The following is a 72089-nucleotide window of genomic DNA, read 5'->3' on the forward strand; positions in this document are numbered from 1 at the left end:
GGTTGAAGAGACAGGAGAGGATTGGGAATAAAAGAGGAATCACGATGTATCATACACAGGTACAAATTCCCTATGATGAATATCATTATGCATATCTAAATTGTACTAATAAACTTAAAAACCTGAGGGAATAAGAACATTTGAGGTAACAGATCTAAATACTTTATTTAAAAACTGATTGTCTAGTAAACAGAAATATACAAAATGTCCAATTGTACTCCTCCCTGATATTACTTGAAGGAAAGAGTCTCTCACTAAATTATCTACTGATAAATCCCTTTAAAATCTCTGAGAAAAATGTATAAAGCACTTTAGACCTGAGTGTGATGATATATGGCTGTCATCCTTCCCCTTGAGAGGCTGAGGCACGAAGCCTGCAAGTTTGAGTCCAGACTGGGTAACTGGGTCTTAGCAAGATTCTGTCTCAAAATAAAATTAAAGAAATAAATAAATGACTAAGAAAGGGCAGTATATTCAATGGAATAATATGTATCCTTTAAAAACAAGGACCTACTGTCATCTGTGACAACATAAATAAAGCTAGAGTATGTCATATTCAGTAAAATAAACCAGGTACAAAGAGATAAATACTGCCTGATCTCACATATATGTGGCTTCTAAAACAACTGAACTTTTAGAAACAGAGAATGGAATGGTAGTTATCAAGGCCTGACGTTCAGGGGGAGACATGAAGAAACATTGGTCAAGGAAGCCAAAATCTCACTAAGATAGTAGAAATAAGTTCAAGCGATCAATGTGACTAAAGGTAATAATATATTTGCATGCTTAAAAATCACCAAGAGGGGGCTGGGGCTTTAGCTCAGCAGCATAAGTGCCTGCCTTGCAAGCAGGCAGTTGTGAGTTTGATCCCCGGTACCGATAAAAAGGAAAAAGATAAAAAAAAAAAAAAAATCACCAAGAGTAGATTTTAAACATTTTCATCATAAAGGTAAGATAATTCACATATTAATTAACTTGATTTAGTGCTTCTAAAGGTATACATATAATAAAACATCATGTTGCAGACCATAAACATATGCATTTTTTATTAAAAGCATTTTAAATTCATTTTTAAATTTATACAAAGATCATACATGAACAGGAAAATTTGGCCAATGACTTCAATATAATACTTGCAGAAACATTATATTTTTATTTAGTCTTCTAAGCATTTACCTAGCTGAGTTCCTGCTGTGGTAGCCAGATGTTTATACCATATTCATTTGGAAGGGAAGTGGTAACCTTGAACAGATGTCTTTCTAGAGGTATCCAGCAGGGATCGAAAGGCTACAAAGAGCTTATAGCTTCCTCCCCGCACTGTTCTATGCGTGGTCCTAGCTGGCTGTGCTCACCCCACCCAAGAGTCTGCAAAAATTCTTAAAGCAGAAGACATTAACTTCACTCTGTATGACATAGAAATAACTTTCTGAATACTGAACAAATGTGTTAACTTGTTCCTACATTCTCCTGGCACTCTAGCATCCACTGAGAGGATTCTCTAATTTCACTGATTAGCACAGTAGTACATGAGATTGCTCCTCTGCTCAAGATCCCAGAGTTACAAGGGTATTCAGCAATATCTTATGTCTCTTAAAGCATCCAATCTCAAAAGTATCTCCTGGGAGAAAGAGAGAGTCCTGCTTGTCCCACTCTTTAGGAAAGGTATTCAGCACTTGTTCGAAAAGGACCAGAAACTTACAAGATAGCATCAGCACAACACTAAATCAAGAGCGAGGACCTTCCAAGGCTGGCTTTCCAATTACGGTCCACAGTGCAATGCCTACAAGGCTGGCCATGATGTTCCCACCCACCTCTTCACTCTCCCAGCACTTACTTGTCCTTGACCTCTGAGGAACTTCCTCAGCCACACAGCCTCTGAGTTGGTTGCAAGTGTTGACATTGCTTTATTGCAAAACCATGTTTATTTTATACAGGTGTGAGTCTTTGCTATCTTTTGATTCCAGGCATGTGGATTGTGAGTAGAAAATCATGGCTGTGGCTTCCTCTAAAAACCACAGAGCCTTTGGCCTGGTGGCCTCTTATCTCCACCTGCAAACCTTGCTCAGTCTGTGGCTCTCAGGGCCTCAGGCAGGGAGTCAAGCAGACTCCACATATTAAATAGAGATGCACTCTTCACTTCTACCGAAAACTATTCAGGTCCTGCATTCCAGGTATTCAGGTTTTCAGGACAATTGCAATTTCAGGTGATATCTCCCAATCTTAAAATGTTGACACTAAATAAAGAGATAATTGCCAGCAAAACAAAATATGTCTATGAGCCAAATTTAGTTGTGAGTTGCTGATGTTCACTTTATTGTTTCTCAAGGTTCCTGCAAGGTATTGATATGGTTTGAGTGTGTCCTCGACAATTCATGTGTTGAAATTTAAACTCCATGCATGGTATTAAGAGGATAGTCTACCCGTGGTACTTAGAAGTAAGGCCTTTAGAAGACGATCAGGACTAGATAAGGTGGTCAGGATAGAGCCTCCGTGCTTGAAACTCAGTGGCTTTATAAGAAAAGGAGCAAAAATTAGGACATGCACACAAACACACACACACACACACACACACACACACACACACACACACACAGATGTGATGCCCTATGTTTCCTTGCGTTTTGGCCAGCAAAAAGGCTACTGCCAGCCAGGTATGGTGACACACGCTTATAATCCCAACAAAGGCCAAGGCAGGAGGATTGCTATGAGTTCAAAGCCAGCCTGTACTACATAGTGAGTTCAAAGCCAACATTAACTGAATTGCATAGCTTGTAGGTCCTTTGTTCCTGGACCAAACTGTGAGTCAAAATTGATCTCTTCTGTTTTATAAGTACCTGGCCTTAGACATTTTGTTATAGTAATAGAAAGCAGACAAATACAATTCCTTTTGAAGTTTCTACAATGTTTTCAAGTATCATCCTTACCACCCTGTCTGTGAAGACACGCTCAAATAAGGGAGAATACAGTTTCTTCTGTCCTCTATGGATTTCCATCAGGAATTGACATGCGATAGATTAAAGGAGAAAGCATTCGAGTTTTATTTGCATATACATGGGAACCTCAAGGAGAAAAAAGAAGACCTGAAGAAGTGACTAGATCTAAGTGTTTATATATTACATTGAGTGCAGAATAGCAACTGTGGGAAAGTAAGTAACATGTTTAAGGAGACTTAGTATGCATTTCTCTCACTCTCAGCTTCCTGCCTCTGGTAAAGAGAATGCTGCTTCTTCCTGCTGGAAAACAGATACTTTTCTCATGTGAATTTTATTTCCTGATGTTGGGCTGGGGGAGTTACAGCACTTTATTTGTACCTTCTGTTTTCCAGTCTTTTATGCAAAGTAGTTAATATGCTGGAGCAACATATGTTTGGGTTGCGTGCCCTGAACCCCTTCATGTTAAGGGCTGCTCTTCCTCCTCTGCATAATCACACTTAAGGTCCAGAGAGGTGTGAATGTAATGTAAGCCTGGAGCCAAGCTTAGGATGTATGTGTAGCTCTCAAAAGCAGAAAAGGCACTGGGGTGCTGCAGTCTTTCTGACTAAACACTGAGGTGGAAGACTTGATCAGACATCATGCCTGAAGCAGATGAGAAGGTGAAGTGTCAAACACCTGAACAGGAATCTGGCTTGGATGAGCCAGGTGCTCTGGGCAGGTGGGTGCCATGGTGAGGAGGGATGGCCCGTGGAACAAAGATATTGAGTAGAGAAATTAGACAACCAGGAAAAGATTTAACATGAGAGAAGACTTGGCAGAGACATACTATCTTACTCTGTCCTCTGTTGGTACAACAAAATATCTGAGACTGGGTAACAAAAAAAATAAGCTTCTTTAACTCATAGTTTTGGAAGCTGGCAGCCCTACCATTTGGCTCTCTGTGAAGGCTTTTGGCTACATCACAACATGGTCGATGGCATTGTGGTGGGAGCCTCGCAACAAAGAACGCAGTCTTGTGTTGAGATAAGAAGAAAGAGGAACCAAGGGTCGAGTTTAATCTTAATATAATACTCATTCCAAGAACTGACTCACTTCTCAAGACCATCACTTTCAAATGTAGTTTTAGGGTCCCAATTCACTAGGCCCCATCTCTTATAGGCACTCCTGTCTCTCAGCACTATAGTGGGAACCAAGCTTTAAGCATATGAATTTGTGGGAAACAAATTATAACCAAACCATAACAGAAACCCATAAAGACAGGCCCATCCCCTCATATTTTCTCCAAAATGTGTCTTTTCATGTCCAGGCCTCATCAACAAACTGGTCACAAGAATGGCTGTCAGGGCCTGCTGAGGAACAGTAGTCTCTTAGGGCACTGCAAATGGAGCAGAAAGTTGCTCGTCACTAGGTTTAGAACTGACTTCAGAGAAAGCAGCACCAAGACATTCCTTGCCTCGGCAGCCTCATCAGTTGCCTGTTCAGCACAGCTTGCAAGATTGGCCTCCCAAGAACCTCTGAGAGGAGCAAACACTTGTAGAGTTTGCTCATACCTCTTATTGTGGGTTTCTGTTTGTTGAATTCCACGTTCCCAGGAAGTGTGCTCTGCAGTTTCGATAGCACAATAGCCCTTGTTGGGTTGTGAGTGGGGTGGAGGTGAGGGGACAACTTTGTAAAGCACCTGATTGACACCATGAATAAAAACAAGCTGTTGGGCACCATTCCTTCCCAGAACCACATGGTTACCTGGAGCAGGTCTGAGTACCTGCCCTGGGGGGCCAAGGAGGAGAAGGCAGAGACAGAGGACAAACTGCAGACCCTGCCCAGAATAGCAGGCTTTCTACCCTAGACCCTGGGAGACAAAGAACTCCATGCCTAGGCAGGCCTGATGTTTGACTATGATCCTCAGAAGACCTGAGCCTGAGAAGCTGAAATCCTGATGTTGTCCCTTAGACCCTGAGGCTCAGGTAAGTTAGCAGAATTTCTTAAGAACACTTAAGGCCATGGTCAGCATTTTCTTTGCCAAGTTTAACCTGTTCACACAATGTGAGCTCTTAATGATTTGGTGAGTAGTGACAGGTGTTGTATGTATCCCTATAGCTGGAATTACTAAAAGTATCTTTTAAAAAAATCTATCCAGGAAGTATGGAATGTAAAGATTTGGCAACTATCATATCTTGCTGATTTAATCAAAGTGGATAAAATGTATTTTCTTGCCTAGGTAACCCGGTTTGGATTTTAATACTAAATGCTTTAACCATGCAAATTTTAACTTTCATTTTTCTCTAGAAATTATACAGATTCTTGGCAAATACTTTCCTTAGAGATAACTTGTGATTGTAAACATTTTACAGGAAATATGTGTACACTCATATATTTGTTTTGTTTTTTTAAAAAGAACACTTTATTTAGTAAAAGAATTGATTTTTTTCCAAGATTCAGCTATTAAAAAGAATTGATCTTTACAATTGTTGTAAGATACTTTTTGCCTGCAAAGAAATCCAGAATTTCCATGAATGAATTAATGTAGCTCTAAATTCATTCTTTGGAAGTTTGAAGAGGAATCTTACTATTTATTTGTAATTGTGCCAGGCTGTAAAGGTGAAAGGAATGGCAGAGACTGGAGGGTACAGAAGTCGTCAGTGTCTTAGACAAGTGAGACAGAGACACCTTTGGAAACAAACAGGAGTGGGTGCACCTCCTTCAAGCCAGAAGGGAGCAGCCTGTGACTTAATTGTGGTTGTGGCCACTGCCAGGTGTACTTCATCAACAGCTGAAGCTTGTCTCTCACCAGCTAACTCTGGTGATTCACCTACACATTCAGATCACACTGTCCGGAGTTGGTTTGTATTACTGCAGAAATAAGAAAGTTCATATCTTTTACTGCAGAACCTTGCAGACATCACTGCTGCTGGCCTTTCTCCCAGACACCAGGTTCTGGAGCCCCAAGGTCCTAATATATTTGGCCTCTTCTGTGATTTTTCAGGATTCTCTCAATGTTCTGTCTCTCCTCCCAGGATTGATAAAGAAAATATTTCACATAGTTCTTCAAAGTCACAGTATCCTACCAGAGTAGTCAGGCATGATGATAGATATAAAAAGCGTGACAGTTCATTTTGGTCCACAATGACAAATGTAAAACCTAGAAAGGAGTGGGTGTCTCTGTGTGCTTCTGGTAGTTCTAGTGCTCCTATGCAACAGGTGCTCTTGTCCTGGAGGGTGGTTGAAACGAGGGAGCTGAAGGAGGCTTGAAATGGAGCAAATGAAACAAACATTTCCTGGGAGAGTTCTAGGGGTTCAGGTACAACTGACGCAAGAAATCAAAGCAACTCTCTTTGTTGGCCATGGGGCCAAAGCATGTCATTCTTTACTTTTATAGATTGATTTTTTGCTTCTACCAGAGAAGTCTACTTTCTATATTGCCAAAAATGTTGGTAAAACTGAAACATAAAATTAACAAAGCCTAAAAAGCAATTTTTATGCACCATATGTATTTGATTCTTATTGCAACACAGTAAATTACCCTAAAACTTAAAGGTTTAAAACAAACTAAGCATACGAAAGCTGTCCTCAGAGGAAAATTTATTGCACTGAGTTCCCACATCAGGAAAACAGAAAGAAAACAAATAAATAACCTGATGCTACACATCAAACATCTAGAAAAAGAAGAGTAAGTCAAGCCCAAAGCCAAAAGAAGGGGGGAAATTTTAAAAATCAGAGTAGAAATTAATGCAATAAGAGACTAAGAAAACAATCCAAAGAGTTGGTTCTTTGAAAGAATAAATAACATTGATAAGCTCCTAGCCAATCTCATTAAAAAAGGGAAGAAAAAGCTCAAATTCATGCAATAAGGAATGAAAAAGATGAAATCACTACAGACTCTGTAGAAATACAGAAGATCAACACCTATTTCAAAAACCTCTACTCTCATAGGTTTGATAATACAGAAGAGATTGATAGATTCCTAGAAACATGTGAAGTACCAAAGCTAGGTCAAGAAGATGTAAAACTGCTGAATAACCTAATTTCTATTAATGAAATTGAAAATGTAATTAAGTCCTTACCTACAAAACGAGCCCAGGCCCAGACGGATTCACTGCGGAATTCTACAAGAAATACAAAGAAGACTTAATGCCAACACTCTTCCAACTCTTCAATGAAATCAAAAGGGAAGCAATCCTTCCTAAGTCATTCCTGGAAGGAAATATAACTCTAGTACCAAAACCTGAGAAAGACCCAACTAAAAAAGAGAACTACAGGCCAATCTCCCTAATGAACACAGATGCAAAAATCCTCAATAAAATATTGGTGAATTGGATGCAGAAAATCATCAGGAAGATTATACACCACTACCAAGTGGGATTCATCCCAGGCATGCAGGGATGGTTCAATATACGTAAGTCAATAAATGTAATCCATCATCTCAATAAAGCCAAAAGTAAGAATCACATGATCATTTCTATAGATGCAGAAAAAGCTTTTGATAAGGTCCAACACTCATTCATGATAAAAAACCTTACAGAAAATTGGAATAGATGGTCTTTACCTCAATATGATCAAGGCCATCTATGACAAACCAACAGCCAGTATCATACTAAATCACCAAAAACTGAAGACCTTTACCTTAAAATCAGGCACAATGCAAGAATGTCCCTTATCACCACTCCTATTTACTATAGTACTGGAAACACTAGCCAGAGCAATTAGACAAATGAGAGAAATAAAAGGGGTAAAGATAGGAAAAGAAGAAGTTAAAGTATCATTGTTTGTGGATGACATGATACTCTACATAGAAGATCCCCAAAACTCCATTGAAAGACTCCTAGATGTAATAAATAAATTCAGCAATGTAGCTGGATACAAAATCAATACTCAAAAATCAATAGCATTTCTATACACTAACAACAAAATCACAGAGAGAGAAATAAGAGAAGCCACACCCTTCATACTAGCAACCAAAAAAAAATGAAATATTTAGGAATTATTCTCCTGAAAGAAGTGAAAGAACTATATAGGGAAAATTACAATACACAGAAAAAAGAAATTGAAGAGGATCTCAGAAAATGGAAAGACATCCATTTGCTCATGGATAGGAAAAATAAATATTGTGAAAATGACCATTCTCCCAAAACTCTTATATAGATTCAATGCAATCGCAATAAAAATACCATCAACATACCTCATAGATCTAGAGAAATCACTCCTAAAATTCATCTGGAACCAGAAGAGACCTAGAATAGCAAAGACAGTTCTAAGCAGCAAAGGCAAGGCAGGAGGCATCACAATCCCTGACTTGAAGTTATACTACAAAGCAACTGTAGTAAAATCAACATGGCCATGGGATAAAAACAGAGCTGAAGATCAATGGAATAGATTAGAAGACACAATCACAACTACAAACACACTCAACCACCTTACCTTTGATAAAGGAGCCAAACAGGTTCATTGGAAGAATGACAGTCTCTTTAATAAATGGCATTGGAAAAACTGGCTCTCCATATGCCAAAATCTAAGACTAGACCCATGCTTATCACCATGTACTACATTAAAATCTAAATGGATCAAAGATCTGAATATTAAAACAGAAACACTAAATCTATTGGAAGACAAGTTGGGTAAAAACCTTGAAGACATAGGGGTAGGTAGAGAATTCATGAACAGGAATTAAACCACATGAGAAATACTTCCCAGAATCAACAACTGGGATCATGTCTTATTAAAAAGTTTCTGCATGTCAAGAGAAATCTCCAGCATAGTGAAAAGAAAGCCTACAAACTGGGAAACAATCTTAGTGAACTGTCCCTCAGACAAAGGACTTCTGTTTAAACAAAGAATTTTTTAAAAATCAGACCCCCAAAATTCAAGGATCCAATAAAAAAAATGGGCATCTGAGATGAATACACAATTCTCAGATGAAGAAATACAAATGGCAAATAAATACATGAAAAAATGTTCATCATCACTACTCATTAGAGAACTTCAAATTAAAAACACACTCAAATTCCATCTCACTACAGAAAGAATGGCCAGGATCAAGAAAACTATCAACAACAAATGCTGGAGAGGCTGTGGGGAAAAAGGAACACTCTTGCACTGTTGGTGGGAGTGTAGACTGGTGCAATTATGGTGGAGGTCAGTCTGGAGATTTCTCAGAAAGCTGGGATTGGAAGTCTCATTTGTTCCAGCTATTCCATTTCTAGGCATTTTCCCAGAAGAACCAAAAACATCATGCCACAGTGATATATGTGTACCCATGTTTATGGCAGCACAATTTGTAATAGCCAGATCTTGGAAACAACCTAAGTGTCCATTAACTGAGGGATGGATAAAAAACTTATGGTATGTTTATACAATGGAATACTACTCAGCTATAAAGAATGATCACATTGAAATATTTATAAATAAGTGGATGCAGCTTGAGACCATGTGCCTAAGTGAAATAAATCAAACTCACATGTATAAATACCGAATAGTTTCCCTAGTGTAAGAAATGGTAAGAATACATAAAAGTATGTGGTAATCATGATTCCCCATTATATTGCTTTGAAGCCTTATAATGTTTTCATTCATTAAGTGGAATGGTTTTATTCTGGGTTGTTTGATTTTATTTTCTGTGATGGTATTCTTCAGCTATTCTGAAGAAAACAAGACATCATAATAGCTAGTGCTGATTTAATATCATCTTGTTTTGAAGTCCCACCAAGCTTTTGTTCTTCTGTCTCCATTGGTTTTATCATGTTGTATCTTACTGGATTTTATTATATATGATAGTATAAACAAAATTTTTTGTTGACAAGGAGATAATATAGTAACCGTTGTTCGTTCTCCATTAGTTGGTTCTGAATACCCTGTAATACTTTCATTCTCTTGAATGGTTTTACACTGTCTTTTTATGTTTGATACTGTAGTATATCAAGGTATACTCAAATATTTCAAGGAAAAAGACACTATGGTAGCTACTGTTCTGTCGGATTGTCTTGTAGAGAAACACTATGTTGCTTAAATTGTTGTACTCTGACCTGTGTGGTTATGTCCTCTTTTATCTTAATCTTTTTTTAAATAAAATAAAATAAAATTTTAAAAAACTAAGCTTTTATCATCTCACACAGAATCTTCAGATCAGGAATTTGGCCAGGGTAATTCAGCTCCAGGTCTATGTGAATTGCAGTCAGGACCAAGGAACTAGAACCAGTCACTGAAGCTTGATTTAAGATGAAGAATCTATTTCCAGGATTTCCCACTTACATGACTGCCAAGTTGGTTCCTTCTCTTACTGACTTGTGAACACCTTCTCTCTGTTCTCAATGGTCTTTCTTCTGTGCCTGTGTGCATCTTTCGTGTCTCCCTGTCGGTCCATATTTTATCCTCTTATGAGGACTCCAGACAGACTAGGTTAGGGACCACTCTAATGGCTTCATTTTAACTTATCACCCTTTACCACCGCATGTACAGCCACATACCCAGATCCTGGGGGCTAGGTCTTCCAGTTATGGATTTGGAGGTAGGGACATAATTCAGCTATGACAGATGTGTTGAGCCTGATCTACCTGAAAAAGTTATCTGAAACTTGTCTTAAAAATACATTATGACTCTTAAATGCTACAAACTTTTACCTAGGTCCAATGAACCTAAGCAATAGTTATCATATTCACAGATGTTACTTAAGTTCAGTTTTTGATAGAACCAACAAGCTAGATTTTCTAAATATGAAACAAAGAAAAAATTCTCAGAGAAAAAAGTCCAATGCATGAAAGATGCAAATGTCAACACAAATGAAATTTATTTACAGCTATAAAAGAAAGAATGGAATTAACCTGGCATTCATTAAAGAAATGTACTGGTGCTAATTAACCTAAAATTAAGCTAAGAATCATACACTAAACACTGTTAGAAAACAGTATGTCTATGATTATTTTCTTATAGCATTCATTAACCCACAATTAGAATCACTATCATTTGCCATGGTTTAGTCTATGCTGCCAATATTTGGAAGAACAATTTAGAACTCAGTCATGCAAATAAGCAAAAGCCAGATATCTATGACTGACTTCTCCCTTTGTTTGAGTGTTTTAGCAGCCAAAAAACTATCCAGTGACTAGGTAAGAATCATGTAAAATATTTTCTTAAGTAGTTCTATAGAAAAAGAAGACAAATGCATAAGACAAATGCATGTGAGTTACAGCTCTAAATTATAAAAAGAAGTCAGGTTCCATCTTAGGTTTGTTTCCCCACAATGGGTTCTCAAGTCTGTGGTAGAAGCTTTCTAACAGCCTTGCCTTCTAACTCATATGGTTCAGCACTTGGTTCACCAGTTTCACTTTACAGGTTCACATGTATAAATTGTCTTCCCATGTTTAGAGGAATGTACCTGACATTTTACATCTCTTACAATGCCTCTTATAAGATATCATGTAGCTGGCATGTGAGAAATACTTATTAATACATTAGAGAAAATTTTACATGTTAGTAGACAGGGCTATTCTGAGTCAGTAGCTTTCAAGCCTTCAGATGCTTCAGCAATGCCCCATTACCCATTGATTTTCCATGGTTTCAGTTACCTGCAACCAATTGTGGTCCAAAGACAGTAAGTGAGAAATTCTAGAAAGAATGCATAAGTTTTAACTTATGTGGTGCTGAGCAGTGTGATGAAAGTTTCAGTCACCCTGCTCCATCCAGCGCATGACAATAACATCTCTTTGTCCAGTGTACCCACGCTGTACATTACTTGTTAGTCACTTAGTAGCCTTCTCAGGTTTCAAACTACCCAAATATCATGGTTTTGTGCTCAAGTGACCGTTATTTGACTTAGAAATAGTCCCAAAGGACAAGCATATTGACCCAAAGGAGCCACTGGGGCATAAATCAAAGAACAGATTAACTCTGGTACCTGTCATAGCACTGCAGGACATATGGAAAAAGATCCAGGGTACATAGGTCCAGTTTCATGCATCCACTCAGAGTCTTGTGACATACTTTTAACACATAAGTCAGGACTACTACATTTTTCAACAATCACTCAATTAAATTTTTGCTCCCCTCCAGAGAACAAAATGAAGAAGACAAACTGACAGCAACTGACAGAAAAAGAGCTCAACAGAAATGAGGCAGAGAAGATTGGATGATAGGAACAGCTATTTTGGAGAAAATGACATCTTAATAGGTAATACTGATTTAGTATCATCTTGTTTTGAAGTCTCATCTAGCTTTTGTTCTTCTGTCCTCAATGGTCTAAATGGGTTGTATCTTATTGGATTTTATTATGTACGATAGTATAAGCAAAAACCTTTTAAAGACAAGGAGATTATACAGAAACCATTGTTCATTTTCTGTTAGTCGATTCTAAATACTCTGTAATGCTGTCATTCTCTTAAATGGTTTTACATTGTTTTGATATACTTAATGCTACAGTATACGAAGTTGTACTCAAGGATTTCAAGGAAAGAGACAATATGGTAACTACTTTTGGGTCGGGATTATCTGGTGGTGAAACACTATTCTGCTTAAATGGTTATGTTTTGATCTGCGCTGTTTTGCTGTTATGCCCTCTTTTATCTCAATCTCCACTCCATTATTTACTTTTTTATTTTTATCCTTTTAATTAAAGAAAAAAATAGCAGGATATATTATAGTAACCCATTTTGACTTTCCATTATCTCGATTTGAAGCCCTGTATTACTCTAACCATCTTGTTTTTGACTGATGTTCCCCTATTCTGTTTTGCTGGATAGTATCAGGTTCGAAAGTTTAGGCATCAGCTGTGAAGATAATGAGATTCATTATAACTCCCATTCTCGCTGATTCTCGTTGACTTTTATCTACTTTTGAAGACCTACAATGTCACCAATGTTTTCGTTTTGTCGGTTTTGTTCTTTACTGTTTTGTTCAATTTTATTATAACTAATGATATAGGCAATTCTTTTAGAGATAGCGGGAGGCATTATGGTAACCATTGTTGATCACCTTGTATTATGTTTTTACATTATCTATTATGTCCACCCTTTTGACTTGACCGATTCTCTTCTGTTACGTCACATTTGGTTTTACTCTCTTCCAAAAAAGTAATAAGAACTGTGGGAGCAATGAAACCCAAAATGTGTAATAGTCATTGTACAAAAGAGAGGAAAAGAAAGTGCTCTAAACTATATAACTGCATGTATATTTAAGTGTATAAGATAGAAGATGATATCACAGAGTTTTATTGGATCATTGAACAGAACTGTTTGCAGTATCATTGTTGGAATGTCCACTTTACAAGCTTTAATTTTGTGACTTGAACAATTATTTCTAAGTTGACAATATGTAATCCATTAACTAGTGATTTCCTACTGTTCATTTTTTTCTGTAAATCTGTATAACTTGTACCCTTTCTCTGCTTTTTTTTCTTTTCTCCTTAAATAAAATTTAAAAAAAATTTTTTTTTGCTCCCCTCCCATCCCAAGGGAGTTGGCCCAAAATGATCTTTTTATCCTCTTAACCAACAGTGAGTGAAACAGAAAATCAAGGGAAGGTGAAGAGTCAGAAAGGCCCTGCCGAACATGTCTGTCATCTTTGTGGGCTCTTTTGGGTGGCATTCGTGGAGGTGCTCTGTGTTGTAGATTCAACATTGCCCCCCAGCTCCACCAACTATCACCTAACACATAAATGGAGTCACAGTTGCAACAAATCATGCACATTTGTCTGTGGAGAATTGAGAATAGTGTGGAGTGTCCAAGAACCCACCTCCCAGAAGGCTGCAGGCAGCTAACCAACATATAGGAAAAGGATACAAAATCATACCACACTGACTGAAGCATCAGAGAATAGATGAGAGCCAATTTTGGTAAACTTTATGAAAAACTTTTTTTTATTTTGAAGCAATAAAATAAAATAATAAATGAAATAAAACAAAACATTGACAACAATATTAAATTTCAAGAAAAAGACAGAAGGAAATTTCCCATAGTTGCTATATTGCATATTGTTATCCTCTAATCAGATGCTCAGACTACTGGCCACAGACCTACAAAGTCAATCAACCAGTACAAGCATTAAGTTATTTTTAGTACTTCAGTTGCTATCATCCCAGCCTGTGTTGCTCTGAATCAGCTTGTTGCTTACACAGAGGTTGGGGGTTGGGGGTAGGGGTGGGAGAGACTCTTCTTGTCTCCCAGCCTGCATGCCAGCTGGCTCATGGGAAAGGCAGGCTAACTTCCTGGTTCTTTTCCAGCCCACATCTGCCCCTGGCTCATGGGAAAAGCAAGCTGACTTCTTGGTTCTTTCTTGGTCCACAGCCATCACTAGCAAAAACTTATCCTTAAAGATGACTCTTTAGTATTCTTGGGTGAGAATCATCAAACAGTGACCTCTTATATTAGCCGCAAATCTCTGCACAGTCGGGGAAATCCTTAATGTCTGGAAGAAGACAAGACTGAAGTCAAGGAATAGTTAGAAGGCCATTTTGTGACTGCAACTCAAAACAAAAGAGATGCTTAACTCACAAAGGTGAGCTAAGCCACCACAGTACACAGACAAAAAAATGACAGACTTGAATACAATAAGGTAGTAAAACTGACAGGATCTCACAACTGGTTGGATACGGTGAGGGATGTGAAGAGAAGGAGGGAAAGAGTCAACAGTGACTCTCATTTTCCTGGCCCTGTGGACTTCCTACTCTTAGGATCTTGATCTAGAATATCAATATTCTCATGTGATTCAATCACGAGGGCTCTATATTAATCAGTAGATTCATCTAACAATGCCTTTGATAGCTAATGTGCTGTATGGAGGTTGGGGGCACAACCTAGAAGTATATGTCTCCTTCCTTGGTCACTCCTTTCTCTCTGCTTCCTGGCAGCCATGTTGTGAGCATCTTCCCTTCCTGCACCCTTCTACCATGCTGTTTCTGTCTTGGAGCCAGCTGACCATGGGATGAACCCACTGAAATTGTGAGCTAAAATAAGCCTCTCTCCTTTAAGATTTGGGTGTTGGGTATTGTGTCTCAGTGATAAGGAAAGTGACTAAGACACATACATTAAGACTGAGAAGCCAGTAGGAGAAGATTTAGGCCTTGATTTTTAACTTGGACAGGTTATATTGGAAAATTCATTCTTAAAGGGAATAATGTAAATGCAGTAAGGCTGAGTTAGATATTTGGAGCTGGGAATCACACAGATAGTGGATAAAGTCAAGTAATGCATTCCTTGTCAAACTCCATGCTTGGGAGGCATCTAGAAGTAAGTTCTCTTTGGAAATCTTCACATGCTAAATTCTTGGATCTTTTCTTCTAGCCTTGAGTATTAGGATAATCTTATTCTGTCACTACTAGGAACAATAAAAACTAAAGTCAATGGCTACCTAAATGTTATCCCAAGGAATCACTGTGGTGTACTTGCTTTACCACCTGTATCAGATATCTCTTATGGACCATTTGAATCCTCTCAGCTTCCTCTAACTCTTATTTTAGCCTTTATGTGGTCACCTAAGGAGCTCTGGGAAGTTTTGCCCAGGCACAGCCAGGCTATATCAAGCCTCTCATCACCCAACTCAGTGCCTGCCAGCAGACAGCATAAAGTAGGATTTCTCAGGAGCTCATTCAGTACCCATATTATGCCCAAGCTCAGAAAAGAGGATGTTGACATCTTACAAGATTAATCCATGATCTATTGAGACAGAAGTTAGAGGACAGCTGTTTCCCCTGTCTTCCCCTGATGGATAGTCTTAAGACACATTTCATATGGCTCCTCAGGTGACTCCATGCCCCAATTCAACCACAGAGCTTTTTTCTTTCCTTGGGTCCACATTCTCCAGGAATATCCTCATCTTTGCATTTTTGATCAGCCTGGTATTTTTTAATGTAGGCCAACACACAATGGTAATGAACAAGTAGAGGAATATAGCAGTCAGCTTGTTTTTAACTAAACGCTATCTGGGAAAAAGGAGGATGGCATTCCTTTGGGGATATGTATGCTAAATCATTGTAAAAGTTGGTTTCTATAGTGCAGGAAAATTATTTTCAGTGGAGTCAACAAAGAGATATGCCACATAATTATTTTTAAGACTTATTTTCATGGTTTAAATTGGTGGCCCCATGCCTCATGCATTTGCATTGTGCATTTGTGATTGGTGCATTGTCTAGCACTAGGATTGGGGGTGAGAGTGCTACACTGGCTTAGGGGTGGAGCCAGGATGCAATGTAATGGCAGGAAGAAGGTGTGTCTCACTCTTTTGCAGGTTTCTTCCTTATGGTTTGCAACCACCATGAACTGCAGTCCAGCCATGCCACCCTGCCTTGGATCCAGTTTGGACTGAAACCTCCAAAAACTGTAAGAAGTAAACCTTTCCTTTCCTAACTTTGGGCTTCAAGTATTTTGTCTCAGCAATGAGTAAAAAGTAACTAAGACACTTATATTCTAAATTTATTATTTGCAAGTATATATACCAGGCAACCAATTTAATACATATCACCTAATGATCATCTTGATAAGATTTTAAAGTACTGTCCACTTTTTTCAGGGATGTATCACCTCATATTTCATTCACTATTCATTGATAAATGCACTAGAGTTGGCCTTTGCCTCTGTCCTTTTACAATAATCGCTTAGTTCTTAATTTCTTCCTTTCCTTGACCAGTCATGCTAAGAGCCAGAAGCTTCCACAATGTTCCTGACAACAAGATCCACATAGCCAAGTACTGGGGGGCACTGGTCAAAGCCCTTCTGCCAGGCCCTGGTCTGTAATCCTTTGGGAAAGAAGCAGGTGATGAAGAAACCCAGGAAAAGAGAAATGTGTCACCACTCAGCTGTGGCTTGGACTCTGATCTATCTGAAGAAGCACAGAGAGTACACTGGGACAAAAAAGGAGACACACCACGATCCCTTAATGGATGAAGAGAATAGTTACTCACTTAATATTTTTGCATACCCACAGTGTTAGGGAATCCATCACTGAATAAGACAGGCACCTTCCTGCCTTCATGGATCTTCCCATCACAAGATGCTACATGCCATGGCCAGAGTTCCAAGAAGAAGGCGCTCCATACAGAATCCAAGAAATACATTGCTGCTACAGATTCCAGCATGTCTTTCTATTTCCAGTCCATGTCTTCACCTGTCAGTCATACTTTGGTCTGCCCTGGCTGAGGCTACCCAGTCCACCCATGAGGACTGACAAAGAATCTTCCTGATATGGATCCTGCTGGTCTCATCTGTGGGAAGAGCTGCAGGTCCTTGGGCAAGCCTTCACCTGGCCCTTTCTCTTAAAGGTATCACCTGGGCATGATTGGGCCCTTCCCTGCTTCCAACCTCTGCAGAAAGGTAGGTTTTACCACCACTGTCCTTTTTTCTTAAAAGTGGCCTTTAGACTTTTTAATTAGGATCCACAGGGAAAAATACACTTTATATTGCATTAAACTTTTTATCAAACTAATTATGAACACATTTCAAAGCTATTTTTATAAATTTGCTGCAAAAGAAAAGATTTCCAGCAGCCCAATTCAGAGATTTATTTGTAGTAGGCACATTTCGCAGAAAAAGAAGATAGCTATTATTAGTCTAACTCCTAGAAAAAAATAAACATTTTGTTAAAGATCACTGAATTCGTACCTGATGCTCAGCTGACAGGCAATAGAGTGAGTAGGAAACCAGTGTCTTTGAGCAAGTCTTAGTCCCACTGTAGTGTAACAGAAAATTGCTTAAATGTCTTCTCAAGGATGCTCATTTTTTTCCAAGAAAATGATTATGAATTACAATACATGATGGCTTTTATCTCAAATAAAATTTAGAACAATTTTTCCTTTACAGTTGCAACTGGAAAACATCTTTGTTATTGAAATATAAGTCATAATAAATACCTAAGCTTACCAAATCCAAAGGACGTGATTTTATTGCTCTTATTGTCTATTTCTTTAAAAAAAAAAAACTTTTTTATTACAAGTCACTGATAGTCTGCAATTTGCAGAATTAAAAAAAAAAAAAGAACTTAGGCTATTCTGCTTGTGCATCAAAGATAAACAAGAGCTCCAGAGTTCAGCAGTGCAGCCCATCTAGTCACACAGCGGGTCCCGGAAGTCTAAACTTTACCCAGCCAGGAGCAAAGCCACAGCACCGTACACCTAGGACATGCTCTGGCTAGCTGCACACTCCAGAGTGTCATACTCAGGGTTGTATTCTGCCTAGTTTCCAGGGTCCCTGAGGTTCTGAACTCCACTCAGCAAGGCATAAGGCCCCGGTACTGCATTCCAGAGGTGCATCCTCACGAGTGGCACAGAGGATCTGAACTCTGCCCACTCGAGCAACCCAGCACAATCCATCAGGAGTACGCCTAGCCAGTCTCACTGGTCACAGAGGCACTGAGCCCAGCCCAGTCCAGAGCCCCAGAACTGCCCATCAGGGAGATATGACAGGTCTTGGAGAACTTGAGCTCTGCCCATCAGACCACAAGGCCCCAGCTCCATAGTTCAGCAGTGTGGCCCAGCCAGCCACGCAGGACCCAGAGGTTCCAAACTCCACCCTGCCAGGGACAAGGCCCAGCACTTTACGCTGGGGACACACTCTGGCTACTTGCATGCTCCAGAGGCTCTGAACTCTTCCCAACCAGAGGTAAGATTCAGAGGGTGCTACACTCAGGGTCATGCTCTGCCTAGTTGCCTGGGTCCCAGAGGTTTTGAACTCCACCCAAGCAGGAGCTAGCCCCTGGTGACACAGTAGGGATGCATCCCTGCTAGCCACCTGGGTCTCAGAAGTTCTTAACTCTACTTAAACAGCTTCTAGGTTCCAGCAACACACTCCTGGAGTCTTTCCCTGCTAGCAGCAAAAGGATCCAGCCTCTGCCCAGCCCAGTATTCCAGAGCAACCCAGCACAGTACATCAGGGAAACACCCAGTCAGCCTCACAGACCACAGAGCACAAGGATCCATTGCCACAGGTTGTGGGTACACCCTGGATATCCACAGAGAAGTCAGAGGATTGAAACTCTGCTCAGTGAAGCATTCCAGTGCAATCCATTAGGAGGATGCCTGACCAGCCACACAGGTCCCAGACAAAACGACAAAATGAAAGAACAAGAGGCAGTCTCAGTCCTCCAGCCCACCAAGAACATAACCAAGAGACTCTGAAAAGGAAGACACTGGAAATTGCACAACTGAACTTTCTTAAATGATAGCAACTGAAGTAAAGAAACAACTCCATGAAGGAACAGAGGAAATCAAGTCAGAAATAATCTCTCAGGTAAAAAAATGAAATGACAAACATTATGAAAGAAATGTTGTGTGTATCTAACAAAGATCTAAATTAAAAAAAAGAAGAACATAAGAAAACGGTGGAAATTTTAAATGAACAATATAAGATAGAATTAGAATGCATGAAACAGATTCAAAGGAATATTCAAGAAATTAAAAATTCCATTGAAAGCTGGCAAAACTGCTTGGATGAAACTGTAGATTCTCAAACTTTGAAGACAGAATGGAAGATTACTACTGCAAAAGAAAACATCTCTTAAAAATAACAAGGAACAAGGAAACAATTTACCACTGCAAGATGGTGCAAAGAGAAACAATGTAAGACTGATAGGTGTCAATGAAACAGCCGGGGTCAACACAAATGACTTGCAAAGACTATTTGCATAAATAATAACAGAAAATTTTCCAAACATGGAAAATCTGATATGCAGACAAGTGAGGAACACAGAACCCCAAATTAATCATAACCAAAATAAGTCTTCACCCAGACATATAACAATTAGGATATCAGAAATTCAGCACAAGAACAGAATACTAAAAGCTGTCAGAGAAAAGAAACAGATCACCTATGAAGGAAAGTCTATCAGAATCACAGCACACTTCTCAACACAAACCTTCAAGTCAAGAAGAACTTAGAATGAATTATTTCAGATCCTGAAAGAAAAGAACTTTCAACCTAGATTAATGTACCCTGAAAAATTATTTTTGAAAATACATGGAGAGACAATATACTTCCATGACAAAGAACAACTGAAGAAATTCATGGCCACAAAAGCAACATTACAAAGAATACTGAAAGACATTCTAGAAAGAAGAAAAAAAAGATAACTTAAATTCTCAAAAACAACAACAAATTACTAGCTACAAAAGATAATATGACAGTGATAAGTCAGTATTTATCCGTTATATTCATCAATGTAAATGGTCTCAACTCACCAATACCAAGAAACAGACTGGCAGAGTGGATTAAGAAACAAAATCCAACAACATGCTGTGTACAAGAAACACATTTAACTCAAAAGGATATTCATAGACTGAAGTCGAAAGACAGAAAACAATACTCCATGAAACAAGAACCCAGAAAAAAGTAGCAGTTATTCTCTTTGCAGACAATGTGAACTTCAAACCAAGAATGATTAAAACAGATAAAGAAGGTCTCTACATACTTGTTAGGGGCAAAGTTGAAGAGGAAGATATTACAGTCATAAATACATATGCATCAAATATGAAAACACCCAACTATGTAAGACAAATTTTAATAGACATGAAAACCCATATAAACAATAATACAGCTATAACAAGGGACCTTAACACCTCATTGTCACAAAGAGACAGATCAACCAAACAAAAAATCAGCAGAGAAATAACAGAAAAAAATCAAACTTAGGAAAAAATGGACCTAGTAGATGTGTACAGAGTGTTCCACCCAACCACAACAGAATACACATTCTTACTCAGCTGGACCCAGGTCATTCTCTAAAATAGATCATATGCTAACTCACAGAACATGCTTAAGTAAATGTGAGGAAATTGAAATAATTCCATGCATATTATCTAACCATAGCACAATAAAATTGGAAATTAAGGACAAAAAACCCCTACAAGAACCCCTAAACATATGGAAACTAAATAACACCTCCCTAAATAACCAGTGGGTCACAGAAGAAATCAGACAATATCTACAATCAAACAAAAATGCAAATACAAATTACCATAACTTATGGGACACAATGAAAGCAGTCCTTAGGAGGGAAATTTATAGCACTAAACTCCCACATTAGGAAAATGGAAACCACACATAAACAATTTAATGCTGCAACTCAAACTGCTAGAAAAACAAGAGCAAGTCAAGCCCAAAGCCCAAAAAGGCAAGAAATTATAAAGATCAGAGCAGAAATTAATGCAGTTGAAACTAAGAAAACAATACAAATAATTAATGAATCAAAGAGTTGGTTCTTTGAAAGAATAAATAAAATTGATAAACCCTTACCCAATCTTATCAAAAAGAGGAAAGAAAAAACTCAAATCCACACAATAAGAAATGAAAAGGGTAAAATCACTATAGACCCTGCAGAAATACTTAGAAAAACTTTACTCTCATAGGTTCAATAACACAGAAGAAATGGAGAGAGTCCTAGAAATATATAAATTAACAAAGCTGAATAAAGATGTAAAATGGCTTAATAACCCAATTTCAGTTAATGAAATTGAAAATGTAATTTAAAACCCTACCAAAAAAGAAAAGCCCAGGTCCTGATGGATTCACAGCATAATTCTACAAGAAATTCAAGGAAGATTTAATGCCAACACTCCTCAAACTCTTCAATGAAATTCAAAAAGAAGCAACCCATTCTTTGAAGCAAGCATTATCCTAATACCAAAAACATAGAAAGACCTAACCAAAAAAGAATATTACTTGCAAATGCCTCTAATGAACATAGATGCAAAAATCCTCAATAAAATACTGGCAAATAGAATGCAAGGAGTCATCAGGAAGACACCATGACCAAGTGGGATTCATCCCATGAATACAGGGATAGTTCAACATATGCAAATCAATAAACATAATACACCATATCAGCAGAGCCAAGGACCATATGGTCATCTCAATAGACACAGCAAAGGATTTTGACAAAATCTAACACTCATACATGATTAAAACCCTACAGAAAATTGGAATAGATGGTTTCTACCTCAATCTGATGAAAGCCATATATGATAAACCAACTGCCAATGTCTTACTAAATGGACAAAAACTGAAAACTTTCTATCTAAAATCAGAAACAAGAAAAGGATATCCATTATCACCACCCCTATTCAGTATAATTCTGGAAACATTAGCCAGAGCAATTATATAAGAAAGAGAAATAAAAGGAATAAAGATAGGAAAGGAAGAAGTTAAATTATCATTATTTGCAGTTGATAGGATACTCTATATAGAAGACCCTCAAAACTCCATTGAAAGTCTCCTAGATATAACCAAATTCAGTAATGTATCTGGATACAAGGTCAACACTCAAAAATCACTAGCATTCCTATACACAAACAATAAAGTCACTGAGAGAGAAATAAGGGAAACCATACCCTTCACTATAGCATCCAAAAAATGAAATACTTAGGATTCAATTCTAAGGAAGTAAAAGATCCATACAATGAAAACTACATCATGCTTTAAAAGGAAATTGAAGAGGATTTCAGAAAATGGAAAGATATTCCCTGTTCATGGATAGGAAGAACAAACACTGAATGGCCATTCTCCCAAAATTGTTATACAGATTCAATGCAATTCCAATAAAACATTTGCATACCTCACAAATCTAGAGAAATCACTCCTAAAATTCATCTGGAACTAGAAAGAGACCAAGAATAGCAAAGGCAATTCTGGGCAACAAAGCTAAAGCAGGAGGCTTCACAATCTCTGATTTGAAAGTATATTACAAAACTACTGTGATAAAATCAGCATGGTACTAGGATAAAAACATATCTGAGGATCAATGGAATAGATTTGAGCGTGCAGCCACAACCACACACTCAGCCACCTCATCTTTGACAAACATGTACACTGGAAGAAAGATAGTGGTGCTGGAAAAACTATCTCTCCATATGCCGAAAACTAAAACTAGACCCTTGCTTATCACCATGCACTAAAGTCAAAGTGGATCAAAAATCTAAATATTAAAACAGAAACACTAAATCTACTGGAAGACAAAGTAAGTGGAAATCTTGATGACATAGGAATAGACAGAGAATTCATGAACAAAAATAAAGCTGCATGGGAAACACTTCCCAGAATCAACAACTGGGATCTCATCTTACTAAAGAGTTTTTGCATATCAAAAGAAATTTCTAACAGAGTGAAAAGAAAACCCACAAATTGGGAAAATATCTTAGCCAACTGTCCCCCAGACAAAGGACTTCTATCTAGAACTTATAAAGAATTTTTAAAAATCAGGCCCCCAAAATTCAAGAATCCAATTCAAAAATGGGCATCTGAGATGAATATATACTTCTCAGATGGAGAGATACAAACAGCAAATAAGAATATGAAAAAATGTTCAACATCAATGGCCACTTGGGAAATGCAAATTAAAACAACACTGAGATTCCATCTCACCCCAGAACGAATGGCCAAGATCAAGAAATCCATCAATAACAAATGCTAGAGGGGTGTGTGGAAAAAGGAACTCTTCTCCACTGTTGGTGGGAGTGTAAACTGGTACAAGTGTGGCGATTCCTCAAAAAGCTAGGATTAGAGATTCCATTTGACCCAGCTATTCCACTCCTGGCCATTTTCCCAGAAGAATTGAAAGCATCATACCACAGTGATATATCTACACCCAAGCAGCACAATTTGTAATAACCAGATCTTGGAAACAACCCAAGTGCCCATCAACTGAGTAATGGATAAAGAAGATGTGGTATTTTTATGCAATGGAGTACCACTTCACTATAAAGTAGGATTGTGTCAAGACTTTTATAAGTAAGTGGATACAATTTGAGACCATACTCGTAAGTGAAATAAATCAAACTCACATATGTAAATACTACATTGTCTCCCTAGTGTAAGAAACTAAAAAATTATATATGTTACAACATCTTCAATAGATATTGTGTAGGGATAACTAACTGTACAAAAAGGAAAAATAATTGGAATAAGGAAAAGGAGGAAAGAAGGAAAAGGAAAAAGACAAATTTGTATATATATACACATATACATGATGGCTAAAATGAGTATACTACTAATTGTATTATTGATTGGAAAAAACAGTTAATATTCATATGTTTAGATCAATTTTACATGTTTCTATTGTTAATCTAAGCAACCCTCTAAATGGTAACAATATGCAATATTACAACCATTGTCAAATTCCTATCATCTTGTTTTGTAAACCTATACTGTTACTGTATTGGGTTTCTTGTGGTTTTTTATCTGTCTTTATTGATTTTTGTTTTTCTTTTCTGTGTCTTTTTAATCTTAAATTTTGTAAAAAAGGGTAAAAACAATGCCAGGGGCTTCTGTTAAAATGTACTTTACTTATTAGAACAATGCCATTATCATTATCTTTTATGTTTGCAGACTTCAATTTACATATTTCATGTTTCATATTGTTTGTCAGGGTCAAAAGCTTTCTACGAAATTTTATAATAGAAGCCAGTGTTAAAAATAAGAAAGTTTATAGCTGTTTACATTTATTTATAACAGTTTAAAACTAGAAATAACCCAAATGTCCCTCAGAAGGAGAGTGAATTATACAGACAAGAGAACAGTCATATAGTCATACAAATGAATATTATTCATTGTTTTTAAAAAGAAAAAACTTCTGATATACAAACCAGGATTATTCTTACAGTCATGATGAAACAAAAGAAGTCAGACACCAAATGAGAACATACTGTTTGATTTGTTTACATAAAGTAAAATAACAGGCCAAGGCAAATCAGTGGTGAGGGAAGTCAGAAGAGTGGTGAGGGGATGTCTCTGGCTGTAAAGCCTTCCAATGCTGGAATATTGATTTATTTGTTTTTAAATTTACTTATTTTAAAGAGAATACAACCTAACAAAGTAAAACATAACAATGCAAATCAAAACAAACCTGGAAAGCGATACAGGACTACAAAACATGATAGTAGGAAATCAGCAAAGGCTACCATAATGCCCCTTGTTATCTTCAGAATTGTTGTCCATACCATCAGACATAATAAAATCGAACAAAACAGAACAGAATAAAGCCAATCAAAACAGAACACTGAATAAAACAAAACAATGAACTAGAACAAAACAAAACAGAACCATATTGGATTTCAAAAACAAGACACAAGAAAATCCTCCTTATTTGCTATATTTCATAGTATTAACCTCTTAATAGATGTTCAGACTACTGGCCTTAGGCCTACAAAGTCAACCAAACAATACCAGCATTAATTTGTTTTTGTACTTCAATTGCTATCAACTTAGCCTCTGAATCAGCAGTTATGGCTGCAGAAGGGTGGGTTCTTGTCTCAGCTTGCATGCCAGGTGGCTCATGGGAAGAGCAAATTGGCTTCTCTTCCTGTGCCCCAAATGGTTTACACCTTTAAATTTATTAAGGTTCAATTAATAATTAAAATCGTGTACATTAATGGTATGCAATGGTATATTTCAAAGCATATATGCACTGTGAAATGACTAAATCAGTCTGATTGATTTATCTATAACCTTGCTTGCTTATTATTTTTTATAGAAGACATTCAATACCTACTGTCTTAGCAGTTTTCAGATATATCATAACTTATTATTAAGTGCTATTGCTATGCTGTTCCATCAATCTCCAAAACTTAGTCTTTTGGTTTGACTGAAATTTCATGCATTTTGATCAATATCTCCCCATATGCCTTCCCTACTGCTCCATTCTACTCTCAGTTTCTGTGAGCTCAACTTTTTTAGATTTCATGTATAAGATCATGCAGTATTTTCCTTTTCATGCCTAGCTTATTTTACATAGAATAGTGTCCTTCTGCTTTAACTATGTTGTTACAAATGACAGGATTTCCTTCTTTTATAGGCTAAATACTACTTCATCATGCACACACACACACACCACATGTGCTCAGCCTTCACATCACTTCCTATTGCAACACATTTTTTAAAATCTTTTCTTCTATTTATAGGCATGTAGGTTTGTTCTATATCTTGGCTTTTGTGAACCCTACTGAAGCAAACATTAGAGTGTAGATATCTCTTCCAAATATTGACTTCATTTTCCTTGGATATATACCTAGTAGTAGAATTGCTGGAACAAATGGAATTTTATTTTTAATCCTCTGAGGACTTTTCATACTGGTACCTATAGCAACTGTATTGACATTCCCATAAGCTGAACAAGCATTCCTTTCTCTCTACAATCTTGCCAGTAACTTTTATCTTTTCTGTTTTCAGTAACAATGATTCCAACAGGTGTGCAGTTATATCTCATTGTGGGTTGTTTTGACATTTGTTTGGAGACAGGGTCTCAACTCACTTGTGTCTCAAACTAACCTCAAACACATAGTGATCCTCCTGCCTCAACTTCCCAAGTGCTGGGATTACAGGTGTGTGCCAGCATGCTCAGCCTCATTTTGATTCTGATTTGCATTTCCTTGATGATTATTCTTGTTGAGAAATTTTTGATATGTCTGTTGGCCATCTGTCTATCTTTTCAAAAATGTCTATTTAAATGCTCTGTTCATTGCTTAATGAGCTTTTTGCTACTGAGTTGAGTTCTGCATATATTTTGAATATTAACCTTTTAATGCATAGTTTGCAAATATTTTCTTACATTTCTTAGAGTGTTGCTTCATTTTGTTGATTGTGTCATTTTCTATGCAGACAATTTCTATTTTGATATAACCTCACTTATCTATTTTTTTTTGTTGCCTATGCTCTTTGGATCATATCCAAACCAATTTTCCCCATATTTTCTTCAAGTAATTTTAGAATTTCTGGACTTACATTTAACTTTTCAGTCCATTTTAAGGTTATTTCTGTATATGGTATGAGAAAGGGTCCAATTCCATTCTTCTGCATATTGATATTCAGTTTTCCTTCTACAATTTATTAAAGAAATTGTCCTTTCCCTTCTGTGTGTTCTTGGCACCTTTGTTGAATTGACTGTAAATGTGTGAATTTATTTTTGGATCTTCTATTTTGTTCCATTCATCTGTGTATCTGTTTTTATGCCAGTACAATGCTATTTTGATTATTATTATTAGGTAGTGCAGAGATTTTAGCATTACTTTTTGTTTAAACTTACTTTGATTATTAAGGATTATTTAGGGTTCTATATGAATTTTAGGATCTTATTCTATTCTCGTGGAAAACATCATTGGTATTTTTACAAGACTTGCATCCAATCTTGAAAAAAATTGCTTTAAGTAGTATGGACATTTTAACAATATTCATCTTCCAGTTCATGAACATGGGGTACCTTGTCATTTTACATGTATCTCCTCCAATTTATTTCATCAATGTTTTATGGTTTTAAGTGAACATATCTTTCACATTATTGGTGATATTTACTTCTAAATATTTTAATACTATTTCAAATGTGATCATTTTCTCAATTTCTTGTTTGTTCTTAATTTATAGAAACTCTAAGGATTTTTGTATGTTGTTTTTATAACCTGAAACTTTGCAGAACATGTGCATAAGTCCTAGTAATTTTTTGGTGAAATCTGTACCTCTTCCTAAACATAAGATTATGTCATTGGTACACAAAAACAATTTAATTTTTTCAGTGGAGCCACTGATTTGGATCTGTGTGCTAGAATATCAATGTTTTAACAGAGAAACAGATATGATACAAGATATACAAATGTATACAAAACTACAAGATTGGATCACAACGGTCAAACACAGTGTTGGACAAGAATACATGTAGAGAGTCTCTGCACACTGGAGACTGATGGTTTCAGACTGGAGTTCACTGCTGATGGGTCTGTGATGTAAGGCTAAAGAATCTACTCCAGAAGGCTAAAGATACCAAGTGGAAGCCAAAGTGCTGTGCTGGAAGATAGGAGATGTTGTTCAAGATGCAGGCAAAGACTAGAGCTCTTCTGAAGAACAGAAGTAAGTCCATCCTTCCTCATTTCTGCTTTATATGATACAGGTGATAAGCAGCCCTAGTGTAGATCCTTGCTATGATTTATACATTGTGTCAGTTTGAGAAGTCTAGAAGCTTAACTAAGTGACTCAGGAGCTCTACATCCTGGGGTGTAGAGGGCAAGTTAACTAAGTGATTCAACAGAAGGCCAGGGTTCCTAGCTTGTAACATCTTCAACCTGTGCAAGAGGAGGGCATGCAGATGGTGTGAGTGCTACACACACCCCAGGGAAGTGACCTGCATACAATAAAAGACAAATGAGGAGAGGACTGGTTGCTCGTTCTTTGGAGGAGCTCCAGTCTTTGCCTTCAGATGGATGTCATTTCCTGGCTTCTGGCACAGATTGTTTGACTTTTACCTGGGACTTTTCAAACTTCATTATAGATTCTTCTGCCTTTTTTCATAGATTCTGTCTTGGTTATTTTTCCTCTTGTTGCTGAGACAAAATACCTGATGCCCAAAATTAGAGAAGGAAAGGTATATTTATCTTAAGCTTTTGGGGGTGTCAGTCCATATGCAGCAGGCTCCTAGGTAGGTGGCATGGCTGGGATATAGTAATTCATGGTAGCTGCAAGCAACAAGAGCAAAAAGGCAAAAGAGAAAAAACACACCTTCTGCCCTCCCTTATATTGTATTCTGGCTCTGCCCCTGGGTGAGTGCAGCACTCACACCGTTAATCCCAGCACTAGATAGTGAACCAGTCACAAACACTAAATTAAGCCACCTCCATGATTGCATGAGTCTTAGGGGACCACCTAGGCATAAAGTACAACAGATTCTTCAGTTTTCTGTCACAGACCAATTGGCCTCCTGATACAGACTTACATGGGACACTATAATAAGCTCTAGTCCTTGGGCTGGACCCTTCAACTTCCAGCATGCAGACACCCTCTGCATGCTCCCTGATCTGACATTGTGGCTGACCACTGTAAGTCAGTCTTGTAATTTCTTACACATTTTGTATTTCTAGTGTTATATCTGTATCTCTAGTAAACCTTGATACAATCCTATACACCCTAAAGTGTAGAATTGCTGAGCCAATTAAATTAAGCTTTCACACTTCCCAAGTTGACATAATCAATCAACTATTACTGCTGGTTACATAGAGACAAGTATAGGTTTAAAAACTGTGGTTTTGGACCCCTCCCTTCACCTGGAGGAGCTCAGCAGCCAGCAAGAGTCCAGGAGAGCCCTTTGCCACCCAGAGGACCTTGGAGGGCATATAAAAGTCCAGGTGAGCCCTCCTCCACCCAGAGGATCTCAGTGCAGCAGGAAGAGTGCAGTTGAGCCCTTCCTTCACCCAGAAGACCTTGGGCAGGTGTGCAAGACCTACAATGACAGAGTAGGGATCTGGCTGGGGTGTACACCATGGACAGGCAGATCTGGCAGCCTGGAAAAGCCTGAAGCCACAGTAACAGTATGAGCTAAGGGCTGGTTCACATCAATACTCCAAGGCTAGACAGCTGGGGACTCATGCAACTGGATCTGCAGGACGAATTCAGGTGACTGGTCCCTTCCCTACACTATGGGACACAGTGACTGGGTACATGCCAGCCTCACAGTAGGACCCTGACTAAGACACACACAATGGGCAGGTAAGAAGCCGGAATAAAAAAACTGAAATATGCACAAAGAGGTGAAAATGACAAGACAAAAAAATCAAAATGCAACCTCAGCCCTCCAGCCCATCTGGAACAAGTACAAGAGACATATACATAGAAAACATTGAAAGATGCACACCTGAAATTTCTGGAAAGATATCAAGTGAAGTAAAGAAAACAAATTCATGAGGCTATAGAGGAAATCAGATAAGAAATAATCTCTCAGGTAAAGAAAAAATGACAATAAAGGAATTGCTTAGCATAGCTAGAAAAGATTATATATATATATATATATATATATATATATATATATATAAATATAGGAAGGAAACAATACAATATAGGAATACAATACAATACAATATAGGAATACAATACAATATAGGAAGGAAATAGAATACAGGAAACAGACTGAAAAAGATATCAAGGATTCAAAGAAATTTTAAAATTCCATTGAAATCTGGCAAAACAACTTGAATGGAACTGAACATAGACTTTCAGATGTTAAAGACAGGGTCACCGATAGTGCTCCCAAAAGGAAAGATTTCTTGATAGTAACAAAGGACCATGAAATAGCAATTCAACAGCTCCAATATGATGCAAAGAAAGGCAATATAATTTTGATAGGTGTCAATGAAAAAGCAGGTGTCAACACAAATGACATAAATAAAACTATTTGCAGAAGTAATAGCAGCTTTAGCTCATGACGTAAGTGCTTGCCTAGTAAGTGTGAGATCATGAGTTCAATCTCTGGACAAAAAAAAAGGAGTAATAGCTGAAAATTTCACAAGTATTGGAATAGAATCTGACATACAGATAAGTGATTCATACGGAATTCTAAACAGCCATAACCAAAATAAACCTACACTCTGACATAATTATCATGATCCTAAAAATTCATCACAAAAACAGCATATCAAAAGCTGTTAGAAAAAAAAAGAAATAGATAACTATCAAGGAAAGCCCATTAGAATCATGGCTGACTTCTCAACACAAGAAAACTTGGAGTGCAGTATTTCAAGTCCTTAAAGAAAACAATTTCCAGACTTCTGGGAGAACATAGCAGATAGATAGCAGCAGCTACAGAGGCTCTCTGAGTTATCCAGCTTAGAATCCAGGAATGGTGTGATGTGAGGAGTCCTAAGCGAGGGGAGATGTACCCTGCCAACCCAGGAAAGAACTAAGCTGAGAGAAACCAACTGGAAATACAATCCCGGTGCTATAACCGGAACAGATAAAATCTCAGCACTGAAGCTGGAACCTACGCCTCTGGAAACCACAATTTGAATTTCCTGCTGCCACAGCTGCATCTGAATCAGCACAGCAGGAAAGAGACGCACAACTTCTGAGAGCAGGAATCGGCATCTGTCCTTTTTGCCTTCTAGGTAAGAATTGCTAAGCTACTCAATTATGGAATTTATTCACATCCTGACAATAGCCAATGCACAGCAATGCTAGCCTTCCTCCAAACCTCCCCTAAAACAGCACACACAAGCCCAAATTCTATCTTTCTCACTGAATCTTACTGAGATGCCCCAGGGCTCCTGCAGTGTATGTTCTCCCTCACTATAACAAGTTTTAAATGTCTGTTCAATTATAGGTGTGTGCTTGGTAACTTTTGCCTAAAGGGTAATGTCATCATCTACTTGCCTTAAAGTTCCTGTGACACTGAGAAGCATATTGAATTTGGAAAAAGAGATGAAATATTTCAATATGAAATGTATTTCTCTCTTTAAAGACTGATGATTGTAGGTAATACACAACACTGACATCAGTGCAAAGGCAAATGCTTTTGCCTATGATCACAAATTTTGAGCAGCGCTATTTTAGCACATCCCACTTTGAGTTTCTATATTATTTCAGGTCAAGGGGCCTAATGGAAAGTGTTCATACCCAAGAGTCAAACCCCAAGGAAGGGTATGTGAAGAACCTGATCCAATGAATGGAAGGGAGGAAAAATGCAGATTCCTCTCTGTTCTGAACAGGAGCATGGCAGTGAACCAGACAGAAAGCTCCCTGCTTGGTTTACATTCTCATAAAAAGAGACAGCAAACAAATAAACAGGATACCATCAAGCAGAAAAGGGGATGCTAGTAGAGTGTAATGGGTGTTGGTTCATGAAAGGTCAGTTCCAAAGAGCTAAAATAGCTCATTTCCATATGTCAGTTCTGAATAGCTAATACTTCATTTTAAAGGAAAATGGAATGCATGGTTCTCCTGTGATGTGTACCTGCTGACCAGTTGCCACCAGACTGTTGGGAATTTTTATGAAGAATTCTAGATCGTATAACAATACTTTTTGAAAACTTAGCATGTGGCTAGCAGGCAAGTCGCAGGGTCTTGATTCACATGTTCTGCAGCTGGACTTCTCTGGACTAGTTACGTTGCCAGGTAGCCAGAGGATTGTCTACTGAACCCCCCCTCTTTTCTGTGTGTATGTAATTGGGTGTGAGTGTGTGTTTTAGTGGAAATTGAACACATTGGAACACCAAGCTACATCTCCAGCCTTTGTTTTTCTAGAGACAGTATATCACTAATTTGCTCAGGCTGGCTTCAAACTTATGGTCCTCCTGCTTCAGACTCCCAAGTAGCAGGGATTATAGCCATGCCCAGCTAGCCTTTCTTTATAAGGCAATAGTTATCTAGTTAAAAACAGAAAAAAAGAAAGAAAGAACAGCAGCATACTCATAATCAAGCACTATAGTGAAAGGCCTACATTAAATTATTCTCTAAAGACTCAAAAGGCATGGCAGCACATGCCTGTAATCCCAGCACTCGAGAGATTGAGGGAGGAGGATCACTGTGAATGAGGCAAGCCTGGGCTACATAACCAAGTTCGAAGCCACTCTGAACTATACATTGTGAGACTCTGTCTCTTCATTTGAAGTTCTTACATTCTCCGACATTGCAAACAATAAACTAAGTTTTGTCTCATTAAAAGAACAAAATATCAAAGCACAAAACAAGGAACAGAGATGGTAGAGTAGCATTAATAATGGGATGTCTGGCTCCTTTCTAGATGCAAGGCACTGGGGAGGTTTGGGTACTTAGGTACTCTCTACAGGGCCTTCTGAGAAACAGTTCCACTTTCCACATCTTGGAATAAAAAGGTAATATGAAAATATGTCAGAGAAAAACAAAACAAAAAAACCACAAATCATCTGTAAAGGAAAGTCCAACATAATTACAGTAGAGCTTGCAACACAATCCTTGAAGTCAAGGAGAGCTTGGAGTATAGTCTTTCAAGCGCTGAAAGAAAATAACTTCCAACCCAAACTGATGTACATTGTAAAACTCTCTTTCAGAATTAATGGAGAAATAAGATATTTCCATGAGAAACAGCAACTGAACTAACTGTATAGTGTGGCATGAAAGATATTATAGAGAGATATAGAAATGTGTACAAATCCAAGAAATTACTAGGAAGAAAACACCAGCCAGGGCAAGCAACCAAACAAAGATACTAACAGCAGATAATAATATAACAAGAATAAGTCGAAACATATCAGCAATAACCATCAATGTAAATGGTCTCAATTCACCAATCAAAAGAAATAGACTGGCCGAGTAGGTCAAGAAACAAGATCTAACAATATGCTACATGTAAGAAATAGATTTTAACTCAAAAAGAAATTTATACACTGAATTTCAAAGGATGGAAAATAATATTCTATGTGGCAACAAGAAAATATCAGGAGTAGCTATTCTATTTGCAACCAATGTGAACTTCAAGCCAAGACAGATCAAAAGAGATAAGGAAGGTCACTAAATTCTTGTTAAGGGAGAAAACAAGAAAGGTTAACAATCATAAATATGTATGCACCAAATACAGGAGCACCCAACTACATCAAACAAATATTAATGGACATGAACAATCAAATCATCACAGACAATTATAATGGGGGAACTTGACACCCCATTGTCACCAAACCATAAATCAACTAGGCAAAATATCAATAAAGAAATATAAGTGAATCAAACCTGTGAACAAATGGACTTAATAGATATGTACCGAGTGTTCAACCCCACAACATCGGAGTACACATTATTCTGAGTTGCACATGGAATATTCTCTAAAACAGACCACACACTGGCCCATAGAACATGCTTAAGTAAATGCAAATGAACTGAAATTATCCAATACATATAATTTGATCATAATACAATGAAACTGGAAATCAACAGCAAAAAAAAAACTTAACAAAAATTCCATAAATACACAGAAATTAAATAACACACTACTCAACAGCAAATGGATCATAGATGAAATTAAACAGTATCTCCAATTATATGTTAATGCTGATACAATATCCTGGAACCTATGGGACATAATGAAAGCAGTTCAAAGGAGCGAATTTATAGCAATGAATACCCGTATCAGGAAGACAGAATAAACTCACATAAACAACTGAATGTTGAGTCTCAGACATCTAGAAAAAGAAAAAATTAAACCCAAAGCTTATACTAGGAAAGAAATTATAAAGATCAGAGCAGATATAAAGCAATTGACACCAAGAAAATCCTACAAAGAATCGATGAATTAAAAAGTTGGTTCTTTGAAAGATTAAATTGATAAATCCTTAGAAAAACATAAAAAAAGACTCAAATTCATGCAATTACCAGTGAAAGGGGTGAAATCGTAACAGATCCTGTTGAAATCCAGATCATCAAAATCTACCTTAAAAACTTTTATTCCAAAAATAATGGAAAACACACTTGAAATGGACAGATTCCTAAATATATAACAAGTACCAAAGCTGAATCAAGATATTAAAAATCTAAATGACCTGATATCAGTCAACAAAATTGAAAATGTAATGGAAAGTCTATCAACAAAGAAAAACCCAGGTCCTGATGGATACACAGCTGAGTTCTACAAGAAATTTAGAGAGTATCTAATGCCATTACTTTTCAAACCCTTCAATGAAGTAGAAAAAGAAATGATACTCCCAAAATGATCCCTGCAAGCAAGCTGTACCCTGATACCAAAACCACAGAAGGATTCACTCAAAAAAGAGAACTACAGCCCAATCTCCTAAATGAACATGAATGCAAAAATCCTCAATAAAATACTAGCAGAGTACAGCAAATCATCAAGAAGATTATATAGCATGATCAAGTGAGATTTACCCCAGTTATGTGAGCATGGTTCAACATATACAAATCAATAAATGTAATATACCACATTAACAGAGCCAAAGAAAAAATCATGTGACTTAATAGATGCAAAAAAAGCATTTGACATAATCCAATGTCCATTAGTGGTTAAAAAAAACTTAGAATAGATGGTCTTTATCCCAATCTGGTAAAAGCCATATGTGACAAGCCAATGGCCAATATCGTACTACATGGTTAAAATGGAAAGCTTTTATGCTAAAATTCAGAAGGAGAAGAGGATGTCCAATGTCACCTTCTCCTATCTAATACAGTTCTGGAAATACTGGCAGAACAATCAGATGAGTGAGAGAGAGAGAGAGAGAGAGATACAGAGACAGAGACAGAGACAGAGACAGACAGAAACAGAGATACAGAAAGAGACAGAGACAGAAGGACAGAGACAAAGAGAAGGAATAAAAATAAGAAAGAAATTAAATTATCATATAACATAGTACTATACATAAAAGATCCCAAAAGCCCCACCAAAAGGATTCTACATTTGATAACCAGATTGAGTAGAATAGCCGGATACAAAGTCAACACTCAAAAATCAATAGCATTCCTGTACATAAAGAACTCACTGGGAGAGAAATTAGGGAAGCAAGACCTTTCAAAATGCCACCCAAAAAATGCAATACTTAGCAATTAATCTAAAAAAGGAAGTAACGGATCTCTACATTGAAAATTACAGTAATCTGAAAAAGGAGATCAAAGAAGACATCAGCAAATGGAAAGATATCCTTGCTCGTGGGTAGGAAAAACCAGTATAGTGAAATGGCCGTACTTCCAAAATTGCTATACTAATTCAATGCAATCCTAATCAAATTACCATTAGCATACCTCACAAAATTAGAGAAAACATTCCTAAAACTCCTTTTGAACCAGAAGAGATCAAGAATAACAAAAACAATCCTTGGCCACAAAAGCAAGACAGAGTGCATCACAAGCTCTGACTCAAAATTGTACTAAAAGCTACTGTAATAAAAGCAGCATGGTATTGGCAAAAGAACACATCTGAGGATCAGTGGAACAGACTATAAGGTGCAGAAACAACTCCAAACGCTTTCAGTCAGTTGATCTTTGACAAAGAGAACAAATGCACTCACTAGGATAGCCTCCTGAATGCATGGTGCTGGAAAAATTAGCTTTTCGCATGCTGAAGACAAAAGTTAGACCCACATCCATCACCATGCACTAAATCAAAGTTAAAATGGATCAAAGACCTAAATACTAAAACAGAAATAGTAAGTCTACTGAAAGACAGAAAAGGTAGAACTTTGGAAGATATAGGTGTAGGCTAAGACTTCATGAGTGTAAGACATTTTGTTTCAGCAACAAGAAAAGTAAGACAAAACTTGGTAGCATACAAGTGGGGTCATTGCTGTGACTGTACCTGACCACATGATTTAGAAGTATTTGAAGCTGCCTTGTGGGAAGGGGAAGAGTTAGGATTAAGAGTAGGTGACAGGACAAAATACCTAACACCCAAAGGGGAAAAGTTTATTTAGCCTATTGTTCATAAAGATTTCAGTCCATAATCAACTGGTTCCAGGCAGGACTGATTGGCAGATAAACAGTTTATGGTGACCAGAAGGCAGCAAGGCAAGCAAAGGACCTTAACAGCATCTTTCTGCCCCTTTGGTACTCTATCTAGGCTACCAAAATCAGGGCAATGACCAATCAGTAGACCAATTACTGAATTAACCCCAGCATTGCACCACACATCAATCACACATACTAGATCCAGCCATTTCTGAAAAAAGTCCCACCTACGAATTCAGGCAACTTAGGGAGGACATGTAAACACAAGCCACCGCAGTGTAGGTTTTTAGTTTTCACAGTCATGGGCTTTAGATACCAGGCTTTTCTAGTGTTAGGGATTCATCTGTGGCTCAGAACAAGCAGCTCCTCAGGCCTTGGGTACTTTCCTGCTGACAGTGTCTGCCAGCTATTTTCAGTGTTACTAGTTCTAACCACTGCTGCTCTTGGTGCCAGCAGCCCTTGGGGTTCCCAGCTCAGCACATGCTACCCAAAACAATAATCACCAATAGGAAGGAACACACATCCACAAGAGGATGAACACTGGTGCATGGGTTCTGCTTAAAGAAGGTGGCAAGGATGATTCCAGAGGGGCATAGTTATCCTGAGGGGTTGCAGGGCAGAGTCATTTGTGACAGGACTGTCACTGAAGACTGCTGCAGTACAAGGAGCTCATGGGCCCCTGATGGCCCCAGAACCACGTAAGGCATCTGTGGCAGCTGTGGGGTAAAGTTCTTCTGGGCACCATTGGGGACCCATCTTGTCCACTCTCCTTCTCTGCCTCCACAGAACTGAATGACTGGCAATGAGAGGTGGCTCATTGGGACCTGTGTCTGGTCCTTGGTCACCTCCCAGCACTGGAGGTCTCTGAATGGGGGTAAAAACAGATCACAAACAGGAGCCACAAACCAAGAACCTGGCATCTTCTCACTTCGCAGGTGACCGTTTCCCTCATGGACACACTGGCTGACACAGTGCGGTGAGAAGTTATTTCAATGGCACTGATGTGGTGGTAAAATACTGGCCTGCCTGGACCCTGAACAAAGGAGACACGGAGGAAATGGCCAAAAGAAACAGAAAGAAGACCATTATTAGAAGCCTCTAGACAATACTACTGGCATTTCTTGCCTGTGCCTAAGGATTTCCTGAGTGAGTAATTGTTTCCCGCGTATTTCTTTCTCCTAGAAATATGATTGTTGACAGGTAGCTAATAACTGCCTTCAACTATGTTGGCTTCTAAGGAGATTGTTTGCCGGGTCTCAAACACTCAGGTCTCTAAGAAAAACCAGGAAGAGTCCGAAGATGAATATAATTAAAAAGAAGAGACCAGCAAGGAGTGGAACAACACCTAAGGAGCTGCTCCTGCTCAACGAGTCTGTCCACAAGAGGATGAACACTGGTTCTTATTGTTTAGAACACTGGTTCTGAACACTGATTACTTATTTATGCTAAAAAGAAAGTAATGTTCAAAACGTACAAATATCAGTTATTTATAAGTAAGTAAATAAATGAAAGTCATAAAATGCTCGAGTTGGTTTGTCTGGGTGAAAAACAAAAAGAGTATGCGTGAGAGGCTGTCGCATGTGATTGGGTGAAAATCACAGTCCCCACCCCACCCCAGCCCCTCCTAGCACTGAGCGCTTTGGGGTTAAAAAACTTGCGCAGGTCCCAGCCTGACTCCAGCAAAGTTCGTCCAGCTGTTCCCCTGGTTGTGTGGAGTCCAGAAGAACAGAGTTTGAAGCACGCGCGGGCTGCAGCACGGAAAGGTACAGCAGGGGAGCAGGGAGAGGGCGGCGGGGAGAGGATGGCAGGCTGGGGCCCCCCTCGGCCGCCACCGAGCCGCTGGACGTGGGCGACCGCGCCGACCGCCAGGTGCGCGCCAGGAACCCTGGAACCCTGCGGGGCTGGGGGAGCGCGGAGAGGACCCGCGGAAGCCCGGAGTCCCCAATCTCGGGGTCCCCGGGTCCTCTGCAACTTCGCAGAGTACCCGCAGGTGGCGCAGTGGGCCCCAACCCTGCTATGAGGGCTCAGCCTCGGGACCCCTCTGCCTTCCGGGTCCCCACAGGATCCATGGACCCAGCCGCGATCCTCTACGTCCTCGTCGCCATCCTGGCCGGGCTGCTGCAGCCCTCAAAGCCTCTCCGGGCGACTGATGCCGGTGAGTCACCGCGCGCTGCGCCCCGCTACCTCTCCCCGCATCCCGCGCGCCAGGATCCTTTCCTGGGGACCAGGTCACCTCAGCCCTGCTCCCCATGCCACCCCAGGGCTCAGAAGGGGAGGAAATCACAGGAAGCAGGGGATGGAGAGGTAGTAGGGCTAAGCCTGAGAGGAGGTTCTCAGGGTGACCCGCGGGCCACCAGCAAGAGACCTAAACTCCTGGAAAGTGCAGCCTGCATTCAGGTATGGGAAGCTAACCCAGAAGGTCTCAGGGAGCCCAGGCCACCTCCTGTCTGTGACAGACTGTCTGCATCCATAGTTCTCCACAATCTTTGCCAGCAGACACGTGCCAGGCGCCCCACGGAATCACCGTCCCGTCCACCACCCACTTCCCTCCTGAGTCACCCACTGCCCTGGTGCGCCCTGCCCACATTGCCAGGTACCTCAGGTCTCTCTATGCCTGAGGACACAGTCCAGCAACACATCCCTTCTCCCCCACAGGATCTAAAGTGTTGAGACCAGAGCAGCTCTTGTGGTTTCCCTAGGGAAGGCCAAAGGGGACTACAAAATACAGAGGAGAGGAAGGCTGGGGTCAGGTGGAGCCCTAACTCTGGATGGAAGGCAAGAAACTGCCCCCTCACTGTAGGAGACTTTATTTACACATTTAGCAACTTGTTACCTGACACCCCCTTGCCCTAGAAACTGGGTTTACAGATTGTCTTGGAGCTAGGTGTTCACAGGGCTTTAGCAGATTCTTTACATGGCTTAGTCCCCCAACAGCCATGCCCCAGCCAGCCCTGCATCTGTGCTCAAAGTCCAGCCTTCAAGCTCCCTATACTAAGGCAGCAGGTATGGGCACTCTGTGCCCAGGAGGACACTGGCACGGGTGTAGGCAGGGGCATCTAGAGACTTCTGCCTTTGAGCCCAGACCCCTGGCCTTCCTTTTGGGAGGAGAGCACAGGAAGATGGTTATTAATTAGACAGGAATCCACCACTTTTCTCTCAAATCTTTTCAGCTTCGCAGGCCACAAAGCTCTCTCTGAGCCCCACCTTCAGTGTGAAGCTGCAGAGGGCAAGCCAGTGGGCTGGAATCAGACTTGACCACTTCCTGGGTTTATCTTCCTGATGAATCACCTATACTATTAATTTTCTACTCTCTCTTGTCTTCATCTCTGTCTCACTATGCTGATGCTGGTTTGGTTTTTTTTGTTTTTTTTTTTTTTTCCTTTGCTCACCATTTTTTGTCTACTTGACATACAAGAGTCCTCCTGACTTCCTATGAAGCAGAGCGCACAGGACATTTTTCTGGTGTTCATGTTACATCCACTCTGAGCTTACCGATCTTTCCTCTGATGCATTTCTAGTTTTCTTTTTCTAATTTTTATGTTTATTACATTCAGCATGGGGAGTAGCTGCTAGTACATAACATGGTCTATTGTTTCTGTGTCATGCAATATAGGTTACAGCTTCCCAAGCTAAGAGAACCCACTCTCCTACCACAGTCAATGGCCCCATCCCACCAGTCAATGGAAACCCCATGAACCATAACCATAAACTGAACTTCTGTGCCACTCCTGACTTCCACTCTCACCCCCAAAGGCAGGGCAACTCCATACACTCCCCATCTTCCTGAAGTCCAACTTCAGTTGTTTCTGAAGTCCCTCTGCCATCCTGGTCTTTCTTCCAACAAGACCAATTGGTCATGAATGTGGGAACCTTTTTCTGGAACATGAAGCTGCTACCAGCGTATGTTCTTTCCTCCTCAAGCAAGGAAAGAACGCCAGCTTTCCATGGGTGGCAGATAGCACAGTGTGAGAAGGAAGTGCAGCCCTTCAGAGAGTCACTTCCCCTCACAGATATTATTATGACAGAGGGGTTCATTCCTTCCTCACCTCTAATCTTTCCTTATGCTTTTCCCTAACAGGCACTAACTGTCTTTTCTATGAATTCATCATCAATCCTAAGCCCCTGCCTGGACAGCAGCAGTGCAAAGTCCAAGGTCAGCTGGATCACAGGATCTTTCTTTCCTATGACTGTGTTGGTGCCAAGGCCATATCAATGGGTGTCCTTGGAGGGAAGCTCAATAGCACCAAGTCATGGAATGACCAGTTAGAAACACTGCAGGATGTGGCCACAGAGTTCAAACAGCAAGTGTGGGACATTAAACCAGAGGAATGTGCATCCACAGGTAAGTTGGAATACTCCAAGACAATGAGAGAGGTGCTAGGGCTTTGGGGATATTTACCATATTCGTGGGGTAAAGAAAACAACTGGATGTTGGTCTCATCAAGGATGGATGTGGATGAAGAACATGGAAAGATTAGTAGATTACAGGAGGTGAGTATTGGGTGGGGCCAAGGATTTCTCAAGAAGGGAGGTTAATCTCTTTCCGTGGGGCAGATCCCAATTTCTTGATGGCCAGGATGACCTGTCTTCAGAAAGCTGGTGGAAACATTGTCGGGTTCTGGGACCTTGGATTTAAAGGAAACATTTTTCTCCATCTTGACTCAAACAATAAAACATGGAAAGACCTCCCTTCTGGATTCAGCTCCATGAACGAGAAGTGGAAGAGTAACAGGGAGCTGACCCAGTGGCTAAGCCGAACATCAGTGGATGACTGTGGAAGCTGCTTTAAGGAGTTCCTGGAGCATTCAGAGGAAAATCTTCAGATCAGAGGTAACTGGGAAGAACTGGAGGAAGGGGTAGCTCCCTCCAGATAAGATGCTCCCATGTGCCTATGTGTGACTACCTGTATTCCTGTGCATGTACCTATGTATGTGTAAATTTTTCATCTAGAATGATCAGGAATGATTTCTCCCTGGGAAATGATGCCATGTGTATTCTTCCCATCTTTGCCCTTCTCATGTCCTAACATCGCCTGCACCCTGCACATAGCTTTGATGCATTCACCATGGGTTTCTTGCTGACCTCCACACTGAGGACACCATTCTCTCTCCAGGCTTCCCTTGGCATCATTTTTCTCTCATCTCACCTGGCCTCTTTCTCTTTCAAAACCACCTCATAGGTCAGCTCCTGAGACCATTCCCTACCACTCTGATCAGGGATCACTTTCTCTTCTGTCACCAGCTAGGATGGGTTACATTGGTACCCTGGCTGCTTGCCTAAATATGTCACTAACCCCAAGGACCTCCTTCTCTTTCTTTATCCAACTCAGGACCTGTCACAGTGGCTGCCACATAGCACAGGGGTAGAAGCTGTCTGCATGGCTGGGTGGGCTGAGGTAGCTGGAGCTGAGGGGGCATCTCCTCAGATGTGGGGTCCTGACAAATGCTGATTCTCTCCTGTTTCCATCCCAGCACCACCCACCACCCTGGCTGCAACTCTACCCACTTCAAAGGCCACCAGGCTGAGCCACAGGGCCCTGCTGCTGATCCTACCCTGCTCATTGATTCTTTTGAATGTTGTCTGATTGTATAAAGAATTCAATTGTTTTAGTCTGTCTTTCAACATTATCCTCTGACAGTCAAATAATGACATTCATTGTGAAACAAACACCTTAATTAGTCTGGGATTTTGTTTTATGCTTGATGTGGTACATAATTTTATGTGTTCCCCTGAATGCCTGATAAGTGACAAAACATCATTTCTAATGTGTTTGGAAGACAGTTCTTGGAAGACACTCTCATTCAAATGACCAGACCGAAAGACAGCACTGCAGTACATCAAGAGACCACAGTGCCTTCCTGGGAAGCAGCACAAGCTGCAGCTGTGCTAAGGGAAGACTAAGTCAGTGTCTCCAGTGAGCATGCTGAGAACCAAAAGTCTGCTGTACATCTCCCACTCCCTGGTAGCAAGTGGATAGTTTTGAGGACAGCCCGAGTTGATAGCAACAAAGGTACATAAAGCAACTAAATGCTTGTACTGCTGTTTAGGTTGATTATGCTAACCTGGGGCCAGAGGTCTGAGCATCTCTTGGAAGGATGATAGTAGGCAATATAGCAAATGTGGAAATCTACTGACTTGGCGTTGAAGGCCAGTATTGTTTTCACTCTTTTGCTTTGTTCTGATTAATTGTTTTGCTCTAGTTAATATTCTGCTTTGATTGCTTTCATTGTGTTCTTTCCATGGTTTGGTTTTACTATAGCTGACTGAATGGACAACTATTGTGAAGATAACAAGATTTGCTATGGGAGCTGTTCTTGCTAACCTGGTATCCTGCTCTGAAGTTCTGTACTAATTTCACTGCATTGTCTTGATTGGTTTTGTTCTCCCTTGTTTTGTTATAATTAACTACCTTCAAAATAAGATGAAAAAAAAAAAAGAAAAAGAAAGAAGCTGGGGACAAAATCCACCTTTCAAAGATGCATCCCCAATCATTCACTTCCTCCAGCTAGGCTCCACCTCTCTCCCCATCATAGGTACATTTCACACACATCTTGCCAGCTTGCACTCTGGCAGGAATATTTCTCCCAAGATCTGAGGATGGAACATCTCCATGGCAAAGAATGCTGGGCTCAGCATCACTTCAGGAAAAAATCTGGAAAAATAACATGCACTTAACCTCTTTGCATTATAATATCATAGCTGTAATCAATGGTAGGAATGTTTCCCTGTGAGAATAAACTATCAGGACAGTCACCTGGAAATATGGGCCCAGGCTCCTATTTTGCAATGTTGGTAAAGTTAGGAGGCTGATATAAAGAGGTATGTGGGATGGAACCAGTCGTGAAATCCTAGCTGGAGATGACACCTGCATAATATTTGACTAATCTGAGTGCGTTCCCAGTTTTTATGGGTGTAAAGCACTGAGGACTTGAGACACCTACTGTAAATGCTCCTTGCATGTTTAGCATCATAATCATCAGTTCGTCCTCATGAAACTCTCAGTAACTTTCCTAAATGAAGGAAAACACTTGAAAGGGGAGGGAAATAAAAGAGCCTTGCCATCCTCACAGAGATCTCCTTACCATGTACCAGTGTGCCACTTGCAGCTCTAGATCCGTGCTTCCCTAGCCCCAGCAATGAACACTGTTCCTCCTGACCAGTGCTTTGTCAGCAGAGAAGACCACCAGCCAGCCATGGGGGAATGTGGGAATATGCTCTCCAAGTCTTGCCTCACAAACACATTACCTCCTGCACTTTTCTTCCCTGGAACAGATTTTAATTCCTGATACCTCACCACAAAGAGTTTCCTAGATTCTACAAAGAGCTACTGACCTCTCAGATGGAGCTGAGGGGCATTTCTTCGGATGTGGGGTCCTGACAAATGAAGATTGTCTCTTGTTTCTATTCCAGTACCACCCATCACTTCAGCAGGACCTGATTCCACTTTAATGGCCACCCTGCTGAGCTGCTGGTTCCTGGTGTTAATAATCTCATGTGTGATTTTTCTCTTTTTTAAAAAAATTAAATTATGTTATATGAAAAGATGTTCAAGGCTGGGTTTTACCTCAGCAGCATATGTTTTTCCAGGCAAGTACGAGGTCCTGAGTTCCATCTATTGTAAAAAGGAAAAAAAAATGTTCACAATCATTGATCATTGGAGAAATTCAAGTTAAAACAACACTGAGGTTCCATCTCAACCCAGAAAGAATGCCCAGGATTAAGAAACAACCAATAACAAATGCTGGAGACGTGCTATGAGGAAAAAGAATTCTTCTGCACTGCTGGTGGCAGTGTAGACTGGTACAGCCACTGTGGAAACCAGTGTGGAGATTCCTCAAAAAGCTGGCATTGGAAGTCCCATTTGTTCCAGCTATCCCACTTCTGGGCATATTCTCAGAAGAACTGAAAACATCATACCACAGTGATATATGTGCACTCATGTTTATAGCACCACAATTTGTAATAGCCAAATCTTGGAAACAACCCAAATGCTCATCAGCTGAGGAATGGATAAAAAGGATGTGGTATTTTTATGTAATAGAGTACTACCCAGCTATAAAGAAGGATCACCTTGAGGCTTTTATAGGTAAATGGATGAGACTTGAGACCACAATCAGAAGTAAAATAAATCAACTCACATATATAAATACCATGCTGTCTTCCTGATGTAAGAAACTGGAAGAATAAATAAGATCCAAAAATCTTCAATAGAGGGATAAGAAACTGCTAAAAGGGAAAAAATAACTAGGACAGTGAAAAGGAGGAAAGAAGGAAGGGAAAAGAAACATGATGTCAATTTGTATATAAACCCTTAACATAGCTAAGATGATTGTATTATTCTATTAGTTCTAGGAACAAAACAGTTAACACTCATAGCATTAGATCAATTTTGCATGTCTATCTCGGGGAATCTGAGTAACCCTTTTGAAGACAACTGTGCAAAATAACAACCTTTGTTAAATTCCTACTACCTCATTTTGAAAGCCTATATTGTTAGTGTTGGGATTTTTTTTTATCATTGCTTGTCTCTTTGGTTTCTTGTTTTTCATGTACTTTATTTTATTTTGTTTTGTTTTTCCCCTTTAAAACAAAAAAAATGATTTTTATTGTCTTTTCCAACAACTTATTCTCTTCTGACATTTAAATAAAGATCTTTATTTTGAAACAAATATCTCAATTAGTCTGGAATTGTATTTTATGATGTGTGTGGTGCATAATTTCATGTGTCTTCCTGACTGCTTGATAGGTGATAGAACAGTACTTCTAGGTATGTTTGGGGAAAGTTTCCTGGAAGATCTCATTCAAAATACCAGACTGAAGACTGCTCTCCACAGTGCAGAGAAACCAGCAATCACAGAGAAACCACAAGAAAAGTAGAGCAGAGGGGAATTCATTCTGCTTGAGCATATCCATGCATTTGCATTCCTCCCCTTGACATTGTCATGGTTTATGTCAGTGCCCCCCCCCCCAGATCTCATGCAATCATGGACACAGCTGAATCGAGTGTTTGTGATTGGTTCCTTGTCTAGCACTCCATTTGGTGGTGTGAGTACTATACCAGCTCAGGCGAGGAGCCAACATACAGTTTCATGGGGGGAGAAGGCATGTCTTCTCTCGCACCAGTTCCTGTTTGCTGTTTGCCATGGCCCACAATACCACCCTGCCAGTTGGAGTCATCTGAGTATGGGCTAAAACCTCCAAAATCGAAGAAACAAACCTTTCTTTCCCTAACTTTGAGCCTCTAATATTTTCTCTTAACGATGAGAGACAAAAACAGGCAAGATAGACTTTGAATGTTCTCTACTCAAGGCTTCCTAACTCAGAACAGAACTTACAACCTTGCTCCCTATTGTCAAGACTTTGCTAGCAGATGGAATTATACCACTGGCTTTCTTGGTTCCTAAGCCTATAGACAACATATTGCAAGATTCCTGTTCTGGCTATAAGATGAAATCAGTGTGAGAATTGAACTTTTTCCTTCACAGGAAGAGGCAGAGTGTGGACCAGGTGGAGGCTTGAGGGATGTTGAAAGGAACAGGGAGGGTGAAAAAGTCAAAGAGAGGTGAAGAGGCTGAAGGCAAAATACACCCTCCAGAGATACACCCCATTCATTCATGCCTACCACCTGGGCTGCACCTCTCTTCCTATCATACATGTATTTCATACAAGTCTTACCAGCTTGTACTCTGGGGGAAGGATTTCCCTAGAAACTGAGGAGGGAACATCTCCATGGAAAAAACCCAGGGCTCCACATCTCTTGAGGAAAGCTCTGAAAAAATGAAATGCAGTTTGTGTTTTCCATCTTATCATCATACTTACTATGAATGCCTAGGAATGCATTCCTCTGAGGATAAACTATCTGGATTCTCACCTGGAAAAATGGGCTCATGTTTCTATTTTATACTGTGGGGCAAGTTAGATGCAGGTAGAAAGAGGTGTATGTGAACCAGTCATGGAATATTAGCAGGAGATGACAGCTGGGTAACACTTGACTACTCTGAGTTACCAGGTTTAATGGGTGTAAAGCCATGAGGAATGTGTGTTACCTACTGTAAGTGCTCAGTACATGTTTACCATCATAATCTTCAAAGCATCCTCATGAAACAGTGATTTCCCTAAATGAAGGAAAGAATTTGATGGGGGAGGGGAAAACCCAGAGCCCTGCTGTGCTCACAGAGATCACTTACCATGTACCAGTGTGCTACTCTCAGCTCCAGACCTGCCCTTCCCTGGCCTATCAATGAGGCTGCTCTTTCTTGTGAACACTTTCCTCCTGGCCAGTGCTTTGTCAGCCAAAATGACTACCAGCCAGCCATGGGGGAAGGTGGGAACATGCTCCCCAAGTCTTGCCTCACAAACACGCTCCTTCCTGCGCTTTTAGACCCTATTAAGTATTTTTATTCCTGATATCTTGCCATGAGGAGTTTCCTAGATTCTACAAACAGCTACTGAGCTTTTCCTACTGACATCAGCTGATAAAGCACCTTAGTGACCTTTGTTTCTCACTCAGAGGCCCAGGCTATCATCTCTCCTAGAAAGACTAATCCCAAGGCCTGAGCATGGGGCTCTTCCAGACTTACTCCTCCTGAGTATTCTCCTTCAACCTTGGAGACAGAGTCGGTTCTCCTTATAGGCTACCTACCAATTTTTAGAGCTCCCCTGTCCTCTCAGCATGTACTCACTAGTGTGTAGTTAATCATCTTCATATTTACTGCTGCTTCTTCACATTACTGTGTGGCTTGGGTCTCCTGAATGAAACTTTGTTAACATCCCCTCCAGATCACCATCCTGTATGACCTTGGTTTGGCCCGTTAGTAACTTCCTATGTGAATGCCCACTGCAGATCCAGACTTCACCATCTTCTCTCAAGCTGTGTCAGCAGAACTATCTAACATTCTCATATTAGTCTAACATCACAAACATGAGATCATCCAATCAGGTAAAAATTATTTTCTCTGGGACCAGGAATGCAGCTCAGCTGCAACAGCACCTGCCTAGCAAGTGAAAGTCCTGAGTTTGATTTCCAGTAAGAAAAAATTCCTCCGCATATATAACAGAAATAGTTCATTCTGGGGCCTGATAAATATCTGCCTTTGGAAATTTCTTAACTGATCATGAAAAACTGATTCAAGCACCTTTCCAGGATTCATATCAAGACAACTGCGCTCATCTCTACAAACTCCTCAAATAGGAGCAGCTTTCTCCACGAGTGGGACAATTGCCAATATTTGCAATTTTTCTCGCCACTGCTGGCTAGGGCTGTGCTATCAGGTCAATTGAGTCCTGTTTGCAGCCCCAAATAGTCTGCAATGTACAAGACAAGCAGCAGCAACAAAAAACCATTTGCCCCAAATGCTGCTAAATAAGTTTTGGGAATTTGGACCAGCTGGTGCAGGTGTCCATTCTTTGAACACTTTGTCTCACTCCAGAACACACTGTCCATACACATAACAGGACTCTGACAGTGGTTCAGATTTCTAGTCCACACATGAATCACACCTTGCAACAGGATCCACTTGCACCAGGACGCTGGAATCAGTGAGGGGGGTTCTTATCCTCATCTTCCCGCCTTGGACAGCTACATCCCCATTACTAGATTAATGTCAGACTTTAAGACTCAGATTCACCCCTCATGGGGAAAAATACAATTTTTTTCTGTAGCACATCACAATTTAGTTCTTACTCACAAAAAGAATGTACTGCAAATTCATCAGCATTGGAGGGCATAATCCTAGCAAAAAATATCTTCAAGATCAGGCTTGAATCCATTCTGAAGGCAGCCCATTGCTTTTAGGTCACAGTGGCAGGAGGGAGGGGAAGGAGAAGAGAGAAAGAGACAGAGACAGAGAGAGAGAGAGAGAGAGAGAGAGAGAGAGAGAGAGAGAGAGATCCTGCAATACCTTTAAATGCTTTCTCCAGGGTGGAAATGAGACTTCACATTGTTTGCAATTCTTCTGTTAGAACCAGTCCAATGGAGATGCCAGACTACAGGGTGCTGAGAGGTGGGTGGGATCAGACATACTTGATGAACCTCAAACATCTTTGCCATAGCCTAGGAATAAGATGTTAAGAAGCCTGGGTGCTGGTGCACTCCTGTAATCCCAGCACTCCAGAGCCTGAGGCAGGAGCATCCTGGGAGCAGAACCTGGGTGTTCAGGGCTCCTGCCAGCAGTGCCAAGGCCACTGGGCATTCCTGCGGGCTGTGAAGAGGCACCGAGGGCATTCAGAGCTCCTGGGAGAACGGCTCTGGTTCTTCTGAATCCACGGAGAACAACTTTTGGTTCACAGAAGCTGTGCAGACAAACTGGCCCAAAATCAGGCAGAGGGGCAACCCGAGGAGCAGTGAGAGGGCAGCTGGGAGAGGGCGGGGGGACGGCAGGTGCCCTCCTGTGCTGCCACTGAGCCACTGGACAAGGGGGACCACGCGCCGACCTTAAGCCCAGGAACCCTGGAATGGTGCGGGGGTCTGGGGGAGTGCTCACAGAGGACCTGCTGAAACCCTGAGTCCCCAACCCCAGAGTCCCCAGGTCCTCTGCAATTTCGGGGAGACACAGGCAGAGTATCCACAGGTGGCAAGGCAGGCCCCAACCCAGCTTTGATAGCTTCACCTTGAGACCCCTCCACGTGCCCTGTGTCCACAGGAACCTTGGACCCAGAGGTGACCCAGATTTCCTCCTCCTGGTGGTCCTGGCTGCGAAACTGTACTCTACAGGCTCTAAAACAGTCAAGTTTTCTTTTTTCTTTTTTTGTCTTTTTCGTTTTTATGGGTACCAGGGATCTGAACTCATGACTGCCTGCTTGCAAGGCAGGTGCTTATGCCGCTGAGCTAAATCCCCAGCCCCGAAGCTAGATTTGGGGTGAGGATTCAAAGAGAAAAAGACAAAGAAAAGAAAGAAAATAGTGGGGGCTACCAGTGCCCTCACAATACATACTGAGCTATATCTATACACACGCCCTTCCTTCAAAGTGCTTGTTTAAGTTGCTCAGGCTGGGCCCCAATCTGCAGTGCTCCAGGTTCGGCCTCCCCATATGCACCCCCATAGCAAACTGACACCAAAAGTGTAAAGAGAATACTAAACATTTTGCAGTAATTTATGAACCAAGCACATACTATTCTAGAGGCTTAGCTATCAACACACAATAAACCAGTTTCAACTGAAGGCATTATCTATATACATATAAATGTATACATATATGTGAAACCTTCTTTACATGTTTTAGCTAGTTGTGTGGTTAGAGATAATAATGAAATTTAGATGACAAGATTAGGAAACTACAAATTGAAGTTCATATGCTAAGCATAGAAGTTTAAAAAAGAAAGTGATTATAAAGAGTACTGTTAGATAACTCAAAGTTAACAGGATAAAGGGTTCAAAAACTGTCCAGAATATTTATTACTCATAAAATACTGGAATTTGCTTAAAATGATTCCACTCCTAGGGGAAAGAAAAAGAATAAGGATGTGTGATGTACATCTACCAACTCTCCTCATTATGAATATAATCAGTGTATACTTCAGTAACATACTAGTGAAATAGAACCATTTAAAAATAAATAAGATTGTCTTCTAAAGGGTATCAAAGTGTATTCATGTAACTTTCTAATACTAAGTATTAAGAACTACTGAGTGCATAGTGCTTAAGTACAGGTAGATATCAGGGATTTGGGAGCTCATCCATGCTGTCCTTGTTCACAAACATCTCAGGATTTCCTGTGGAGAAAATGCTGCTACACTGTGTCTTCAGTAGGATGGGCAAGCATCAAAGGTGCAATCTTTCGCTAGCCCAAGTAACAAACATCACACACACACACACACACATACACACACTCACACACAGTATCTAACAGAGAAACAGAACTTCACTGAAAAAAAGTTACAAAATGAACTTATCCACACAAGTAAGAATCTTGAGGCATCCAGTTAATTCCTTGATTCAAAAATGTCAGCTCTAACTTCACAATTTAACATGAGATTCTGATTAGCTCCTACTGTGGTAGGGAGAAAATCCCATGTAAAGAACATTACTTGGAAATTGAAAACAAGTGAACAAAACTTTACAGTATTCTTTATTGCTTTCCAAAGATATTTCTGCTGGTTAGAGAATTCTAGGTTGATAGCTTTTTGTCTGTTCCAAGTTTTCCTCTATGCTCTGGTTGTGTCATTTCCACCTCACTTGAAAGCTCAGTGAAGCAGAGAGTGGCAGAAGACAGATACTGGAGACAGCCACACCTGCAGGAACCCAGCCCTGGAGTGGGGGGTGGAGAACACGGGCAGCCTCACTGCAGACAGCAGGAAGTCCTCTCTCTCCCTCTGTACAGGCTTCGCAGAACCCACTGATAGACGTGCTCAGCTTCCTAGCCGCCAAGGAAGAAATTGTTACCAGGTCTAGCTCCATTACCAAAAAATTGCCTGAAAATGTGAATGTAGAGTTGGGATGTAATTTGATAACTTCAAAAAAAAAGTCCATTCTATCTATGAAGAGGTATCTCATTATATTTAAAGATATAACCTGTGACCTATGACACTTTTTGGTCAAAATGACTTATTATCTAAAATATTTTACTTTCATTTCAAGGGATTAAGCAGTCATAACAGACTTCTACCTCTCTGAGGAATAACCACTGGCAAGAAATAAAATTAACCCCCCGCCCCCACAAATTGCTTGCTTACATTGACATAAGAACACGCTATATAAACTGCCACAACAGTTCCACTGAGCAAGAAACTCCATATTTATATCTCAATATATGTATTTCAGAAATGTTACTTCTCTAATTGAGCTACATATGATGCAGCTCATTTACAACACTCCCGTGATAATCATCCTTTTTTTCAGATATCCATACATATTTCTAATAATGTTCTGAAAACAAAGCTTACAAAGGTGTTGAACTGTTTTCTAAAGTTGAGGTTTTTAAGGTTACTTCTTTGCTTTCGTGTAGTCACAATTTCATAACCAGAACAATTTAAAAGATGTTCTGTACAACTATCTTAAACCTCCAAGCCTATAAACCTCTCACACTGGCCACAGGCTTGAAATTAAAACTTTTCTTGGATTATTTGTAAGACCTTCAGGGAATCTTCACACCATTTCAAACATATAAACACGTACATGTTAACTTCTCGGTAGATGGTGGAGCCTAAAGCAGCAAGAGATCAACCTCTCCAAGATTCAGAATTCAGACACTGGGAAATAACAGCTTGAGGAAGCAAAGAAGGAAAGAGTGGGATCTCTGCGACCCAGGAAGGTTCTGAGGGGAAAATTGGAGCACACAGAGAAACTGACCCAGGAAAACAAAGGGGAAGTGTGCAGGTTCACTGATGCCATGAGAGAGGAGAATCAGATCAAAGAGATGCAGTGAGGTTGGGGGACTCCAGAACCTCCAGGGAGAAGAGAACCAGTGGAACAGAGCAGGGGGTGCTGTGTGTTGCTGGTGAGTGACTTCACACAATCACCATGTTCTCTGCAGAGGCTGCTTGGCCAGATGCCATTGCAGGGAGATGCCAACTGAATCTGAGACTCAGAGCAACCCTGGGTTGGCTTCATCACAGGACTCTTAGTGTTAAAGTCCTATACTGGGTGAGACACACTATTGAAGACATTCAGGGTCAGGGAGCCACAGTCAGGTCTGCAGGAGTCACCCAGAGTGTTTCAAGTTGAAGAATCTGGGCCCAACCACACAACCAGAGGTGGGGTTGGCCAGCCTGAACACCTGTGGATTTGAAGACACCACAGTGAGCACCCTGCACTAATCATACTGCAGGCCTGCTGGGATTATCTAGCATGGATCTGGGCTCTGACTGAGTCCCTGGTCTATCAGTGACAGCAGGGTCACATCCTGAATAGGACACTGCCACAAAACTAGAAGCCAGAAGACAACCACAGGCTGACAATCACAGAGAAATTTCTTTTCCTTAATTTTTTTTTTAGGATTTTTTTTTTTATTTAAAGAAAAGGAAACGAAAAAAAATACATGGAAATTTAAAAAAAAGGGTAGAAATAATTCTAAATTACAGACAAACAAAAGGTAAGAAATTGCCAGTTGATAAGTTACAAATTGTCATCTTCGAAATGGCTGTTCAGGTTATAGAATTAAAGTATATAGAATGACATTCAAAAAAAAATGACCCTACAAACCATTCTGCTCTATGGCCGAACAAAAGCTCTGTAATATGATTATCAGGGTCTCTTCAGCTCAACTTCAGCATATGCAGAGATGGGGACAGCTATCACAAAGAGAATGAGAGATGCGATGGTAGTTGGTATTGTCTTCCCTAATTTGGAACTTGAGGACCTAAAAAGACTCCATCATCCTGTAATGATTTGATTAGTTCTATAATATGCAATAAGTATAGAAAGTGGGTGAAGTTAGGGACAACTATTTGTAAGAAGCTAGATAGATAAGGTAGATCTCCAGTGGACTTGCTTTGAAATCTGTATTTCTTTTCCTTAATTTGTTTTGTTATTGTTGCTCTTGTTGTCATTCATTTTTTTCTATTGCTTTGTTTTCTCATGAATCTGAACACTGCTTTTAATTTTTTTGTTTGTTTTGTCCTTGATTTGGTTTTTCCTTTTTGTCTTCTTCAGTTTCTCAAACCTGGGGGAATCTTCCTTGCTCCTTCAGTCTTGCTTCTAACCCTTTTCTTTTCTTTTCTTTTATCATTCTAATTTTCCCTTTGATCCTCTTTAAATTTTCTCCCTGTAGGGGAAAATCACTCTATGGAGTTGACATCTACTTTTCATATTATTTTCTGACTTGTTTTAGATTGACTTATATAACTATCAATCTTGTACCTGTGGTTAAAGGTGCCAAATTACTAGTTACCACAGTTTGTCCTTTTCTAAACTGTGCTTGATAAAATTGTTATGACTGATACCTGGTAACTATTGTTATTACAGATTGTACTACTTGAGCCAACGCTACATAACTGTTGTGATCAGTTGCTTTTCCTTATGTGTAAATACCTAGATTGTCCAGGGACCATAAATAACACCAGAGTCCAATATCAAAGAAAGGAGTGGTAGACCACAGAGGCAGCAGCCTTTCATCCCTAGTAAGTCAAAGAGACAGAATTTTAGCACAGATTCTAAATGTATTGCCTTCCTGTTATAAGAAACTTAAAAGAGTAAGTGAGGTGCAAAATGTACAAGAAGTATTTTAAAATGGGAAGCAATTGTTCCATCGAATAAAGGAATTAGGGTGCGGGAAAGGACAGAAGGAAAAAGAAAAAAAATACAAGATAGCTATGTTACTAGTTCCTCATAATTCATTAGTAAAAAGAAAAGTTTGTGCCAATATTGTTTGGAGAACTTTTTATGCCCACATCTTACACTCTGAGTAACTACTTTAAAGATAACAATACACAATATATCAACTATTGTTATTCTCCTATTATTTTGCCATGAAATTTTGTTTTTTTCCATTAAAAATTAAAATACAAAGACACCCATACCTAGAAGACATTTCTGAAAAGCAGTCATTTCCTAAAAAGATGTTGATACTAGTAATAAAGCTACTTACCATAAGCAAGATACAAAACTCAACACAGAAATTACATAAACAAAAAAGTAAATAATGAGATGAAATGGAAACTCGCTGAAACCCCAGGCTTCCCACTTGCCCAAGGCATATCCAGGGGCACCGAGGAAAAGGAAATCAAAAGCCACTCAGATGAACTTTGTGAAATCATAGCAGCAGGAGCAGCAAACCAGGTAAATGAGTCTCTAGTAAAAAACAAAACACAAATCTTTGTCAATAACTAAATAGATGACAATCACAATGAAGGACACGCTTAGTGAATCTAGATGACATACAGAGTTTTTAAAAATAGAAGAGTTTAGGAAAGTGATGGAAAACATGAATGCCCAACATAGGAAAGAAATGAATTCCATAAAACAGATTCAAGCAAATATCCAGGTGATTAAAAACTCCAAAATCAACTAATGTGAAGATAGAATATCAGACCTAGAAGACAGTGTTGGGGCTAGTGTTGGTCAGATGGAAGAGTTCTTTAAAATAGCAAGAGACCTAAAAACTCAATCCAACAGCTGCTAGATGATGCAAAGAGATTAATATATGATTAACTGGAATCAGCGAACAACCAGAGGTTAGCACAAATGACATATAAGAAACCTGATAAGAGGTGTAATAGCAGAAAACTTCCCAAGCATGGAAAATAATTTCCAGACAGATAAGCAAAACATATAGAACTCATTGGCCATGACCAGAAAAAGAACAAAAAACACACTAAGGCATAAAATAGTCAAGATTCCAGAAATTCAACACAAGAACTAAATATTCAAAGCTATTAAAGATAACAAGTAATCCTATAAAGGAAAACCCATCAAAATCACAGGTTAACTTTCTCAAAAGAAACAGATCTTGGAGTGAAGTATTAAGAGAAAACAAACACCAACCCAGTTTGAGTTGCCCAACAAGATTCTTTTTCAAAATTGATGAAGAAATTAGATACTTTTATGATAAAGAACACCTGAAAAAATACATAATCACCAAACCAGCATTCCAAAAAGTCCTCAAAGATACTGAGCAAAAAGACAATGAAGACAACTATTCCATGAATCCCAATACAATTAATGCACCAGGCAAGGCAAGCAATCAAATAAAAGGTACAGAAAGGGAGCATCAACAGGGAAATACCATGACAAAAATAATTCAATATCTATCAGTAATAAACATCAATGTAAACAGTCTCAATTCACAAATCAAAAGAAATAGATTGTTGGAATGGATCAAGAAGCAAGATGCAAAAATATGCAGCATATATCATACATATTTAATTCAAAAAAAGTTCAAGGGCAGAAAGTTAAAGGGTAGAAACAATACTTTATACAATAGCAATCCAGAAAAATGCAAAGGTAACCATTCTATTATCAGACAAATTGGACTTCAAGCAAGGGCTAATAAGAAAGGCAAAGAAGATCCCTACATATTTGTTAGGGGAACAATAAAAAAGGAAAAGAAAACTAATTGAGAGCAACTTCCTTGTTTATAGTAATAAAATCAGCAAAATAACAATAGTGTCAAGTAAAAATTGGATAGTAACATAACCAAACATCCACTACTGTACCATCTATAGCCATAGAAAAGAGAGAGAGAGAGAGAGAGAGAGAGAGAGAGAGAGACACTAAAACAAACCAGATATTGATCGACAATAAACACCGACTAAATGGAACACCTTTACCACCTCTAGCAATAGAATAGTACTCAACAGTGATAGTATATGGTTAACTATATATTCACAAAGCTTAATTGTTACACTAGTAAAAATAGAGGTACAGGGAACAGTAACATGAAAAAAAGTAAACTTTAGAAACTTAAGAGATGGAAGATGATGGAGACCACTATGAAGTGGCTTTGAGCAGGATTTACAATTAATCAATTGCTTTCTATATTTACGTAAGACTCAGTCCCAGGCTTAGGCCCCTTGCTAGGAGAGTGGCAGGGGTTCATAGGAAGGGAACCTCTATGAATCACTGGTCCTGCTGAGGCCTACAGTGGCCTATGATGCTGTGACACCTCAAAGGACAAGACAAGGCCACAACTGAGGACACTTGGCTCTGACTGCAATTGTCAAGACCACAGCTTGAGCCAGATCACTCCTGCCATAACTGCAACCTAGTGATAAGGCAGTTCTTTTAACTGGAAAAATTTACTACATGGAGAAATCTTTGAACTGACTCCCAAGGTCCTGCTCAGTTACCCCACTTGCCTCAGAATCCCCTTCCTTTGTTTGAAAACCTGGAAAAGTTCCTTATCTCAACCCCAGGGGATAACAAATTCTGTTACAGAGCTTTGACCTTCCTGAAGCCTTACAATCCTAGCACTTATTCAAGCTGCTCACCATCCATCCCTTTCAGAGGTTGTGGGCCTTATCAGTCCATGAAGGAAGACGAGAAGGAGATGATAAAAGAGAAACAAGGGATCTCTTAAAGAGTAAAAGAGAATTAGAAGTATTAGATAAGGGGATCAAAAAACAACCAAAAAGAAAAAAGGGGAAAAGGAAAATCTGAGAGTAAACAAACTAGAAAAAATAATAATACGGGAGCAAATTAAAAGAGAGAGAAGAAAAGAGGAAAAGAAACTAGCAAAAACCCCTCTGTAATGGTTGATTGTGCCAATTCGAGAACTTCAGAAGCTTAACTAAATCAGCTCAGCAATTCTACACCCTAAGGTGTAAAGGACCTGCCCTGGGCAGCTTGTCACATGCATGGTATAAAGTGGAAATGAGGCAGTGAAGAGACCAAGAAAGCTCGTTCCATCTGCTGCTTCCCCTCCCCTTCTCCCTTCAAATCCAACTAGGTTAAGTTTTAACTTCCTAAAGGCCATAAAACAAAGGCCTGAGGTAATAGCTCCTGACATCCTGGGTCTTCCCTATCCAGAAGTCCCATCACAAATTGTGTTAATTACATCAGATTGTATTAGATTGTACATTCTTTACAAAAATAGCTTCGTTTATATCATAGTAATACCTGTAACTTGGTATTGTATCACAGTAATACCTGTAACTGTAAATGTGTGTCTTCCTTTTCCCCTGGATAAAAGATTGATATGTTAATCAATGCTCTCTTCTGTAAAGAATTGTAAAATCTTACCTAATTGATATGCTAACCATTGTTGCCCTCTACAAATAGAACGGTTGTGGTGCTAAAGTATGTGCAGCTCCACCCCCACAGGAACCAGTGTTCTTAAACAGTTAAGACAAACAGCCTTAACCTAAGGCAGATCTCTCAGTCATGAGACAAACGCCCATTCCTAAGAAATGCCACCCCTTCTAGGGAGACACTAAAAAACCCAATCCCTTAAGGACAGCTCACCATCAGCTCTGCTCTAACCGCTATGATTGGCTTCTGTAACAACGCTTGCTTGCTTTGCTGTTTTAGGCCTTAAAAGGCACAGCCCTGCTCCAGTAAGGGGTTCTCCGTTTCCACCTGTTTGGAGGACCCCGTGTACATGGAATAATAAAAACCCCTTTCTTTTTTACATGAGAGCGAGGCCCTTGGAGTCTTCCTTGCGACACCGGTCTAACATTTTGGAGGCCCCAGCGAGATCAAACTGAGATCAGACCTCCTCGCAGAGGGAGACCCCAACGGCACCTCTCTGGGATAAGTAGTACGGCCGATTTTTGTTTACTTTCATTTTGGATCGATCCGCCGTTTCCTTTCGCCCGAGGCCGAACTCCAGCTCTACTTCAGGGGCAAATTCTGTTCTTGGGTGATCGGGGGACGCCCCACATGGTTTTCCGTGACTCACCGTCTGCGATAGGATTTTCCTATCGGTTTGGGGAATTTCATTCCCAATCTGTGGTCCTTCTGGGCCAATCTGGGGAATTTCATTCCCAATCTGTGGTCCTTCTGGGCCAATCTGGGGAATTTCATTCCCAATCTGTGGTCCGTCTGGGCCAATCTGGGGAATTTCATTCCCAATCTGTGGTCCGTCTGGGCCAATCTGGAGGCACCCCCTAAGGTGACTCGTTTGGTGTGAAACTAATGCATGAGAGTGAGGTGGCTGGCCTGTTTGTCCTGTGTGTTGTGACTGTTGTGATCAGTTATTTGTTGTGTCGCGCGTACGCTAACCACTCTTTGTCTTCAGAACACCATGGGACAAATGACATCATCCCCATTGTCCCTCACCCTCGACCATTGGTTCGAGAGAGGGCTCACAATCTCTCCTTACAGGTTGAAAAAAGTAAATGGCAGACTTTCTGCTCATCTGAGTGGCCCACATTCTCCGTGGATTGGCCACCGGAGGGGACTTTCCACCATCCCCTCATCTTAGCAGTTAAAAACATCATCTTCCGCCCTGGACGAGAGGGCCACCCCGACCGGGTCGCTTACATCTTGGTATGACAGGACCTCAGGGAGGAGCCCCCACCATGGGTAAAACCCTTCCTTCCTCCGCCCTCTCCTTGGTTGCCTGTTTAAACTTGTTACTAACTTAGGGGCTTGTTGCCCATTTCTGTTGTAGGATCCATATGGCTTATTAAAATCAAGGTTCATGATAAAAAAAATTATTTCCTTTAGCTGACCAAACTATGCAAGAAGCTCCCTTTGTTTGTGTCTTTAATGTTGTGGCGCTTTGTTTAATATGTAAGACTTCAATTGATTGCTTGCAACCTCAACATGCCTTTTAAAAGGAGTATTTTTTCTCTCTGGTAAAAATGTAAACATGTGCACATATATATGTATATCTATGGTTATTAAAAATCATATCAACTTTACCAAATAAAAACCAGGTCGTACTATATTTGAGCCAGTTAAAAGGTTACAGTTTTGTTTTTAAAATACAGCATTTTTATGTGGTAAAAAGACATAAAATAAGTATATTTTGGACTACTAAAAGGTGACTTCAAGGGTTTTGTTGAGAGTTTCATGTTGTCTGAGAAGTGAGAAAAAAAGTAATTGACTGGTAATAGTAAAAAGAGGGACAAAGATAGTGGTCTTCAAGTAAAGGTGTCTGGCTATGCCAGAATGTAAAAAAAGATTAAAGCTTAGTTTGAGAGGTATTATTGTAAGTTGTAGAAGGCTCAAGAGGATGTAAATTTTATTTGTCTTGGTTTATAGTACTACAAATAACAGGTTTGACAAGAAGTAAATGTGTTCAAAATTTGACAGTATTAGATCAGTTTTGGTAGAAGTATACATAAGATTGTACTTTGCTACAAAATGTTTCCATTAAAATGAGATTATACTAGAAATAAGATACAAGTTCTTACATGTACTGTGAACATCTGGGAGATTATGCAGCACAATTTTGTTACCTGTGAAAAAGCCCTTTTTGTTAAAAATATAATTTTAGTAAAATGATGGCCTGCCACGTGACACCCTTGGACAAAAAACAGTGTGCCATCCAGATAAAGCCGGCTCTCTGATCCAGAATGCCAAAACCATGTTCTCCTTTTGTGCCACCCTGACTGGACATCCAGAGGTAAGGAGGTTTCCCAGTATCGCCAGTTGTTCTCTTTGTAACTCAGTCGGCCCCACATGTTAGACAAAAATTACAAAGGTTTGAGAGGTTTAAGAAAATGCCCCTCAGCCAGTTAATAGAGATAGCACAAAAAGGTCTTTGAGAACTAAAAAATTTACAAAAAGATAGCCAAGGTGTTAAAATTGCTCTATGAGAAAAAAACTTTAAAAAAACAGACGAGAGTTTCTGGGGGCAATTGGATACTGTAGGCTAAATTTTACTAAAAAGCTTGCCTCTATATGACTCCCATAAGGGAGAAACTCAAAATTCGCTAAACTGGACTGATAAATGTGAACAGGCCTTCCAGCAGCTCAAGCGGACCTTGACAGAGGCCCCAGCCCTGGGACTCCCTGACGTTACCAAGCCTTTCATCTTGTTCATAGATAAACTCAGGGACATTGCCAAAGGAGTCCTAACTCAGGACATTGGCCCTTGAAAGAGGCCTATAGCCTACCTCTCCAAAAGACTTGATCCAGTAACAGGAGGATGGCCCCCTGCCTAAAAATACTAGCTACTGTGACAATGCTACTTAAGGAGACAAAGAAACTCGCTTTGGGCAAGTGATTTCTGTGGTAACCTCTCACAGTTTAGACACTCTTTTCAAAACCCCTCCTAAAAAAGGCTCTCAAATGCCAGAATTCTACTGTCAAGCCCTGCTTCTAGACCCAGAGTCAATGATATTCAAAACTTCTTCAGCTTTAAACCCAGCCACCCTTATGCCTGATGATGACCCGGAGAAACAAAGGACACCTCTCTCCATGAGTGTGCTGACATCCTCGAACTGCAGCAGAACCTACAGGCTGATCTTACTGACCAGCTTTTGAGAAATGCCGACAACAGTTCGATGGAAGCAGCTTCATCCAAAACGGCAAACGAGTGGCCGGGGCAGCAGTGACCACCAAAAAGGAGGTACTCTGGGTTAAGCGGGTAGAGCCTGGCACTTCTGCCCAAAAGGCAGAGCTTGTTGCTTTGACTGAGAGGCTAAAACTAGCCACGGAAAAGAGGGTAAACATTTTTTTACTAAAGATATCCCTTTGCTACTGTACATATATGTAAAAGCCATCTAAAAATGCTCCACAGATTCTAGATTTGCTGGCAGCTGTCTGGCTGCCTCAATGGGTTGCTATTCCTTACAAGGCTCACCCAACCGGAGATGACACTGTCACCTTAGGAAACAGTTTGGCAGATCAAGCCACTTAAAAAATAGCAACCACATCAGAGGGGTCAACCAAGAAAGTAACTGCTCTGATACTAGTCCTCTGACCTTGTCAGAACCAGTCTACACAAAGAAAGACCTACAGTTGACATCTCAACTTAAAATAAAGTCTCCCACCCCAAGGGGCTAATACCAGTTACCTGATATACAAGTACGGTTACTGGAGACACTAGGGCAGGAGCTGTTATACTGGGCTCGCCAGACTACTCGTTTAGAAAAAAACTAAACTTGTGGATTTGTCCAGAACTCAGTATTTTATTCCAAAACTCTACAAACTGACCACCTCTTCGAGCTCTAGATGCCCACAGTGCTTGTTAGTCAACTCACCAAGAGCTCTGTGCTGGAGACCACCCGACATCAAAAAATTGTTCCAGGAAAACATTAAAAAATAGACTTTATAGACATGGTAAAACTTAATTTACAGGGACACCGCTATCTCTTGGTATTAATAAACACTTTTACTGGCTGGGTAGAGGCTTTCCCTACTAAGTCTGAGTCAGCCTTAGTGGTAATTAAAAGGCTATTGCATAAGATCATACCTTGATTTGGCCTCCCACTATCAATGGGGTCCGATAATGGCCTGGCTTTCACAGCCCGAGTCACCCAAAAGTTAGCCCAGGCATTAAAGATTAATTAAAACTCCACTGTGCCTATCAGCCACAAAGCTCAGGGCAAGTAAAACGTATAAACCAAAGTCTCAAGGACATTTTAGCTAAGCTGTTTTCAAAAACTGGCGATAATTGGATGAGCCTTCTTCCCTTTACACTGTTAAGAGCTAGATATACCCCATATGTTTCTAAAAATTTCCCCCTTTAAAGCCATGTTTGGGAGGCCCCCGCCATTGGTTCCAAGATTGTCAAAAAACAAATTAGCTAAAACTACTAATCAAGATCTTAAGTCCCTACAGACACTCCAACCTGTGTTGGCCTGGATCCACCAGCTGTTTAGACAAAAACACCTGGACCCGCCTTCAGAGACGCCTCTCAAGGCCCCAAGGACTCCAGTCTTGGTTCGATGTCACCACCGTGACTCCCTTAAACTCTGCTGAAAAGGACTTTTCACCGTGGTGCTCAGTACCCCCACTGCCATCAAGGTAGCAGAAAAAACTGCGCAGATTCACTATACTCATGTAAAGCCACTGGAAACAGCAGACAACGAGGGACATACTCAGTGGACTACACAACAGACTGGTAACCCTTAAAGTTAAAAATTGACTAAAACATAGTTAGATTATGCTGGTCATAAACTGTTTTAGCTTGCTTGTTTTGATTTTAATAACATTGATGCCGACCTTGCACGGCGGCTTTGGTCCCCCTATAAACAAAAAAAACAAATGTTAAAGATCTTTGTATGGGAGCCCCCTTTAAAAAATGTAAAACGGAATTCTCCCCTATCTCCTTCCCTTGATAGGACCATTAGTGACCTTAATCCTCATCCTAGCCATTGCCCCTTGCCTCATTAACTGGATTACCCAATTCATAAGGGGACAAGTCTCTCAGGTCAAAGTAATGGTCATACGTCACCAATATGAACCCCTAGCTACAACAAACCTCTAAGATTAGAGGTCATCCACAAAAAAAGGGGGGAATGAAGAGACCAAGAAAGCTCATTCCATCTGCTGCTTCCCCTCCCCTTCTCCCTTCAAATCCAACTAGGTTAAGTTTTAACTTCCTAAAGGCCATAAAACAAAGGCCTGAGGTAATAGCTCCTGACATCCTGGGTCTTCCCTATCCAGAAGCCCCATCACAAATTGTGTTAATTACATCAGATTGTATTAGATTGTACATTCTTCACAAAAATAGCTTCGTTTATATCATAGTAATACCTGTAACTTGGTATTGTATCACAGTAATACCTGTAACTGTAAATGTGTGTCTTCCTTTTCCCCTGGATAAAAGATTGATATGTTAATCAATGCTCTCTTCTGTAAAGAATTGTAAAATCTTACCTAATTGATATGCTAACCATTGTTGCCCTCTACAAATAGAACAGTTGTGGTGCTAAAGTATGTGCAGCTCCACCCCCACAGGAACCAGTGTTCTTAAACAGTTAAGACAAACAGCCTTAACCTAAGGCAGATCTCTCAGTCATGAGACAAACGCCCATTCCTAAGAAATGCCACCCCTTCTAGGGAGACACTAAAAAACCCAATCCCTTAAGGACAGCTCACCATCAGCTCTGCTCTAACCGCTATGATTGGCTTCTGTAACAATGCTTGCTTGCTTTGCTGTTTTAGGCCTTAAAAGGCACAGCCCTGCTCCAGTAAGGGGTTCTCCGTTTCCACCTGTTTGGAGGACCCCGTGTACACGGAATAATAAAAACCCCTTTCTTTTTTACATGAGAGCGAGGCCCTTGGAGTCTTCTTTGCGACACCGGTCTAACAGCAGGACGGACTTGCTTCTGCTCTCCCAGGAGCTCCAGGCTCTGCCTTCAGCATGGATGTCAGGTCCTGACTCCAGCACAGACTCTTCAGCCCCTACCTCAGCTCCTTCACCTTCCAGCAGAGACCCTTCAGCATCCCCTTGCAGACTCATCGGCCTCCTGCTACAGACTCTCACAGGACACTGCAGGGATCTCCAGACTTTGGACTGAAATCTTCAGTCTCCAGTGTGCAGACACCCTCTGCATGCTTCCTCAACCAACTGCAGCTGAAGATCATAAGCCAATGTCCAAAAGAAACAGAAAACAGAAAGTGGACATTATTAGAAGCCCCCACAACTGGCATTTCCTGCTGGAGCCAAGGATTTTATAACTGAGAAATTGTTTTCTGTGCTTTTTTCTAGTGGAAATATCATTGTTTGTTGACAGGAAAGCTTAGGACTCTTCAAACACCATGGCTTCTTTTTTTTTTTTTTTTTTTTAACACCATGGCTTCTAAGGAGACTCTCTGTGGGGTGACAAATACTTAGGCCTTCCACAAAAAAACAGGAAGTGCCCAACCCTGAAGGCACTAAAACAGAAGGGCCCAAGACAACTGGAACAAAAGGCACGAAGCTTGTCTTGTTACACAAGTCTGATGAGTCATTTATGCTGAGCAGAAAGTGATGTTCAGCACCTACAGTTATCAGTTATTTATTTTTTCATTTCATGAGTGTAACTTTGAAATGCATAAAAAGCACATAACTGTTTAAAAACTGCAGCCAGACTCTTATTCAAATAGGGCAGTGGTAAATTAAACAGAAAAATTAGGACTTGTTCAGTATATTGATGTTCATATCAAAGACAACAACTGGTTGTCTCACAAGACAAACTAAAAACCAAATGCCTGGCATGTATGGTGCCCTGTGCCTATAATGCCAGCATTCCGGAGGCCTAGGCAGGAGAATTTCCAAGAATTCCAGCTGCAGACATCAAAACCAGCCAGGGGCTGGGGATTTAGCTCAGTGGCATAAGAGCCTGCTTTGCAAGCAGGCAGTCCTGGGTTAGATTCCGGTACCCATAAAAGGTTAAAAGACAAAAACAAAACAAAACAAAACAAAACAAAAACAGCCCCTGAAATTCTTGGCAAGTAACTACACCCGGCCGCACAAATCTAAACCCGTCCCGCGCTGAATCCCAGGGCTTTTAAAACAGCCAGGGAGCACAACTTTCCTGTTCCGCCCACTTAGAGTTGAGCGCAGCGGCGAGCGGGATTCCGGGGAAGCTCTTACATCAGCTGCTCCCGCGGTCTCGTGGCGCGCAGAAGGATGGTGTTTGAGGCGCTTGCAGGAGCAGCATGGAAACTGGCCCGAGGTACAGCAGGGGAGCGGGGAGAGGGCGGCGGGGAGAGGGCGGCGGGCTGGTGCTCCCCTCCGCCGCCACCGAGCCGCTGGACGTGGGCGACCGCGCCGACCTTCAGGTCCGCGCCCAGGAACACGCGGAACCGTGCGGCGCTGGGGGAGCCGGCGGAGAGGACCCGCGGAAGCCCGGAGTCCCCAACCCCGGGGTCCCCGGGTGCTCTGCAACATCACCTTCCGGGAGGCCCGGGCGGAGTATCCGCAGGTGGCCCCGGAGGTGCCAGCGCCGCTTTGAGGGCTCCACCTCGCGACCCCTCTGCCTTCCCAGTGCCCACAGGACGCGGGAACCCGGCCGCGATCCTCTGCTTCTTCCTCGCGGTCCTGGTCTTGCTGCTGCAGCTGGCAGAACCTCTCCCTGTGGCCAGTGCTGGTGAGTCCCCGCGCGCTGCCCCGCGTCCCTGCTGGGCTCCTTTCCGGGACCAGGTCACTTCAGCCTGGCTCCCCACCACACTCCGGGGCCGCAGGAGGGGTGGAAATCACAGAAGCAGGGGATGGAGGGGTTGCAGGGCAAAGCCTAAGAGGAGGCTGTCGGTGGGGTGACCCGCGGGCCACTAGCAAGAGACCTAAACTCCTGGAAAGTGCAGCCTCTATTCCGGGATGGGAAGCTAACCCAGAAGGCTTCAGGGAGCCCAGGCCACCTCCTGTCTGTGACAGACTCTCTCCATCCATAGTTTTCCACAATCTTTGCCAGCAGATCACAGGCCAGGCGCCCCACGGAATCACCAGCCCAGTCCACCACCCACTTCCCTCCTGAGTCACCCACTGCCCCAGTGACCCCTGCCCACCGTGCCCAGGCTCCAGGTACCTCAGGTCTCCCTCTGCCTGAGGACACAGTCCAGCAACACATCCCTTCTCCCAGACAGGATCTAAAGTGTTGAGACCAGAGCAGCTCTTGTGGTTTCCCTAGGGAAGGCCAAAGGGGACTACAAAATACAGAGAGGAAGGCTGAGGTCAGGTGGAGCCCTAACTCTGGATAGGAGGAAAGGAACTGCCCCCTCAGGGTAGGAGACTTTATTTACACATTTAGCAACTTAATGTTATGTGACACCCCATTGTCCTAGCAACTGGGTATAAAGATTGTCTTGGAGCTAGGTGTTTACAGGGCTAAAGCAGATTCTTTACATGGCTTAGTCCCCCAACAGCCATGCCCCAGCCAGCCCTGCATCTGTGCTCAATGTCCAGCCTTTAGGAGGACACTGGCACGGGTGTAGGCAGGGGCATCTAGAGACTTCTTTTTTTTTTTCCCCCTCTTTTTATAGGTACTGGGGATCTAAACTCAGGACCACATGCTTGCAAGGCAAGTGCTTATGCCTCTGAGCTAAATCCCCAGCCCCAGACTTCTGCCTTTGAGCCCAGACCCCTGGCCTTCCTTTTGGGAGGAGAGCACTGGAAGAGGGTTATTAATTAGACAGGAATCCACCACTTTTCTCTCAAGTCTTTTCAGCTTTGCAGGCCACACAGCTCTCTCTGAGCCCCACCTTAGTGTGAAGCAACAGAGGGCAAGCCAGTGAACTCGAACCAGACTTGACCACTTCCTGGGTTTATCTTACTGATAAATCACTTATACTAATTTTTTACTCTCTCTTGTAGTCATCTCTGTCTCACTATGCTGATGTTGGTTTGGTTTTTTTGTTGTTGTTGTTGTTGTTGTTGTTCACTCACCATTTTTTGTCTACTTGACATACAAGAGTCCTCCTCACTTCCTATGAAGAAGAGTGCACAGGACATTTTTCTGGTGTTCATGTTACATTCACTCTGAGCTTACTGATCTTTCCTCTGATGCATTTCCTGGATGTTCTAGTTTTCTTTTTCTAATTTTTATTTTTATTACATTCAGCATGGGGAATAGCTGATAGTACATAACATGTTTTATTGTTTCTGTGTCATGCAACATAGGTTACATCTTCCCAAGCTAAGAGAACCCACTCTCCTACCACAATGATGCCCCCTCCCACCAGTCAATGGAAACCCCATGAACCATAATCATAAACTGAAGCTCTGTGTCACTCCTGACTCCCACTCTCACCCCAAAATTCAGATCAGCTCCACGTAATCCCCATCTCCCTGAAGCCCACCTGGGTTGCTTCTGAAGCCCCTCTGCCATCCTGGTCTTTCTTCCAACCAGGTCAAGTGGTCATGAATGGGAGTATCAGTCCCATGGGCACAGGGAATGCAAACCTTCTTCTGGGACATGCAGCTGCCACCAGGGAATGTCCTTTCCTCCTCAAGCAAGGAAACAATGCCAGCTTTCTATTGGTGGAGGACAGCACAGTGTGGGAAGGAGCAGTGGTCCTTCTGCCAGCTCAGCCCTTCAGAGAGACTCTCTTCCCCTCACAGATATTATTAGATGACAGATGGGTGCATTCCTTGCTCACCTCTAATCTTTCCTTATGCTTTTCCCTAACAGGCACTCACTCTCTTTTCTATGAATTCATCATCAATCCTAAGCCCCTGCCTGGACAGCAAGAGTGCAAAATCCAAGGTCAGCTGGATCAGAAGATCTTTCTTTCCTATGACTATGTTGGTGCCAAGGCCATATCAATGGGTGTCCTTGGAGGGAAGCTAAATAGTACCAAGTCCTGGAATTACCAGTTAGAAACACTGCAGGATGTGGCCACAGAGTTCAAACAGCAAGTGTGGGACATTAAACTAGAGGACTGTGCATCCACAGGTAAGTTGGAATACTCCAAGACAATGAGAGAGGTGCTAGGGCTTTGGGGATATTTACCATATTCCTGGGGTAAAGAAAACAACTGAATGTTGTTCTCATCAAGGTTGGATGTGGAGGAAGAACACGGGTAGATTAGTAGATCACATGAGGTGGGCATTGGGTGGGGGCCAAGGATTTCTCAAGAAGGGAGATTAATCTCTTTCCCTGGGGCAGATCCCCATTTCTTCATGGCCAGGATGACCTGTCTTCAGAAAGCTGATGGAAACATCGTCGGGTTCTGGGACTTTGGATGCAATGGAAAAGTTTTTCTCCATTTTCACTCAAACAATAAAACATGGGAAGACCTCCTTACTGGATCCAGGTGCATGAAGAAGTTGAAGAATGTGGAGCTGAGTGAGTTGTTATACAGGACATCACTGTACGACTGTGGAAGTTGGTTAAAGGAATACCTGGAGCCTTCAGAGGAAAATCTCCAGACCACAGGTAACTGGGAAGAAGAGGAGGAAGGGGTTGCTCCCTTCAGATAAGATGCTCCCTTGTGCCTATGTGTGTCTGCGTGTGTTCCTGTGTGTGTGTGCCTGTGTGTGTGTAAACTTTTCATCTAGAATGATCAGGAATGATTTCTCCCTGGGAAATGGTGCCATGTGTATTCTTCCCATCTTTTCCCTTCTCATCTCCTAACGTCGCCTGCGCACTGCACATAGCTTTGATGCATTCACCATGGGTTTCTTGCTGACGTCTACACTGAGGACACCATTCTCACGCCAGGCTTCCCTTGGCATCATTCTTCTCTCACCTCACCTGGCCTCTTTCTCTTTCAAAACCACCTCACAGGTCAGCTCCTGAGACCATTCCCTACCACTCTGATCAGGGACCACTTCCTCTTCTGTCACCAGTTAGGATGGGTTACATTGTGACCCTGGCTGCTTGCCTAAATATGTCACTAACCCCAAGGACTTCCTTCTCTTTCTTTACCCAGCTCAGGACCTGTCACAGTGGCTGCCATATAGCACAGGGGTAGAAGCTGTCTGCATGGCTGGGTGGGCTGAGGTAGCTGGAGCTGAGGGGGCATCTCCTCAGATGTGGGGTCCTGACAAAGGCTGATTCTCTCCTGTTTCCATCCCAGCACCACCCACCACTGGGGCTGCAACTCCACCCACTTCAAAGGCCACCAGGCTGAGCCACAGGGCCCTGCTGCTGATCCTACCCTGCTCATTGATTCTTTTGAATGTTGTCTGATTGTATAAAGAATTCAATTGTTTTAGTCTGTCTTTCAACATTATCCTCTGACAGTCAAATAATGACATTCATTGTGAAACAAACACCTTAATTAGTCTGGGATTTTGTTTTATGCTTGATGTGGTACATAATTTTATGTGTCTCCCTGAATGCCTGATAAGTGACAAAACATCATTTCTAATGTGTTTGGAAGAGAGTTCTTGGAAGACACTCTCATTCAAATGACCAGACTGAAAGACAGCACTGCAGTACATCAAGAGACCACAGTGCCTTCCTGGGAAGCAGCACAAGCTGCAGCTGTGCCAAGGGGAGACTAAGTCAGTGTCTCCAGTGAGCATGCTGAGAACCAAAAGTCTGTTGTACACCCCCCACTCCCTGCTGGCAAGTGGATAGTTTTGATGACAGCGTGAGTTGATAGCAACAAAGGTACATAAACCAACTAAATGCTTGTACTGCTGATTAGGTTGATTATGCTAACCTGGGGCCAGAGGTCTGAGCATCTCTTGGAAGGATGATATTATGCAATATAGCAAATGTGGGGAATCTGCTGTCGTGGCTTTGAAGGCCAGTATTGTTTTCACTCTTTTGCTTTGTTCTGATTAATTGTTTTGCTCTAGTCAATATTCTGCTTTGATTGCTTTCATTGTGTTCTTTCCATGGTTTGGTTTTACTATACCTGACTGAATGGACAACTATTGTGAAGATAACAAGATTTGCTATGGGAGCTGTTCTTGCTAACCTGGTATCCTGCTCTGAAGTTCTGTACTAATTTCACTGCATTGTCTTGATTGGTTTTGTTCTCTCTTGTTTTGTTATAATTAACTACCTTCAAAATAAGATGAAAAAAAAAAAGAAAGAAGCTGGGGACAAAATCCATCTTGCAAAGATGCATCCCCAATCATTCACTTCCTCCAGCTAGGCTCCACCTCTCTCCCCATCATAGGTACATTTCACACATGTCTTGCCAGTTTGCACTCTGGCAGGAATATTTCCCCCAAGATCTGAGGATGGAACATCTCCATGGCAAAGAATGCTGGGCTCAGCATCACTTCAGCAAAAAATCTGGAAAAATAACATGCACTTAAGCTCTTTGCATTATAATATCATAGTTGTAATCAATGTATTTCCTGTGAGAATAAACTACAGGACAGTCATCTGGAAAAATGGGCCCAGGCTCCTATTTTGCAATGTTGGTAAAGTTAGGAGGCCAATATAAAGAGGTATGTGGGATGGAACCAGTCGTGAAATCCGAACTGGAGATGACACCTGCATAATATTTGACTAGTTGAGTGAGTTCCCAGGTTTTATGGGTGTAAAGCACTGAGGACTTGAGACACCTACTGTAAATGCTCCTTTCATGTTCAGCATCATAATCATCAGTCCGTCCTCATGAAACACTCAGTAACTCTCCTAAATGAAGGAAAACACTTGAAAGGGGAGGGAAATAAAAGAGCCTTGCCATCCTCACAGAGATCTCCTTACCATGTACCAGTGTGCCACTTTCAGCTCTAGATCCGTGCTTCCCTAGCCCCAGCAATGAACACTGTTCCTCCTGACCAGTGCTTTGTCAGCAGAGAAGACCACCAGCCAGCCATGGGGGAATGTGGGAATATGCTCCCCAAGTCTTGCCTCACAAACACATTACCTCCTGCACTTTTCTTCCCTGGAAGGGATTTTATTCCTGACACCTCACCACATAGAGTTTCCTAGATTCTACAAAGAGCTACTGACCTCTTAGCTGCAGCTGAGGGGCATTTCTTCAGATGTGGGGTCCAGACAAATGCTGATTCTCTCCTGTTTCCATTCCAGTACCCACCCATCACCTCAGCAGGATTTGAATCCACTAAATGGCCACACTGCTGAGCTGCTGATTATCTTCTCATGTATGATTTTTCTCTTTTTTAAAAAAATTAAATTATGTGAAAAAATGTTTAAGGCTGGGGATTAGCTCAGCAACATAAGTGTTTGCCTGGCAAGTACAAGGTCCTGAGTTTCATCTACTGTAAAAGAAAAAAGAAAACATGTTTTCAATCATTGGTCATTGGAGAAATTCAAGTTGAAACAACACTGAGGTTGCATCTCAACCCAGAAAGAATGCCCAGGATTAAGAAACAACCAATAACAAATGCTGGAGAGGCTGTGGAGAAAAGAATTCTGCACTGCTGGTGGCAGTGTGGACTGGTACAGCCACTGTGGAAATCAGTGTGGAGATTCCTCACAAAGCTGGGATTGGAAGTCCCATTTGTTCCAGCTATCCCACTTCTGGATATATTTCCAGAAGAACTGAAAACATCATATAACAGTGGTATATGCGCACCCATTTTATAGCAGCACAATTTGTAATAGCCAAATCTTGGAAACAACCCAAATGCTCATCAACCGAAGAATGGATAAAAAGGATGTGGTATTTTTATGTAATAGAGTACTACCCAGCTCTAAAGAAGGATCACATTGAGGCTTTTATAGGGGAATGGATAGGACTTCAGATTATACTTATTAGTAAAATAAATCAACTCATATATGTAAATACCATGCTGTCTCCATGATGTAAGAAACTGAAAGAATGAATAAGATCCAAAATCTTCTCTAAATATTGTGAAAGGATAAGAAACTGCTCAAAGGGGAAAAATAACTGGGACAGTGAAAAGGAGGAAAGAAGGAAGAGAAAAGAAAAATGATGTCAATTTCTATATAAACCCTTAACTAAGATGATTGTATTATTCTATTGGTTCTAGGAACAAAACAGTTAACATTCATAGCATTAGATCAATTTTGCATGAGTATATCTGGGAATCTGAGTAACATTTTGAAGACAGCGGTGCAAAATAACAACCTTTGTTAAGTTCCTACCACCTCATTTTCAAAGCCTATATTGTTAGTGCTGGGTTTTTTATTATCGTTGTTTGTCTCTTTGGTTTCTTGTTTTTCATGTATTTTATTTTGTTTTGTTTTTCCCCTTTAAAACAAAAAAGAAATTATTTTTATTGTCTTTTCCAATAACTTAGTCTCTTCTGACATTTAAATAAAGATCTTTATTTTGAAACAAATATCCTAGTTAGTCTGGAATTGTATTTTATGATTTGTGTGGTGCATGATTTAATGTGTCTACCTGACGACCTGATAGGTGAAAAGACAGTATTTCTAAGTATGTTTAGGAAAAGTTTCCTGGAAGATCTCATTCAAATTACCAGACTGAAAGAATGCTCTCCATAGTGCAGAGAAATCAATATGCACAGAGAAACCACAAGAAAAGTAGAGCAAAGGGAATTCATTCTGCTTGAGCACACACATGCATTTGCATTCCTCCCCTTGACTTTGCCATGGTTTATGTCAGTGCCCCCACCCCAGATCTCATGATATCATGGACACAGCTGAATAAAGCCTGTGTGATTGGTTCCTTGCCCAGCACTCCATTTCGTGGTGTGAGCACTACACCTGCTCAGGCGTGGAGCCAACATAGTTTAATGGGGGGAGAAGACATGTCTTCTCTCTCGCCACTTCCTGTTTGCTGTTTTCCATGGCCCAAAATAACACCCTGCCAATTGTAGCCACCTGAATATGGGCTGGAACCTCGAAAATTGAAGAAATAAACCTTTCCTTCCCTAACTTTGGGCCTCAGGTATTTTGTCTCAACAATGAGAAGAAAAATAACCAAGACAGACTTTGAATGCTCTCTACCCACGGCTACCTAACTCAGACCACAACTTACAACCTTGCCCCCTATTCTCAAGATTTTGCCCGCAGACAGGATTATACCACTGGCTTTCTTGGTTCCTAAGCCTGTAGACAACATATTGGAAGATTCCTGTTCTGGCTATAAGATGAAATCAGTGTGAGAATTGAACTTTTTCCTTCACAGGAAGAGGCAGAGTGTGGACCAGGTGGAGGCTTGAGAGATGTTGAAAGAAACAGGGAGGGTGAAACAGTCAAAGGGAGGTGAAGAGCCTGGAGACAAAAAACACCCTCCAGAGATACACCCCATTCATTCATTTCTACCACCTGGGCTGCACCTCTCTTCCTATCATACATGTATTTCGTACAAGTCTTGCCAGCCTGCACTCTGCGGGGAGGGTTGCCCCAGAAACTGAGGAGGGAACAGCTCCATGGAAAAAAACCCAGGGTTCCACATCTCTTGAAGAA

At 40.7% G+C, this 72089-nt stretch overlaps 2 protein-coding genes and 1 long non-coding RNA gene across 9 annotated transcripts; all 3 read left to right on the forward strand.

Annotated features, from left to right (window-relative positions):
• Positions 1-4671: 4671 nt before the first annotated feature.
• On the forward strand, positions 4672-17761 carry LOC134472098 (uncharacterized). 5 transcript variants are annotated; one of them, XR_010041941.1, is made up of 5 exons: positions 4672-4897; positions 11973-12090; positions 14764-14854; positions 16140-16231; positions 16539-17761. It is a non-coding gene; the product is annotated as an uncharacterized LOC134472098 (long non-coding RNA). The 5 variants fall into 5 exon arrangements; XR_010041940.1 differs by having other exon boundaries at positions 11973-14854; XR_010041938.1 differs by having other exon boundaries at positions 14764-16231.
• Positions 17762-37360: 19599 nt separating this feature from the next.
• LOC101787236 (uncharacterized) lies at positions 37361-41667 on the forward strand. The gene is made up of 5 exons (XM_023563607.2): positions 37361-37457; positions 37663-37824; positions 38124-38216; positions 40140-40891; positions 41533-41667. The coding sequence occupies exons 1-4, from the start codon at positions 37361-37363 to the stop codon at positions 40595-40597; spliced, it is 810 nt and encodes a 269-aa protein (XP_023419375.1). The 3' UTR covers positions 40598-40891; positions 41533-41667.
• Positions 41668-63810: 22143 nt separating this feature from the next.
• On the forward strand, positions 63811-70979 carry LOC101787270 (UL16-binding protein 1-like). 3 transcript variants are annotated; one of them, XM_063233012.1, is made up of 5 exons: positions 63811-63995; positions 64308-64409; positions 66447-66710; positions 66924-67193; positions 68147-70979. In XM_063233012.1, exons 1-5 carry the CDS (start codon positions 63950-63952, stop codon positions 68281-68283), a joined length of 819 nt encoding a protein of 272 aa, XP_063089082.1. In that variant the 5' UTR covers positions 63811-63949; the 3' UTR covers positions 68284-70979. The 3 variants fall into 3 exon arrangements, with proteins under 3 accessions (XP_063089082.1, XP_013004279.1, XP_013004281.1); XM_013148825.3 differs by having other exon boundaries at positions 63826-63995; positions 67837-70979; XM_013148827.3 differs by having other exon boundaries at positions 63829-63995; positions 68143-70979.
• Positions 70980-72089: the final 1110 nt, after the last annotated feature.

This window comes from Cavia porcellus, unplaced genomic scaffold (assembly GCF_034190915.1).
Source record: "Cavia porcellus strain 051 isolate PalLab524CR breed Dunkin Hartley unplaced genomic scaffold, mCavPor4.1 scaffold_22, whole genome shotgun sequence".
NCBI classification, from domain to species: domain Eukaryota; kingdom Metazoa; phylum Chordata; class Mammalia; order Rodentia; family Caviidae; genus Cavia; species Cavia porcellus.

What these genes read in the sequence shown, in the direction of transcription:
- LOC101787236 (XM_023563607.2), top strand. Translation starts at nt 37,361, where the DNA reads ATGAATATAATTAAAAAGAAGAGACCAGCAAGGAGTGGAACAACACCT. An exon ending in CCACAAGAGGATGAACACTG is followed by an intron (nt 37,458 to 37,662) that starts GTTCTTATTGTT and finishes TGAAAATCACAG; the next exon opens with TCCCCACCCCACCCCAGCCC. An exon ending in TCTCCGGGCGACTGATGCCG is followed by an intron (nt 38,217 to 40,139) that starts GTGAGTCACCGC and finishes TTTCCCTAACAG; the next exon opens with GCACTAACTGTCTTTTCTAT.
- LOC101787270 (XM_063233012.1), top strand. Translation starts at nt 63,950, where the DNA reads ATGGTGTTTGAGGCGCTTGCAGGAGCAGCATGGAAACTGGCCCGAG. An exon ending in AGCATGGAAACTGGCCCGAG is followed by an intron (nt 63,996 to 64,307) that starts GTACAGCAGGGG and finishes CTGCCTTCCCAG; the next exon opens with TGCCCACAGGACGCGGGAAC. An exon ending in GGAAAATCTCCAGACCACAG is followed by an intron (nt 67,194 to 68,146) that starts GTAACTGGGAAG and finishes TTTGGAAGAGAG; the next exon opens with TTCTTGGAAGACACTCTCAT.